Below are 72,089 nucleotides of genomic sequence, written 5' to 3'. Positions count from 1 at the left end.
CCTGTCTCCTCTCACATTAATGCTGGCATATCCACCCAAAGAATAAGTCCATCCTCTCAACCCAGATGGACCACAATGCCATATTACTTTTTAAGATTAAAATTCTTACAAAATGGTTGCCAAAGAGCAAGCAAGCCTTATACTCGTTCATTACAACCTTGGTGAACTATCTACCACAATCGATTCTAACTAGTTATTTCTTTTTCTTTCCTTTTCTTCTTCTTTTTTTGTTTTTTGGCTGCATGGTTTGCAGGATCTTAGTTCCACGACCAGGGATTGAACCTGGGCCACCTGCAGTGGAAGTGCCAAGTCCTAACCACTGAACCTCCAGGGAACTCCCCCAACTACCTATTTCATAAAAGGTACAAATTTCAGAAATCTAATTACTGAAAACCATGGACTGAAACTCAAGATGTTCAATTCAATAAGTGTCTCTTGATTTTATAATGGAAGTGAAAGAAATGGAAAATGCATGGCTGCCCATAGGAAGCTTAGTGCATCAAGTGATTCAATACACATATTCTGCGTGCTGACAGTGTTAGGCTCTGTGAAGACAACAGACATGGTTTAGACCTTGTTCCTGGCCTCAAGGAGCTCACAGTCTAGGGAAGGAGATATTCAAGGGCACTATCTGCTGATACAACATGATGAATTCCACTACTATTGGAGGCACAAGTTAAACATTTCTGAGTCCCAGCTCCATTTATTGCAATGAGGCCTTTCTTCTCAACACAGAGTCACTACTGTAATTGAGTCAAGAATTCCCAGTAACTTGAAATACATTCAAGAGGTCAGCCCTGGTTAATATCACCGTGCAGAGAAAACATAAGAAATTCTGCATTGTAACCTGCATTGGTCCTGTTCTCTGCTGTAGTTATTCTCAGAGGGGGTTGCCCCTCAAAATCAGGCTGTTTCTTGGCATATGGCCTGACCATTGCAGTAAGTGTTGCAGAGTCCCAGACCCAGTCACAGAGACCAGGCATGCCTGTCTGATGGGAGGTCAGGCAGTCAAATGCAAGAAACACTAAAAATACTGACTTGTCCCCACCCCTCTGCCGTTGGTGGCTAAAAGGGCATAACATTGCCTTTGGTTTGGAGTTCAGAGAACTGAGAAGATGTTTTGATGTGTTTTCCGTATTAATGTTTAAGATCTTCAATTTGATAGAATTGTTAGGATGGAATTTCTGGGAACTTTTTACAAAGATAGAAATACCGGAGAAAGTGCAGAACTGGGGGGAGTAGCCCTAAGTTCAGGTTTGCTTATGTTGATTCTTGGGCCCCTGTGAATCATCTGAGAGCAAATTTCAAGTAGGCATTTGGATATAAAGGTCTGGAGTTGTAAGAGCAGCTGAGCTGGAGATATAAATTTGTGTATCATCACATTATTATTAATCTTACATTGACGATGAGGTTAAATAACTTGCTGGAATCTCTCCTATATCTTACATGATGTCTCTCTGGCTAACTGTGTTTCTCTCTCTCTCTCTCTTTCAATCATTCCTGTATGTCTCTGTGCCTAGAGTCGAGTCTTGTTCCTAGAGATGCTCACTAAAAGTTTTCATATATCCTAAGGGCTCCCTAGATAAGCATCTCAGTCCTGCTTAAAATCTGCTGGAGACTCTAGTAATTTGGAAGAGTGTTTTGAAAATGTGAGCTTTATGACGGCTCTACTCTGGGAGACAACAGACGAGGAAACGCACGGTGAGACTGCTAATTGCATTTACTGGACCACACGCCTTCCCTGGCTCTCAGAGGAATACACGTTTCCAAGAAATATGAGGTTTGTCTGAGGTCCAAGGGCACTTAGACAATGGAGAAAACAAGTCCCCCAGATTGTGGTGAATGTCTCTGCCTGTCTCAAGACCTAATTCACTATTGCCTTATTTATGTCCAAACAATCAGTGCTTCAGGATACTTGTGTTTAGATTTCATGGTTACAAATTTAACTCCCTATCCAGGGTTTTCATACTCTTCATGTGAAGTGGATATGGGGGTTTGGATTTGGAGACTGAAGACCAGGCTCTGTATGGTACTTCTGACCCCTAGAAGCATATGACTTGGGCAAGTACCTGTAATTGTCTGAGCTCTGTTTTCTTTACTCATAACAAGGATTAACATTACCTGCCTCCTAGGGTGGTTGTGAGGGTTCAGTGAAATGGCCAGTGTGAAAGCACGTGCTACACATTCATTAAAAAATAGCTGGCAGGTGGGCTTCCCTGGTGGCGCAGTGGTTGAGAGTCTGCCTGCCGATGTAGGGGACACGGGTTTGAGCCCTGGTCTGGGAGGATCCCACATGCCGTGGAGCAACTGGGCCCGTGAGCCACAACTACTGAGCCTGTGTGTCTGGAGCCTGTGCTCTGCAAGGAGAGGCCGCGATAGTGAGAGGCCCACGCACCGTGATGAAGAGTGACCCCCGCTCTCCGCAACTGGAGAAAGCCCTTGCACAGAAACGAAGACCCAACACAGCCAAAAATAAATAAATAAATTAATTAAAAAAAATATATATATGGCAGGTGTTAGCAAAGTCCAGTCCTCCAAGGCTTTTTCCTGTCTTCAGCTGGAGAGGATCCTCTTATTCCACACTTCACCCCATCTGTGGATAAATTAAGCTCAATGCTATGCCAGCCATTGTGCTAAATACAGAGGATAGAAAGTTTTGCACAGAATATCTATTTAAGAAATTTATAACCCAGGGGTATATTTCCTAAAGCATCTTCTGAAAAGTTGGGCTCCACAGAACATTAAACATTTTATGAAAAAAATATTCATGTTATCAAATATTTGAGAAATGTAGGGTTCAATTAAAATCAGACATGCTCTTTATTGTAAGACTTTTAGGGCATTTAATGTGCATCTATTAGCCCTGAACAAATGTTTGTCAAATGAAGCTTATTGGACAAAAGTGCATTGTACATCTCCAAGGTAGAGGTAGGATTCTCTGACTTCAGAGCTTCTTTACTTGAAACTTACATCTGAACTATTTTATTGTGGAAAATATTTTAGGAATGAGAACAGAAAGGGAAATCAAAGCATTCCTTTTCCATTTCTCTTTTTTCCTTTCAGGTTGACTTTGTCCAAGGCCTGAACTTCTGCCTCAGTTTCCCTGTGTCCATTCCTGTCTAATGATGAAGTATAGACACAGCACTGAACCTCAGTCTGCTGGTTGAAAACTCTGACAATCTTTATCACTCTTGCTAGGACTTCTTTCTGGGAGCTCTGTCCTGTGTCAGACACCTCATGGACAGACATCTTGCTTCGAAGGGACTAAAGTTCCAAACCATGAAGCCAGTATTCACCAGAATTTGAGACTTTCCCATTCATTAGATTGGACCCCAAATGCTGCCTGCCAGAACCATGCCTGAGTTAGCTGGTCTCTTCTTGGCAATTGACAATAAGACTAGTTACCATTTATGAAGGAATTACCTTCTAATTAAAATTACCTTCTAATATAAAGTATTTGCAATACTTTATATTAGATTGAACCACACAAAGTTATGACTTTTGTAGGTCAAAACAGTTAAATATTGGCAATTGTGTGGTTCCACTTAATATCACTTAATCTTTACGATGTTTCTATGAGTTAAACCTTTGCTGGGCCAGAATAAGGCACATGGGCATCGTGGTAACTGAATAATTTGTGCCCTTTCAAATCGATCATCTTTAAATGTCTAGTACTTATAGAAAGGCTAAAGGAAAGATGGGGCAAGTAGATAAAGGGGATTCCTGCCATGCCAGCCATTCTTCTAGTTTACAAAATAATTAAGGTCTGACCGAAGATTTCATAAAAAACTCTGCTAAACAAAAGTCCTCCTGTTAACCAGACACACCTGTCTTTAGAAGGTGGTTTAGCAACTGTTTATTATAACTTAATATTGCCTCCCCCACAGACAATAATTGATTAAAACATTTCTTCCTGCCACATATTTTACTCTTTGTGAAAGAAGTTCTGGAACATACTTTTTTCTTACCTCATTTCATCTTCAATGATGTTTTGGTGTATCATAGATAACTGCCTAGAAGGCTTGAGAGATTTCCTCTGGCTCTGGGTATTGTCTCCCCATTTTTCACATGGGAAACTCAAAGCTCAGTGGGTTAACAAGTTTGTTAAAGTTCATACTGCCAGTATGTGCTGGAACTGGGACTTGAACTTAGATCTTGATGACTCCAAATCCACCTGTCTTAACCACTATAGGGTCCAGCTCTGGCTGCCTTCAGACATAGTTTCCCTAGTTAAATTAACTAAAAATATGGTCTTAAGGCTGTGGGCAGCCTGGGCTTGAATTCTGCTTTACCACTTACTAGCTGAGTAAGTAGGGTAAATTACTTAACCTCTCTGTTTCAGTTTCTTCATCTGTACAATAAAGATGCATCCTTTAAGATATTGTGAAGATTCAATGACTTAAAACTACTAGCTACTGATATCATTTATTATTCTCTATCCTCATACCACTTATTTCTATCTTCCTTGCTTTTCCACTGGCTTATGTTGCTGAAGAGTCAGTATGACTTGGTCTGGCACTTATTTAATCTGGAGTCAGCCAATTTAAGACCCCATAGAAGCTGCATCCTCATTCTCAACTGATGCCCAAGAATTCTAAATGGTTAACATTAGGTCCTTAGATGGTACAAATTAAACAGCCACCAATAATCCCCTAGTGTAAGATATTTAGATTGTGCAAAACTTTCGCAATTATAAACACAAAGAGCAGGTACAATTAGTAGAAAATGAACTAGAAAATTTAAAAGGCTGAGAAACAGACAATGGCAAAACCATGTATGACAATAGAACTCTGACCTCCATCTTACCCATGAGCCAGATATGCAGGCTATAGTAGAATTGAAACCATGAACCCAAGCTGAATTAAGAAATATAATTAAGGATTTCCCTAAACCCAGACATGGCCAGCAACAATTTACAGAAGAAGTTAGAAGTTTTGAGCATATGATCCAGGGTTGATCTATAGTCAACTTTTACAGATAATGGCAGGAAAATTAGATGCTAATCCTGGGTGGTGAAAGGAATTGGACTGACCCAGAAAGGGACCTACAGGATTCCTCTTCCCAAAGTAAACCTGAGATTCAAAGAAAGGCCTAGAGAGTAGGGCAGTCTCCCTAAAGCCATACCTGAAACATTTCCAATAAAAATTGATTGGATCATAATTTATGTAAACAGAAAAGATGAAAATATAGGAGATTTTGTTATAGACCAGAAAATAACTTCTGACAACACTTGTGAGTTAAAAAGGCACTGACATAACAGAAGCCCTATCACTGGAGACTTAAAAAGGAAACAGAAATCAGAATGGAAATCAGCCCTTTTACATGAACTACATTACCTGATAGAAGATTTTGAAAGGACTCAAAAACAAAAATGAGACAGGACCACAAGTAAAAGTGTGGCCCTGAAGATCAAAAAGTTGGGTGGCCCACTTCCTAACAGACCACTTATTTGACAAGGATGCTTGTAGAAACTATAAAGAACAATGAAAAAAAGATGGTCCCATCTTGGAAAAGAAAACACAAGACAAAGAAAAATTTCAGTTCAGATCAATGAGGGTGCTCCAAAGAGTGAAAAAATGTCCAGTATTTTGCCTTAGTCTTATTAAACATGCAAGGTAAATTAATTATAAGTATACATGTTCAACCTCACTAATTCCTGGTAGATATGCATGCTACTCTCTCTACATTAAACTTTGCTATCTTTGATCAATCTCTTCCTTGGAGTAAACATAACACAAAGGTGGTAGGTATTTCAAATAACCCAGATTCTCTGTTTCCTAGCCTTTCACTATAACTCTTGGACCCTTGACTGAAAAATATTCCCTCCTGCTCTTTAGTTCAAATTTATGACACTCCCACTGAGAACTTGTCTTAATATTATTTCATGATGGATCATACTCAAAACAGAAACTGGTGGTTATCAAGCAGGATATGGTATTACTAACTTAAAATACCCCTTTAGAATATACTCCTCTACCTGAGGCAACATCAGCCTAGATGGCAGAAATTACTGCATTTATTAGAGCTTGTATACTATCCAAAGACCGGAGTGTAAATATATATACAGATAGCAGGTACATTTTTGGAGTAATACCCAACTTTGAGATGCTTTGGAAACAAAGAATTTCTCACCTCCTCTGGAACTTTTATCAAAAATGGACAAGTTAAGAAACTTTTAGATGCTACACTTACTTCCTAGAAAGATAGCTATTATAGAAGTTGAGGCCCATGCAAAAAGAATGGGATTTTATCCAGCTTCCACCCTCCATGGGGTTTAAACATGTTTTAGTTATTGTATGTCTATTTTCAGGATGTGTTGATGTTGAAGTATTTCCTTGCCAAAAAGCTACAGCTTTTACAGTTGCTAAAAAGCTGCTTGATTTTTTTGTTTGTTTCCAAGCTAAGATATACCAACTTTTATATTTATATTAGCTGATTGAGACACACACTATGGGAACATTATAAAAAAAACTCTATAAGGCGTTATTAAAAACTCAAAAACTATACTGCTGTTACCATCTAAATCTTCTGGAAAGATTAAAAGAACAAATGGCATCCTTAAATTAGAAGGCCTGAATAGACATTTTTCCAAAGAAGATATACAGATGTCCAACAGGCACATGAAAAGATGCTCAAAATCACTAATCTTCAGAGCAATGCAAATCAAAACCACAATGAGATATCACCTCACACCTGAGAGAATGGCTATCATCAAAAAGACCAAAAGTAACAAATGTTGGTGAGGATGTGGAGAAAAGGGAACCCTAGGACACTGGTGGTGGGAATGTAAATTGGCGCAGCCCTATGGAAAACAGTGTGGAGGTTCCTCAAAGAAATAAAAATAGAACTACCATATGAACCAGGATTCCACTCCTGGGTATATATCCAAAGAAAACAAAGGCACTAATTTGAAAAGATACATGCACCCCAATGTTCATAGCAGTATTATTTACAATAACCAAGATATGGAAGCAACCTAAATGTCCATCAACAGATGAATGGGTGAAGAAGATGTGAGATGTATATACATACACACACACACACACACACACACACACACACACACACATATATATTCCATTATATATATATAATGGAGTATTACTGAGTTGTTAAAAAGGATGAAATGTTGCCACTTGTAAAAACATAGGTGGGCTTGGAGGGTATTATGCTGAGTGAAATAAGTCAGACAGAGAAAGAAAAATACTGTATGTTATCACTTATATGTGGAAGTTAAGAAATAAAACAAACTAGTGAATATAATAAAATAGAAACAGACTCACAGATATAGAAAACAAACTAGTAGTTTACCAGTGGGAAGAGAGAAGGGGGAGGGGAAAGATAGGAGTTGGGGATCGAGGCACAACTATTATGTATAAAATAAATAAGCTACAAGAATATACTTTACAGCACAGGGAATATAGTCAATATTTTATAATATCTTTAAATGGAGTATAATCTACAGAGATATTGAATCACTATGTTGTATACCTGAAACTAATGTGATATTGTGAAACAACTATACTTTGATAAAAATTTTGCATAATTATCAAAAATTTCAGTAATCCTTGGCGAAAGATACTTCTACTAGCCCTTATGGCCATATAGTTCACTCCCCTGGGGATACAACAGTCATCCTCTTAAGAACTGATAAGTGGAAGGCCCATGCATTAAGAGATTTCATCTCTAATACTAGACTCTTCCCTTTCGCATGAAGACATGGCAAAATATTGCAAGGGACTCATGTACTATCCTTGGTTGTTTCACCCATAATGTAAGGCCTCTTTCCCATAAAATCTACCTGAACAACCTTTTCATAATTTTCAACCAGGAGATTACATACCCTGGAAAAGACATAGGAAAATAAATTGCACTTGAGCTTGATTGGAAGGTGCTTTCACAACAAATACAGTGGAACATTCCTTGGGATCACGTTTCACAACTAAACAACCAACACAGAATTCCCCACGATTCTACTCAAGTAGAAAATACAAAAAAGGTTTTCATGGATCCTCTAGAAATATCTGATCTTTGGAAGTAAATATCTGACCCAGGATCTTCAGAACAATCTGCTGACATTAGCTCATGGACAGCTTGCACCCAACATGTTGGACCAACACCTCAGTATAATTCCTATTTTGTTTCTCATCTGCTTATTTATAATCATTTTCTATAGAGTTCTGATTGTTGTCTACCTGTAATGGCCCCTTTTCTTTTATCATTCTTTATGATAATTGTTAGGTCAGAACATACTCATTGTAACACCATTCTTAGATTATCCCAAACAATAGTTCTGACTTCCACTGTAACAACTTTTGGATGTGCCATCAACCACCAGACCCCCATGCTAAAAACCTTAGAGCAGTTCCAGTCTCATCAATTGCAGTCTCAAAGAATTGTAGCTAATACTAGTTCCATTTGCACCTCCATGGACAGAGGCCGTTAAATAAGTCAACCAGTGTCCCTCTTTCCTAGAAAAATAATAAATTATTACAACCTATTGATCATACCTTAGATAATATAAATTTGAATTCAACAACCATCTTAGGATGAATGGCCAAATAAATACTCACCAACTGGAAGAGACTAATAAAGATACAAATATGTAACCCAGCTCAAGTGAGGCCTTGACCTTATGTCATGAACAACTTTTTCCTCTGGATGTCCATGTGCTCCTACCATGTACTTTATGGCTAGGACTTCCTGATTCTTTTTCCCTCAGAGTAATATTTCATGCACTTTAGGAATAGCATGCAGAAATTGTCAGAACACAGGAGCCCTAATTCTATAAAACATCAAAGCTGGAAATTTCAACTCAGTTTCGAGCTCCAAAGGAGGCCACCCTTGATTACACAGGCACTCAGCTTGGGGGAATTAATCATTGTTTACATGAACAATCAGAGCAATGTTCCCAATTGTGTGAATTCTACAAATAAAAAAGACTGTAAGAAGCATATCACTAACTCTAAAGGGGTTATTAATGGTGCCACTCTTGCCCTAGACTGATATGGATCAGTCTCAACTTGTTGGCATGAGTAGTAATGGACAATTGCATTGCTCTAGATTTTTTGTTGGTTAGTCATGGTGGTGTTTGTGTCATTGCTAATAGCCCTGGATTATGTAAATCAATGAAACAGGCAAGATAGAGCAAGCTATAAGTCACCTTAAAGAAAAAGTGACTTGACCCTATAAAGCCAATCGTCATGGCCTATGGGATTTATGCTCTTTGCCTGGATTAGGCAACTGGAGTTTCTAGTTCCAACCATTTTAAAGAGACTATTGTTCTTGTTTTTGTCATATTAGTTATAACGCTGGTTCATTACATTCAATGCAGGGTTGTAAATTCTTCTGTGCCTCATCTCTCTCATCACCATACTGATTCAACAATTAAAGGTCAAGAAGATTTTGGGATACAGTTAACTATGGAGACAACTGGACAATCCCTCATCAGCACGATCTGGATTAGTCTCCTTTGAATTGATCAACCTCTTGCAGGTGAAAGAATGATCAAAAGGGAGACTGAATATACAAATGGAAAATGGCCAGGTCGTATATGACAATAGAGCTCTGACCCAAAGCTGTAAATGAGTTTGGATTCGGATAGGTTACATCAGGGGTCAGTAAAGTTTTTCTGTTAGGGACCAGATAGTAAATATTTTAGGCTTTGCAGGTCATTTGATCTCTGTAGCAACTAAAGCAGTCATAGGCAATAATAAACAAATGGTCATGGCTGTGTCCCAATAAAACTTTATTTGTGAAAACAGCAAATGAAGTTTTATTGGAAAAACAGATGGCAGGCTCATTTGGCCCACTGGTTTTATATGCTGACCCTTGATTTACTTCTTTGTAGGTGAGAAATCTTCCCCCTTCTTTGACAAGAGGGGCAAAGTGGAAGGACATTAACCTTGATTGAGTTCATACTATAAACTAGGCACTGTACTCATGGGTTTTACATTCATCCTATCACTTAATCCCCACAATTTAATCCCTATACTACTGATCAAAAGATGGAGTTTTAAAAAGCTGAAATAGATTGTCCACAATCATATGACTGGCAGGAAGCAGAATCCTTGGAATCCAAAGTGCTCTTTCTTCCCCATCATCACAGCTTCCCTTATTTCCCACACACGTTTTGCCCCTAGTCTCTAGTCACACTTGCTTCTGTCTCTATAATAACAATGAAGACAAAGAAACAACAGTAGCAGCTAAATTTTATTGAGAGAGATTCCCCCCATCTCTCATTTTTATTTAATATCCACAAAAGTTCCATGAAGTATATTGTCCCTGCTTCACAGAGGTGGATCCCCAAGTTTGAAAAACTGGAAATTGGCAAGTCCACCATAAGAACTCCAATTTCCTAACTCCTAATTCTCTAACTAGGACTTTATTTCCTGGTCAACATTTGTTTAATTAACATAGGAGAATATTTTCCTCTCTCTGGACCTCTCTAAGTACAGCTGCCAAGTCAATTTTGACCAAAAGAATTATCTGAGACTGGGTTGATGGTTTTGGAGGGAATATCAAGTTCAATGCAATGAAATCCTGTTAAAGCAATATGGATTGGTGTCCAGGAAATATCAGAAATGCTGGTGCTTTGTCAACAACTTGGCTATCAGGCTGAAGGCCACCTGGATTCCTTTTTAAGGAGTTTCCCAAATGAAAAATGTCTTCTCAGAACATCTGACTCTTAGATCACTCAAAGTTCTGGGCAGGAGGAAGCCACTGTCTTTGGCTGACATGTCCCCAAATATAAATACAGTGGCTCAAGGGTAGGAAATCTTTTTATTTTTTTAAGTTGTGCATTGAAAGAGAGAGAATTCAGAACTATTCCCACATGATACTTTTGGAAACTCTTTAGCTTTTTTCCTTTTGCAGACTCATTTTAGGCAGTTTTCTGGTTTGACTTGAGGCAAGCTTCTGCAGGAGAAGGCTCCCTGTCTCCCAGGCTCCCACTAGACCTCCCTGTGCCAACATAAGTGTTGGGGAGCACAGAGAAGGTTTGAGGGGAAGCTCTCAGTGGACTTGTCTGATTAGGAGAGTGTTATGTGAGCCCCAGCACTGCTTGACTGTGTCAGGATCTGATCTTGCGACATTAGACACTGAGATGCCATTAAGGAGGGGAGGAAAAGAGAGGAAGGAGGAGCAGGGGAGTGGAGGGGAGGGAGGGGAGAAGAGAGAAGAGGGGAGGGTAGGAGGGAAGGGGAGGGGAGGGAGGGGAGAGGAGAGAAGAGGGGAGGGTAGGAGGGAAGGGGAGGGGAGGGGAGGGGAGGGGAGGGAAGGGAAGGGAAGGGGAGAGGACATATGTACTTATGTCCCTAGTTCCTGGTTCATACCTGTGCTTTAGATGCAAATGAGTCTGGGAAAGCAAGTATCTAGCGTCTCTGCCTCTATAAGAAGAAGCAATTTTACCCTCCAATAAGATCCATGCTGAGTAGCCAATGTAAATGACTAATGTCCATTACAGTTTCGTGCTGCAAACGAACTCTTTGCTTCCGAGGAACACTATGGCAGCATCCTCCGAGGACACTCTGAGTTCCAAACCTTTCCCTCCTCATCTTTGACCTCTCAGAGCTCCCCTCTCTCATAATAAGCTTGATGTATAAACCACAGAACCCTAGCATCTCTGTCAGAGAGGCACCTGAAGGGCCATCCAGGTCAATGTTTTCAAACATGCTCTGGGGAACCACAGGGCTTCCTCAGACACCCAGCTGAGGTGAAGATCTCCTTTCTCCCTTCCCTTTCTTCCCCCTCCACACACAGCCTGTTTCAATTTGGAGCAGCTCAGCTTGGAACTGTGTTGCTTTTGTTCTTTTGAAGGAAGATGACAAGACTCAAAAATGTTTGATAGTCACTGGTGCAGGCCAAGCCCCTCTGTGAGCCTCATTCATCTTTGTAACCCTGGTGCCTACCACGGACCCTGGCGCAATGGAGGTGCTTCATAAATATTTATGAATGAAAACAAATATAAATTTCATTCGTTCATCTAGTCACCAGAGAAACACTTGTTCATCTGCTGTTGGGTTGTGAGGAGAATTTGCCCATAACTTCTGTGACCCCATTGACTGCCAGCCTTTTAGTTAGCCAGTGTATGTGGTTAGAAAGCATCCCTTTCTTCCCTCACCATCTCTGTGGGACCCAGGCCGTATCCCAGGCCGAATCAGCCTGAGGGTTAAAAGTGAGGTCATATTAACAGGAACAGACATTATTTTTTGGCTTTACTCCCAGTCTGTTATTGCACATTTTCTCTCCTTTGCTGGCCTCATTTCTCTTTGAGACATGCTCTGGTTTTAAGCTTTGTCTCCTTCCTAGCACACAAGATAGAAGTGGTGGGAAGAGCCTTTTGCTGCAAAGAATGTATATCTGAAAATTCTTTGAGCAAGGGAAACTGCTCTTCAAGGGTCAGAGGTTGTTATTAAGTAGGACTGCCTGCCAGCCAGCCAGGTACTTGTGAGAAATTTAGGGTGCTAGGGAGAAGATATTCACCCAGAATAACTGATGCTGTTGTTAAAAAAGCATGTTGTGGTCAAGTCACAGACAAATCTTAGTCTTCCCCACGGGGAAAAGCCACAGCTTGTTGGTCTTGTCTCTATGTGGTACTGGTATCATTCTATCAGCTATCTGAGCTAAACTATGGCCCTTTGCTTCATTCAACTAACATTTAGTGAGTCTCTTTTAATGTTTCATTCACTCATTCATTCACTGATTCATTCAACAAATACTTATTGAATTCCCACTAGGTGCTAAGGGTACAACATTAAATGAAAGAATCAAGAATCTTTGCCCTTTCCGATTTTATATTCTAGTGGTGGTAACATTTAAGTGAAAAGAGAGATACAGTTGTAGAAATATATGGAGTATCAGATGGTGATAAGAACTGAAGAGAAAAATACAAGCAGGGAAAAGAGAGAAGGAGTGTTGCGGGGCTGGAGTTACCATTTTAGTTAATATGACCCAGGTAGGAAAGACCTCGTCACAAAGTTGACGGCAAATCTATGAATTAGGTGTAATTTCTATTTTATAGATGAAGCACCTTGGCTCAGAGCGGTGAACTGACTTGGCTGAGGTCACATAGGGAGTTAATGGCTGAGTACATATTTGGACCCAGAGCGACCAAGGTCACTGAGTGACCTTGAATCCAGGCTATTTCTGCAATGCTACACTGCCTGTGGTTTTTCATTTGTAAAACATAGGGCTAGACTAAGTCAGGACATGTAGAATTCTTTTTCTCTGACTCTAACATGCCTTGTGCCAGTGGTCTTTTCTGAAGGTGATAGAACATTCTTAACTGCTGTCAGTAATATCAGACATAACTGATGTTATATTACCCACCTTCCCACTCACTTTAGAATAATTATTCCTGGTTAGAGATTTGACCAAAAGTTAGATCCTTAACACACAGACACAATCCTAAAAAGTAAAAATGGCCAAGCTGCCGGTTGTTGTGAAAATGTAGCAATGTGGTTGGCATCAGTATTATTTATGGTAATAAATTATTTAGGTCTTTAATAGTCAAGAAGCTCCTAGAATCATAATGCTGAATAAATCTAAATACTTGGGATACCAGAAAATCCTGGAAGGGTGGGTCACATAATCAGGCTGTGGGTGGTGTGTGAGAGTTGGGGGCCAGGGAATTCTGTAGGGTGTGATGTAAGAGGCACGTTGCTACTCGAAGTGCCTTGAGGGCAGAGCCTGCAGGATCATGTGCTGAATGTTGCAGCTAAGTTCCCACCATGAGGGCAGGGACTGCCTTCTCGTCCTCCTGAACCTGTAAGGCCAGGCACAGTACTTAATTGATGTTTCAATAAATATTTGCTGAATGAATAAATGTACGATGACAAAGAGATCTGAAGCCATAAAAGACAAGGAATGGATACTGGAATTGAGAATATACATTGCTTTGTCCACATCCCCTCACCTACCCTTGAACTTCACTTCTGCGCCTTAAGATTACCTCTATATTAGTTTTCTGGGGTTGTGGTGAGAAATACCACAGAATGGGTGGCTTAAACAACATGAATTAATTTTCTTGTAGGTCTGGAGGCTAGGAGACCAAGATCAAGGTGTTGGCAGGACTGATTTCTTCGGAGTCCTCTCTCCTTGGCTTGTAGATGGCCATCTTCTCCCTCTGTCTTCACAAGGTCTTTCCTCTGTGCCTGTCTGCGTCCTAATCTCCTTTTCTTATAAGGAGACCAGTAATAATGGATTCAGGCCCATTCATATAACTTCATATAACTTTATCCCACTTTAAGGGCCTATCTCCAAATATACTTACATTCTGAAGTATTGGGGGTTAGGACTTCAACATGTGGATTTTGGGGCAACATAATTCAGCTCATAACAACCTCTTAAACAAGTTACTTGCACATAAGTCCTTCTCCCAGCTCTGCTTTTGCAAGGGAACATAAGCTAAGCTATGATACTACTAAATCTCTCTTTCTCTTTCCCCTCTTATATAAATGTACACATCTACACATTATCTATCTATCTATCATCTATCTAACTGGTTGTTTTATTTTTGTTGTTGTTGTTGTTATTGGTGGTGGTGGTGTGTGTGTGTGTGTGTATGTGCGAAATTGCATCCAAATACAAAATCTCGTCATCTCTTCAAGAAATTCTGTTAAGAAAATTATAATAGTGTCTGAGAAGAAATAGACTTTTCTTTCATGCCTGATGTTTAAGCAGCCTTAATTGTCTAGTGCTTTCGACAATGCCCTGCTGATGCCTGAGTTGTTGTATGCTATGTAAACCCCAATAAAGGCTACACAAACCCCTTTTGAGCTTTCTCACAGCTAAGTAATTATGCCTTGATTGATGGAAAAGTAAGCACACCTTGATTGCTTATGCAATTTTGAATTAATTACATTACTTCCAGATTTGTATGCTATTGAGGAAGGTGCTTATCTACTGATTCTAATTAATATATAACAACTTTATGATATATAGAGAGGCTTTAAACACTTAAGATAATATAACCCCCAAGGTTCAATTCATTCATTCATTCAACAAATATTTATAGAAGTTTTAATATGTAGAAGTTATTTTGGGAGTCAGCGTGGTGACGAAGGTGAGGGTTTCTGGAGCCCAGGGCTGGGTTTCACTGGGAGAATCTTGACGATGGCTAGTCTATAAGATGGGATCTGTACCTATGGAAATGATGTGGCTCTCGAGCATAGATAAGGGGTGGGGGATGCTCTACTTCCCCCTCCCTCTTGCCTCTTCAGTCCTCTCAGAACCTTTCCTGGGAGCTGCAGGCTGTGAAGGTGAGCCTTGGCTATGATACGGCACAGGGGAAGGGTGAGGGCTGGATCTGAAGGCAAACTGGCCTCAGCCTTGCACAGAACTCTAAGATTTATCACTGCCTAACGCACATTACCCTTAAATGTAGAGAAAGTGTATACATCACCCTGAAAACACATGTAAAGTTTGCTATTTGCAGAGGAAACTCTCAGTATGAGTGTATCTCTGTGTGTATGTGGTGTGCACACCTAAGTGGGTGGGAGTGGGGTGGGGTAGACAGCTTGCCTGGGAGAAAAGGGAATGACAGATTCTTCCCAAGTAGTGGATAAGTGGGAGATCGTTAGTGGCAAACTGTCTGCCATCAAGGTAAGATATTTGGTAAAGAGGACAAAGGATTGGAGCTTACTTCATGATTGAGCTGAGGTGGGGATCCAATAATATAGAGAGTGTAAAAATATAGCCTCCCTGAGAAGCACTTAGCAGTGGTTAATCCATTAACTAATTAATTCAACAAACATCATTAAAAGCCAACTATGGACCAGGTGCTAGCGATAATAATATTTGCAAAAATAGACTTGCTTCTGGCCTTTTGGATTTTGTAGTCAGTGGGTGAGAAAGATGCTTGTATTTCAAAAGTGATAAGTGCGGTAAAGGAAGACTGCAGGGAGCTATAATGGTATATTGTAGGGGATACTTGTCTAGCCTGGCGGATTAGGGAAGGCTTCCTAGAAAAAAAAGTAAGTGATCTGATATTTTTACATCTTTATTGGAGTATAATTGCTTTATAATGGTGTGTTAGTTTCTGCTTTATAACAAAGTGAATCAATTATACATATACATATGATCTGAGTTTTTTTTAGTATCATAGGAGGACTAAAAACAAACAAACAACCCCCCCCACAAAAAAAACAAAGAGAGGGTGTGGGGAAGAGAGTTCTAGGGACAAAGAAGAGCCATGCAAAGGCCCTGGGGTGGGAAGCAACCTTCTAATGAGATGGTCTGTGGTGGGAAATAGAATCTTTTGGTGGAGTTTTCCAACAAGTTAATCAACTATAGCTAAGAGGACTCACTCATCACACCTTTCCATAACCTTCCAATCCTAAAATGACATGATTTACAGCATTTAATTACTTGGGTTCAATCCAGTGAGAGCTGCTTTGAGAAATAAAAGAAGAGCAAGAGACAGCGTGCTTTGGTGAGTAGAACCTAACACGCCAGCAAGTTGAGCAACCATATATGACAGTATATGATTAAGGACCACAATGAGGGGTCTAAGTGGCTCAGAGAGTTGGAGGTCAGGGAAGAAAGCAGAGTGGGATAGGGCTTCCTGTTGTCACGTCTCCTGATCAGACAGCCGGGATTCTCCACTCTGCAGAAGGGAGTCTGACTGAAGAGGAGAATTCTTGGCAGCCAGTAGGTAATCCCTCCATCAGCTGTCAGCTAGCAACTCTCAGGAAGGAGCAAGGACACTGGGGAACCATTGCTGCTTTGTACCAGATGCTTCAAGTGTACTGTCTCAGTCCTCACACCAGCTGTATGAAATAGTATTATTATTCCCATTTTACAGACAAGGAAACTAAGATTTAGTGATGTGGAAAACATGCCCATGGTCACGCATTTAAGCAGTGACTGGAGTTAGAGCCCAATTCTGTCTGGATTTAAACTCAGTGTTCCTACCATAGTCCTAGGCTTTTTCCCCACTGTGGAGTGTGTGTGTGTGTGTGTGTGTGTGTGTGTGTGTGTGTCTTGCTTTATTCTATTTTATATGTTTTTAAAATATGTATTTAAAAACATATACTAGAGTATATGTTTTTAATAAGGGAAGGAGATGAAAGAGTGGGGAAGGGAAGTAATTTTTTGAAAAATCTGCTCTTCACCAAGCAATATCTTGCTTATTACATAGACCATTTCACTTAATGTTAACCACAAACTGTGTGCCATATATTATTCTCTCCATTTTAAAGATGAGGAAAATGAGTTAAATGTTTTGTCTAAGACCTTTCATCTACCAAGGCAGTAGAGCTGGGATTAGATTGCAGGTATGCTTGAGTCCAAATTCCGTGCTTTTTATAGCCCGTCACCTTAGTCTCTGGGGCCCTCAAAGTCAATGTTATATTCTGCACTTTGTCATGTGCCTTCTAATGTTCAATAAATATTTGTTCACTTATTTACAAAAATAAAGTTATTTATTTATTGTTGACTGTGCTGGGTCTTTGTTGCTGCATGCGGGGTTTTCTCTAGTTGCGGCGAGCAGGGGCTACGCTTCGTTACAGTGCACAGGCTTCTCATTGCTGTGGCTTCTCTTTTTGCGGAGCTTGGGCTCTAGGCATGTGGGCCTCAGTAGTCATGGCACATGGGCTCAGTAGTTGCAGCTCGCGGACTCTAGAGCACAGGCTTAGTAACTGTGGCACACAGACTTAGTTGCTCCACAGCATGTGGGATCTTCCTGGACCAGGGCTCGAACCTGTGTCCGCTGCCTTGGCAGGCAGATTCTTAACCACTGTGCCACCAGGGAGGTCCCTGTTCACTTATTTACTTTTAAAACAAACACGATGCACCATTTTTGTGCTGGACACCATAGTGAGCGTAGAGAGTGGAAAAGAATTCTTTTAATTCCTTTTTGCTGTTATGGTCAGTACCAAACTGTGTGACAATTAATTGTTCTCATACTGTTTCTTGGATTTTACTCGATGGATATTAGAATTGAAAAGGATCTTAAAGATCATTTAGTCAATCATTTCATACTTTAAAAGATTCTTGTAATCAAGATGCAAAAGTTTAAAAGTAAAACATTAGCTAGAAGAACCCAGCAGCATATTAAAGAATACTACAGGGCTTCCCTGGTGGCGCAGTGGTTGAGAGTCTGCCTGCCGATGCAGGGGACGCGGGTTCATGTCCCGGTCTTGGAAGGTCCCACGTGCCGTGGAGCTGCTGGGCCCGTGAGCCATGGCTACTGAGCCTGCGCGTCTGGGCCTGTGCTCCGCAACAGGAGAGGCCACAACAGTGAGAGGCCCGTGTACCGCAAAAAAAACAGAATACTACACCATGAGGAAGAGGAACTACTCCAGGAATATAAAGATGAATCAATATAGAGACATATATTAATAAAATTCTTCATACTAGTAGATGTAATGACATAATTTCTGTGATCATATTCCAGAGATAATGAAAGGCAACTGATTAATGCAACATCCCATATTTTTTATGTATATACAAATTATATATGCATATATAAGACATTATATACATGTATAAAAGCAAGCACACACTTGTCCACTTGTCTGCATGTGTACAATATACACACACACACTTCTGAAATTCCACAAAAGAAGAGCTGAACAAATAGCAAGGCATATATTAATTTCTTGGATAGGAAGACCCAACCTAATAAAGATGCAAGTTTTCCCTACATTAATTTATAAATTAAATATAATTCTAATAAAAATACCAAAATAATTTTTAAGAAGTTCTTATGGAAAAAGAAACAAATGAGAATAGCCAGAAAACACAAAAAAAGAGCAATGAGGGAGCACCTGTTCTAGAAAAGATTAAAACATATCATAAATCTTTAACAAATTAGTGAGGTATTGGCTAGTAAATAAGACCTATAGAAAAGAATAAATTTCCAAATATGTATGGAATTCCAATATATATACAAATTAGGATATAATAAAGTTAGCAACTAAGCCAGTGTGTGTGTGTGTGTGTGTGTGTGTGTGTGTGTGTGTGTGTGTGTAGAGGAAAGGAAACAGACTAGTCCATACAGTAATAACTAGGTAGCCATTTGGAAAATAATTGGATTGACATTCACACTGTACACTAAGATGTGTTCCAAATGGGTCAAAAATTTAAAAGTAAAAAAAGAAATTGTAAAGGTAGTAGAAGACATGTGAGAGTTACTTTATTACCCAGGAATGGAAAAATCATTTCAATTATTATACAAAATGAAAAAGCCAGAAGAGAAAAAAAATAACTCACTTTATGTATTTAAAAAAATCTCTCTGCAAAAATGCCTTAAGCAGAGTCAAAAGATAAATGACCCTTGATGAAATATCTGCAACTTATCACAGAAAAAGGGGTAATGTCTTTAATATGTAAATAGCTTTTACAAATCAGTATAGAAAAGATCATCAAACCACTAGAAAAGTGGGCAAAAGATATGCATAGATAGGTCAGAGAAAAGGAAAATCCAAAACTAAACACTCTGTAAAAGGGAGAATTGACTGTTTTTTTGCATAATAAAAGAAATGAAAATTTAACTTATTCCCATATACCATTTTCATCTTCCAAATTGGCAAACTTTCAAACATTTGATAATAACTTTATGTTGCCAAGACTATGTGGAAACACTTTTATATGCTACTGGTGAGAAGTAATTGGTACAGTTTAAACAATATCAAACAAAATTACAAATACATCTATTCTTTGACCCTATAATTCCACACCCAGGAAATTATACTACGGATATATTTGCCCATGTGAAAAATGACATAAACAATATTATTCTTCACAGCAAAGAATTACAAATCACCTAAATATTCATCAACAGAAGACTGGTTAAATGGAATTAGGCAGCTGAAGCTTTTTAGGAACTGATATTGAAAGACCTCCAAGTTGCATTTTTGAGTGAAAAAGCAAGATGTAGAACAGTGTATATGGCATGGAAGAAATGGAAAAAAAGAATAAATATTTATCTTTGCTTCTGCATTCATTAAAATATATACTTGAAAGGACAGAGTTGATTTAATGACAGTGATAACTTTTTCTGTTCTCTTGTTTTGTTTTTTTCTTTGGGAGACAGGTAAACTGGCAGCTGTAGGATTTGAAGAGGAGAAAGATTTTTCATTTGACACCTTTTTTTACCTTTTGAATTTTGAACCATGTGTAATATAAAAATTATTTTAAGAAACTCAATACCTACAAAATAGATCAATGAATAAACCCCAAATTTTCAGGTACTTTTTCTGGGTAAAGTTGGGATGGCCAAACACAGAGGCCCATCCAATGAACCTTCTTGTTTCTCAATGACCTCTAAAGCATCATTTGAGAATCCTGTTACCATGTGGACAGTTTGAAAACCAACTTTTAAAATCCAAGAGTGAGTGGATATAGAGCATCTCTAAAAAGTCTAGCACATAGTGATTATCTTGGCAAATCTCAAGTATTATTTTTATTTTTATATTTTGTAGATGGGCAAACAATAACACAGAAATAGTCAATGAGATTTTAAGATCCTCTTTTTTTCTTAGATGGTGCTTATTGATGTCTTGACACACAGTAGATAGTCAACAAGTGCATGGTGATGGATTGACCTCATCCTGTTGTACCATCAGTGATTAATAGAGGTCATATTGTTGGTGGAGGGTAACAGATATCACAATATGGTAGCTTGTCCTGTTGGGGCCTGAGGAGCTTCACCTCCTGAGGGAAGAACAGTCAGGAGGCAAAATTAATTTCAAATCACAGCCTACGGAGGCCACATGGCATCATGGAAGGCACATGGAATTTGGAATCCAAAGGTCTGTTTAGATTCATGATTCATTCACAGAGTAGCTTAGTAGACCATGGTTGGTTCTTTTCACCTGTATCAATCATTGACCTCATCCCTGTGATATCTGTCCTCCTAACCTCATAGGCTGCTCTAAAGCTTGAAAGATCTAACTAGATTTGAAAGCTTTTCAAAACAAAAAGTAGCCCAGAAGTGTGTAGCATAATACATAACGATTTCATAATAATGTCAGGCCTGTTTGCTCTCTGCATAAGTGGCGGAGGATTTGTGGCTGGTGAGGACAGTGTTAAATTTACAAAGCAACCTAAGGAGAGACTCGCTTGCCATAAGGGGAGACCCAGGACTGATGGTAGGCACTTAACAGCATGTTCCAATTACAGCATTTAAATCTAATTGCATACTCTGTTAATCTCTGTCAGTGCAGCATCATTTAATATCATCTCGGCAGCCTCTAATATCGTGAGCAATGTGAGCTGAGCTGAGACTATTGAAAAAGTTCAGTCCCAGGTCTTCATATCCCCTTTAATTCTCTCTGTCAATTATGCCTCAGCCAAGAGTTCAAATAAAGGTCTTGGGATCCGGGGTAGGAGCTACCTTTTTGAAGCAAAGCCTCTTATAAATATATAGATTATGTCAGGAGCTTCCAATTCCTTGTGCTGGTTATTTTTGACGGGTTAGTTGCAGTGACTAGTCCCTAGGGTATAACTTACTATAGACTTATTCAAACAAATACTGTAAATGCAATCTGTTCCATAAATTATAGTTCTGGAAATAACATGATACCACTTGCACATATATTTTCTCTCCTCCCCCATCCCCCTGGCTCGAGTAAGGTCAATGGGAAAAAAAAAAACCTCAGACTCTTACTTAGCTCAGTTTTTTGCACATAGTAAGCTTTTAATCTTTGTTTATTCTTACCATAAATTTTAGTTGATTAGCATGAAACCTCTGGTCATGGACTTAGATTTTAAAATACAATTCTTGAATCAGAAAAATCAAATTTAGGAATATCACCAACCCTATTTAAATCCTATTTTAATTAAGAATCATTTATTCAATCAACAAACACCAGATACATGAGTGCCTGTTGTGCCAGAAATTCTGGCTGAGGAGTTATGTTCTTTCTGAAAGAACTCTAGGGCTCCAGTTCCAGTTCCATGTTTTACAAGTCACATGGTTAGGTAATTTTCTAAGCTTCTCTAAATCTAAACTTAGTTTCTGTAATATTTTAATACTTTTGCCTCCCTTGAAGCACTGTTTGGGGGATTAAATGAGATAATGTATGTAAAGTACCCGGTACAGTTTGGGGCACTTTTTATGGCTGTTTAGTTTTTGCTAATAGTTAATGAGTAGTTATTATCTGTCAGTCAAAGGACTAAGCCCCTTCCATGAATTATTATTTTATATAATATTTTTGGCAGCCCTATAGTTAGATACCATTATTGCTCCCATTTTACAGTTGAGGAGATTGAAACACAGGGAAATTAAGAATTTTGTCCATGGTGCTATGGCTGGAATGTGGAGAGCAGAAATTTAAACCTAGGAGATGAGAAACCACAGGTGTGTTCTCTAAGACCATAGTAGGATCAATTCCATGCCTTCAAGGACTTTCTTCAAATCTCGTTAGGGAGATGAGACTTACCAAAAACTATAATTGGTTAGCCACACAGCCATGTGTGATTAAGTGCCCAAAGGGATTCTGCCTGTCTTGTTGGAAAGCCCTGAGACAAAGTAGCTGGAGAACAGGCTGAGCTGCTCAAAGAGACTCGAAATCACATAATGGAAATAGAATAGAATATGTTTCTCTCTCAAGGAGTCATCCAGGGATGTGTGGTCCTGGGATGCCCGGTTTTGTCTGCCATCCTCACATGAGGGTTGGGTCCGAGGCAGCTGCTCCAGTTGTTACTGGTCTTGGGTTCCTCCTATCTGGGTGGACACCTGGGATAGTGTAGTGATTAAGATCTCTGTCACTTTATGTCTGTGGGAACTCAGGCAGGGTATTTACTCTCTGTGCTGCAGATTTCTCAACTGAAAAATAAGCAGAATAATAGAGTTATTGATATAATTGAAAAATGTCTAGAATAGTGCTTGACATATAGTGAGTGTTATATTATGTGCACATGATTTTTATATGTATATAGCGGGGTCTTAGTATTTTCCCATCAGTTGGTTCCTGGAAGATGGGTGTCCCCCTTTCTGGAGATGCCTAAGGTGAGATTACTCACCGGAAATAAATGAAGTTTATAATCTCCTCCACCTGGAATTCCTGCAGTGGAAAGGGGGACCCAGATAGAGACTAGGGGAGATGGGGACAGAAAAATCAGCCCACAATGCAAAGAGTGTAGGGCAGGCCCCTGTGTCTGCAGAGGGAGGGGATGGGAAGCAGTCTGGGTGAGTGATGGGACACCTGCAGTCTCTAGTTGAGGTGAAGGATTGTTCCATCTTTCCCTTCGCTTCCTCACTCCTTAAGAGAAAATGAACTCCAATTTTTGGTCAAGGACATACCATGGGCCATGGAACTAGGCAGGGATGGTCTAGTATTCTGGGCAGTCTTTCTTTGGGAGGTCTTGCAAGCATATTAAAATGCAGGCACATTCCCTATTTCCTATAATTATGAATAACCCTAAGAGTAGAGTTGTAATCTAGTAGCTGACAAAATGTTACATTTAGATGCTTAATTCAACATTCATTCATTTTGATTTGCAGGTTTTTTTCCTCATTTTGGATCCTATTACATATATTTTTAATTTATTTTATTCAAGTATAGTTGATTTACACTGTTGTGTTTTTTTCTGCTATATAGCAAAGTGATTCGGTTATACATACATATATTCTTTTTCATATTCTTTTCCATTATGGTTTATCACAGCATATTGAATATAGTTCCCTGTGCTATACAGTAGGACCTTGTTTTTTTATCCATTCTATATGTAATAGTTTGCATCCGCTAATCCCAAACTCTGGATCCATCTTTCCCCACCCCCTCCTTCCCCTTGACAACCACAAGTCTGTTCTCATGTGAGTCTGTTTCTGTTTCATAGATAAGGTCATTTCTGGATCCTATATTTTTTTCTGCATGCAGGTCTAAGGCCCTGAGCTCACAGTACTGAATAGATTAAGCCACTTTGGCACTGGTGGTTGGGAGCAGATGATTTGGTCAAAACAAGAAATTGGTTGAAATGACGATTTTTGGTTTTCACTGATTTATTTTTGGAAATTTTACTCAAAACTTTTGTGGTTGGGATTTCTTATGCATGGAAGGGGAGAAAGAGGTCACAAGCTCTTGTGTTTATTCTTCTTTTTGTTTTTTTCCCTCTTCATTCTGGATGGTGAGGTTAGATAGTCTGGGGCTTCTTCTCACTGAGGAGGTAGGACTCTACCTCCAAAGGCACCTCAGGGTCAAGATGCTGCTCAGTGAAAGGAACCTGGAAATGGATGCTTAGGTCTGATGCTTGAGTGGGAAAAAGATTCTGGAAATGTCCAGTCCAGATAGTTAGTGTGGGGAGAGGGCTTTAATAGTGGCGTGACCTTCAGCAGGGGTTAGTGAGATCGCAGATGGGGGAAGTTGGAAGCTATGGGACCAGGGATCCCAGCTGAAAATCCTGCAAACTCTCCATTGATATGACCAGCAGAAAGTTTTGCAAATATATCTTTCTTTGTTCTGTGGGGGCCCAGAACCTTCTGGGAGTCACTTAATTCCTAGCATCCTGGAAGCAGTGACCCTCCCTAGGGCCAGAGTTGGGAGAATTTCCCTAAGCCAGTCACTTCTCTTACTCTACTAGACCAGAGAAAGTTCTGCAGGAGCTTAGTAAAATGCCTTAAAACTTTAAACTTCTCCTTTTGGCTGTTTTGGTGAACACTTACCTGTTCCCTGGCAGTGATGAACAATACAAACCCTTATAATAAAAAGGGCTAACGAGCTTGCCTTCCAGGCAGCAACAAATATTTTAAAAGATACTTAATAATATAACCTGAATGAGAGGTACTTATGGAAAGGCAAAGGTGGGTCCACAGTTGGGGACAGGTTTGAGATGGGGAGAAAATAAGTGGTCAGGGACCCAAGTTTTTGAGTTAGATCAACTTGTGTTTGAATTTCACTTTGGATCTTATTAGCTGTGTGATGCTGAGCAAATGATTTAATCTTTGTGAAACTCAGTGTCCCCATCTGTAATATAGACCCAATTATTGCTGTGACATAATTCCTATAAAATGCTTATCATGGTGGTTTGTACACACAGACATGTAACATGGAGAAGTAGAATAACATAGAGGTAGCTCACAGCTGGGAACAAATATGCTGTTGCCTCCCTTTCTAAAGTCAAAGAACCCTCTGCTCCAATGCTCAGTGATGGCCACACATTGGTTTTGCACAGCATGGCACTCCATAAGGAAGTGTATGACAACCCTACCCCCACTTGTCTAAACAAATAGAGAGGTGTGTGTGTGTGTGTGTGTGTGTGTGTGTGTGTGTGTAGAAGTAACTTTGCAGAAAGAGTTTAATGGAGAGTATTATGTGGAAAGTTAGCTCCCTTTCCCTATTCTAATTGAATTCTTGTTTTTTTTTTTTTTTTCAAGAAGGGAAAACTGGTAGCTCATTCTCCAGATGGTTATTTGCTAATTTAAGACATGCCCCCAAGACCTTGGAGTTTGGAGACAGAAGTGGTGCTGGATGTTGGAAAGGGACAGAGACTGTCCCACATACTATTGTGGGTTCTCAAGGAAGAGTGAAAAATCCCACTTGCTTCCACAGACTTTGAGTTTGGGATGAGGAGGGTAAGGATATTGGTAATCTGCAATTTTGCCAGAGATTATTGTGTATCTTGAAGATAGGGGTCTGGAGTCAGACTGAAGATGTTCTTGAATGTCTTGGGGTTCCCTGGAATAGGGCCATGTCCATGAATCAATTCCCACCTATCTCAGATGAATGCACAGACCATGACAGAGATAGGAGAAAGGTCACTGGAACTGCTAAGTGTGCCCCTCACATTCTCCTGGGAAAGAGATTGCTCCCCCACCTACCCCTCCCCCAGGTTAGCCAGTCCATGAGACATGGAGGAGAAAGAGGAAGCACAAGAGCACGAGAATGAACGGTCAGGGGTGAGCAGGCCACACTTCTCGCCTTTCTCAGCAGCCCCCTGCAGCTTCTTCACAGAAAATGCAGGGATAGGGGATGGTAATTCCTGTGTGGGATTAAATATCTGCCTGGAATGAATCAGAGGATCAGTCCAAAAATTGCTGAAACAGGTTGAGTTATTGGAAGGACTAAGATATTGTCAAGTAGTTATTTGATAACCTTAAGGCGTCACCAAACCCTTCCCCTCACTGCCCCTCTCCACTAACATGTGGCGGTGATACTTGAAAAGCAATCAGCATATCAACAAAATATTATAAAAGAATGGGAAAATAGTGTGGTAGAGGTAAGTAGGCGATGCTATGGGTACACAGTCAAAAACTGAGGACTGAGCCCGTGGAGAACATATGTGTGCAGAGGTGTAAATATTGAATAATGGCTCTCTGGAAAGAAAAAGCTGTGATTTGTAACATTTGCCAATTTCTGTGGTGTAAATACTCCTGCCATGGCTATCAACATGATGTTATAAGATGACAAGTTGAGAAAAAGTGTGCACAATCAGCTCAAGTGAGCTATTTCAGATACCTCCAGCATACGTGTGTGTGTGTGTGTGTGTGCGTGCACAGGCGTCAGTGAAGGCTTTCTAGGAGAACGGACCCCTGACCTAAGTCTGAAATGATGAGTAGGAAATAACCAGGCAAAGAAAGGTAGGAAGGACATCCCAGGCAGGGGAACAGAACGAACAAAGGAAGGAAGCCCAAAGTGCAACGACGTATAAGGACAGAGTGTTTAGTCCACTTTAGGGTGGTTATTGAAGGTTAGCATGTGTTCATTTCTGCTCTCTCTTTTTTTTTTTTTTGTTATAAACTACATGTATATTATGCAAATAAATGAACTCAAATAAATTATTGTCATATTTAAGTCTATTCATTGTATTTTTTCATCATTCGTCAGTCACAACAAACATTTATGAGAGCCTACTTAGTGCTTTTCCCTGAAACGGTTTAAAGATGAGTAGAACATAGTCCCTGTCCTCAAAGAACTTGTCGTGTGGTTAGAACCAGAGCATAAACAATTACATACAATACATCATGCTGAGCACGCTGGGTAAAATATGCATATGTTCTAAGGGGTTGGGGGATGCTGAGTGATGGACCCCAAAGATATGGACATCTTAATTCCTAGAGCTTGTAAATATGTTACCTCACATGGCCAAAGGGACTTTGCAGATGTGGTTAAGTTAAAAACCTTGAAATGGGTAGGTTATCCTGGATTATCTGGCTGGGTCTTGAATGTAGTCACAGGGATCCTTATAAGAGAACAAAGATGTAAGGATGGGAGCAGAGGGAGAGAGAAGATGCTGTGCTACTGGCTTTGAAGATGGAGGAAGGGGCCATGAGCCAAGGAATGTCATCAGCCTTAGAGTCTGGAAAAGGCAAGAAAATGGATTCTCCTTTAGAGCCTCCAGAAGGAATGCAGGCCTGTCATAACTCGATTTTAGCTTATTGAAACTTGCTTTCGGACTTCTGGCCTATAGACTGTAATTCACGTTGTTTTAAGCTATGAAATTTGTGGTAATTTATTAAAGCAGCCATAGGAAACTAATACAGGGGTATGAAAAGGAGAGACATAACATGGTAATTAAGAATCTTGATTTGAGAGTCAGAGTGCCTCTTTTATAATCATAGCCTTATCTCTGAAGAGTTCTATGACTTTGGGCAAGTTACTAACTGCTTCATGCTTAGTTTTCTCATCTGTAAAGTGAGACAATTATACCTACTTCATAGATTTAGAGTGTGGGTGTTGTGAAATTATATACATATTGCACTGAGTCCATAGTGAGCAATCTGTGAACGTTAGCTACGATTTTCTTTTAGACGATTAAGTTTCCTCCTTCTCTCTGCTCTCTGACCAAGTTGGTGAATACGTTGGGATTTTAAATGGGATTTTGTGGTCTGGCCTGGGCAAAGGGCTGCCATTTCTAATGTTATTTTTATGGGCACATATGATCTTAAGTTGGAAAAACCCAATCCTTCACAAATTTTGGAGCCGCAGAACAATTTTAATTCTGAGTATGATCTCGTCTCTCTCAGAACAAACATTCATATCTGATCAGCCAATAAAAGGGTTAAGAGTTTGTATCTTTTCCATCTCCCTGCCACCCCTCATCCCCGCCCCATCAATAAAAATCATGTTTTGTGCACCCTCTCTTTGGCCCAAGTATTATTCTCTGCTCTGTGATTCCGAGTCAGCCTGTCTGTCCCCAGACTGAGCAGGAGCTGCTGAACAGCTGTGAAAACAATGCAGAAGCTGAGGAGAGCTGTGATTAGTGGGGGAAGCTGGGGAAATCTGGGATCCACCAGGCCCACTTCCCACACCAGCACACAGCCCGCAGAATCTGGGTATCACTTGGCACTGCTCAGCCTTGGCAGTCCCGCTCCCAAGCTGGGGCTCCCCATCCCGGGTGCCACTCTTCTTCTCTAGCACTCTCTCTCCAGACAGGCAGGGTCTTTTTTCTCTTATTCCCTCCACGTCCTTGGGACCACTACATAAACATAGTGTTGCTAGGCAGCCCTCAAGCCTCCTTTCATTCAGGATCTCAGCAAATTCTGTCCAAGCAAATTCAGAGGAGCGTACTTACAGCTGGTGTTGTCCCCCTAGCCAGCTCTCCCCTCTGGCCCCAGGTTTCCCCGCCAGAAATCTCCCAGCCTCTGCCTTGTGCATTTGATTTTATAGATTGGGATATTTAAGCGAGTTTAGAGATCCCCCCAACTCTTCCCCCTGCTATTAACTGTCCTTTACTCGGTGGGCTGTGCATACAATCATAGCCCTTTGCAAGTCAATCCAAGATTGCTGGAGAACAAAGGATTTCTCTTACTGCCCTGCCCCAATGAAACACCCGGTGACCTCCCAGCAGTGCTCACCATTTTCACTCCACTTTTTGAAACTTCTTGCTGCCAGTGACTTCCAAATGCTAACACTCTCTTGGTTCCCTTTACCTAAGTGACAGTCTTTCTTTCTTCAGCTTTTTGTTTCCCTTCCTAATGACAGCAGTGCTGCATCTATCTTCATAACCTCAGCAACCAGCACAGAACCTGGCACACATTGGGTTCAGGAAGCATTTGTAGGGTGAAGAAATGATGAAATCATTTAAATGTGCTCTTTCCTTATTTTTTCCCTTTGAAATATAATTTTTAAAAAATCTGTTACTATACCGATCTAGGTTTAGTATTTTCTCTTCTGGATTGAGTCATCACTATAATTATTCTTAGTTCTCATTTGATCAAAATAATCTACATACATTATAAATATTGACAATTATTAGACCTAAAATTAGAATTTCATTGAAAAAAGCATCTCTCAATAATGGACTTATTCATGTAGTTTATGGATCATTGGAAGACTACTAGTTATTCTAATGACAGAGGCTTCTATATTAATTCTATTTCAATTTTCTGTTTTTCTTAAATATTTTATATTATTGGAGATTTCAAATATGCGCTAACTAGAGAGACTAGTATAATACAATTATCATTTGACCTTTTTGAAGGTTGCCAGCAAATTGGACATTCTACTGCATGTAAGCTATTTAGCATGTATAAGTCTTTGCTTAGTCCATTTTTATTGAGTGAATGGTGTGAGCGTCTGTCCTTATTTGACTTCTCTACTTGTTATATACAAAATATTACTTTCATTTTTATTAGGCCTTTGGAATGTTGACTGTACAGCCTGTGTGGCGTCACTGCTTCTTGAGAGCCATGGCAGACTGACTGATGAATCAGAGTATTGTTTTCTGCTGAACCTTGATGCGACTCAAAAATCCTTCTTAACATGCTGCTCCAGGCAATTACTACCAACCAACAGAGTGGGCATGAGAACTGACAACAATTTTATGTCCTTGTGGGGTTTTATGGTAAAGAATAATATCATTATTATATTTGCAAATATGGCACGTAATACAAATAAAAATCAAGCAGTATTGAAAAGTTCATAGAAGAAAGTAAAATTTCACAACAAATTCCTCCACCCATATAGTAGCATTGTAATGTGAGAGTGTATTATTTTCTACACGCCTTTTTAGAAACATAGGGATAAAGCGCGGCAGAAACAATTATATAAAAGTGTGGTCCTTAATATGCATGTCCTTTTTAATAAAGAGTATGTTTATTTTTTGTTGAATCTAATGGGAGAATAAAAACAATGAATTGCTAAACCTCAGACTGTTTCTTTACAAGATATTTGTTCTTGAAAAATCCTTCTGAAGTTAAGAAAAACATTGTGAAATACATTAAGGGGATGAGGAAAAATTGCTTTTAAATTACATGCTTCAAATTGGGCCATATCTATTAGTGCCTTATTTGAAATATGAGAATAGTGGGTCATCTATGTCTTCACAGCCCTTCCTCACACCTCTCATTTTTTCCTTAGTGAAATTATTTTACCTTGTTGGAATTCATAATATTCTAATGTATAAGCATAATTCCCAGTTGTTTAATCTTAATTCAATATTCAAATCTATTTAGTGCTCACTACCAGCCCTTTTACCATGGCTTTGCCATTGCAGAATTCTTCTATTTTGAAGCATCATTGATTTGCTTTATTTTGTTATTAGGCACCTTTTTCACCAAAGTCTCAAAGGTGTTTTGTTTCTGAGTTTTTAATGTGCTTGAGAATGCTCTCATCTTTATGCTTGAAGGGCAGTAATTAAATTGTTTTTATGGTTCTGTGATCCAGACAACCAAAAGATGCTACTATTTCTTTGCAGGGCGACTTAAAAACAGCCCGCATCTCCAGCGTTTAAGTGTTCCCTGGAAAACTGCCTGAGGTCTGGAAGGATAAACCTTTTGCTCACAGCCAGCATGGCTGTACCCAGGAGGCCCACTTTGCCTTCTCTGCATCACTTTGTTTCTCTCCAATCCTTTCCTGCTCTTGGCTCAGCCTAATACCTCTTCCTTGTTTACCATGTGGATAATAATTCTGGCCTTAGTCCATCCTCTGTGAGATTTAAGTTCTTCAACACCTGTTCTGGAAAGATCTTGTTTCTCACAAAATTTCCTTTTTCTTACTCACAAGGAAAATGCATTCTGTCCTTGGCACCTCTGAAAATTGAAGTAAATGATTTTTCTAAGTTTTCCTGCAGGTTTTGCTACTTATTCCATTTAGGTTTTCCATGTCATCACTCTCTCTTGTTTTGTAGCCCAGTGTTTCCTCAGTTCAGGATATAGCTGCTTGTTTTGAGCAGTTCTTTATTATATCTAAAAACGAGATGTGTATTAAAGACCTATTACCCTACAGTTCTAAGATGCTGACTAGTTCAAAGTCTGATAACTGATCAGTGACTTCTAACTTGGTTTCTCCCTTCATCCCTTGCCCACTAAACTAAATAGCAGAGGCCACTGTAATAATCCTTTTTATTAGCATGGTATAAACACAGAATCTCACTAACTGTGGTTGATGACTGGTTTGTGATTCTAATGGGGAAGACACACAAGGCAACAATTTTAATATAATATGAGTTTTGCCTTAATTGGGCGAGAGGAAGGATTATGGGAGATGATCTACATCTGTGAAGGCTTCAGGGAAGACTTTACAAAGGATCTGGCTTTTGAAGGAAGGTTTGAAGATCAAGTTAGAGTTTGTCAGGAACGCAAATCCTTGGGGAGAATTCAGCAGAGAATGACAGGATGTGCAGAGAAGTGGCAGCAAGGAAAAGCACAGTGGGCCATGGGAACTGGAAGAAGGTTAGCATGGCCTGGAGGGAGGAGAGTTGGAATCTGTGGCTGAGAAGGTAGGCAGAGCTGTGCTTGCCATAGAGAAGAGTTTTTCGATTTTATCGCATAGGTTAAGGAAAGTCAGGGAATTCCAATTTTGAAAGACAAGACTTTGACATAATCAGGTGTGCATGTCAGGGGGGTAGCTCTGGCAGGGAGTCGGGGCTGTTGTCTGAGGGTGAGCCTAGCGGCAGTGAGACAAAGGCTACTGTAAGTGCACAGGTGAAAGGTGGTGGGCATGACTTGGCCCTGACCGACTAGGAAGGAAGTGGAGGTGGGGATGGGAGGGGGCTGCCGTGAGAGATTTCTTAGATGGTATCAAAGCCAGAGAGCAACTCCTTAGAGAAAAGCTCTGGATGCACCTGACCTGGTGGCACACTGGCTCTGTCTCTGATCGGCTGTACAATCATGGGAGAGTCACTAAACGATCTTGGACTTGGATTCCTCATCAATATATGCGAAAGAAAATGCTCGACCCAAGATTGTTGTGAATAATATATGTAATAATATTCTCCCTTGGGAGAATGCCTGGTGCTCTGTGACCCTGCAAAATGAGTTAGCTGTCCCCATTCCAACCTTCCTTGCCCTGGAAGGTTGTTTGAGAACGGTTATGCCGTCAACTCTCTGAACAATTTGATGAAAATTCTATACTTTGGGCTACCTAGCACCCACTTTGTAGAACTGAATAGTTCAGAGGGTGAGTCAAGAATATAAAATCTATCAAACCCTAGCTGAGTAAATTTTGCGTAAGACATCTTATTAGTCACAGGATGAAATAGGTATTTCAAACAAACAACCTCTGTTTGCAGTTCCTTGGGGCTGGAATCCATGTGGACAGTAGGGTAGGAAGAAAGTATATTGCTACTTCTACTATCACTATTATACTGCCACTAATCTTAATACTCTCACTAATGGAGTATTTAACATGTACCAGTCACTGTGTGACAAATATTTTAATTATATAGTATCACTTAGGTCTTGCAATAAACTTATGAAGCAGGACTTATTCATCTATTTTACAGATAAAGAGTATTGAAGCTAAAGCACTGTAAATAACTTGCTCGAGGTCACTTAGCTAGTAAATATTAACTCTGGAAAAGGAACTTTTCAGTTAGCTTTTGCTGAATAACAAACCCACGGAAACAGGGTGACTTCAAAGAACTACCATTTAGTATTCCTTGAGAATTGAGGGGTCAGCTGGGTGTTTTTGATGATATGGGTCAGGCTTGGCTGGTGTCAACTGGGCTTACTCCTGCATCTGTGGTCAGATGGAGCACAGGCTAGTTTTGAATGACCCCTCTCAACAGCTTTCTCTGGCTGTTGGCCTGCTGTCAACTAGAGCAGTGAGAGTGACTGGACCTCATTACCTAGCAGGCCAGCCGGCTTATTCACATGGCACAGAGGGAATGTTCCAAGACCAAGAGCAGACATAAGCAGACACTTGTGGCCTGGGCTCAGAATATTGCTTCTGCTGCAGGCTTTGGGCCAAAACAACACAACACAGATACAAAGGATGGAAAAGTAGGTTCTACTTCTTGGTGGAAGAAGTGAAAAGAATTGTGGCCATTTGTGTTATATGCTACACAAACCTAGGTGTGGCTTTGGACCCCAAAGCCCATTATCCTATGGTGAAGGACATTATTTTTCTCCTTATTTATAGATGAACAAACTGAGGTTCAAATATATTAAACAACTTGCTCAAAGTCTCTTGAATAGTGAGTTGCTAAACCTTGGTGTGAAGGCTGGCATGTCTGACTCCAAAGCCAGTGAATTTCTGCTAGACCTGGATGGTGACATTCAAGGTTCAGAGTCTGTGAGATGTGGAGCCGTTTACTCTTTACTCTTGGGGGTGGAAGAGACCTTAGAGGTTGTCTGGTCCATTGGCTGCTAGGCTTTTGAATTTCCATGGGTCACTATCATTTCAAAAGGTATTTTGGCAACCAACACAGATTTCTCAACCTGCTATTTTTTTTGCCAAGTCAAGGCACTGTTAAAACCATCTCCTATCATCCTCATATCATTAAAAGAATGAAACTTCAACACCGAAAGGTATAATTTTTTAAATTAAGTGCTATTGTTTAAATTGAATTAGTTCAGCTTTGTGAAAACTTACTACTTTGTCTTTATTTTTGCTTATTTTGTTGTCAGCCAGGGATGTCTTTACATTGGTCAAAGGACTATCGTATAGAAGCCACTAATCTAGGCCTGCCTCTTCACTTTTCTGGTACTTGAATTCCCTCTAAAACATTCCTAACTTGTGGTCTTCAATCGTTGTTTGCATACTTCTAGTGACAGAGAGCTCACTATTATCTGAGGCAGTTCACTCCATCTTTTTTTTTTTTTTTTTTTTTAGATGTTAGGGGTAGGAATTTATTAATTAATTAATTTATTTTTGCTGTGTCAGGTCTTCGTTTCTATGTGAGGGCTTTCTCTAGTTGTAGCAAGCAGGGGCCACTCTTCATCACAGTGCGCAGACCTCTCACTATCGCGGCCTCTCTTGTTGCGGAGCACAAACTCCAGACGCGTAGGCTCAGTAGTTGTGGCTCACAGGCCTAGTTGCTCCGCGGCATGTGGGATCCTCCCAGACCAGAGCTCGAACCCGTGTCCTCTGCATTAGCAGGCAGATTCTCAACCACTGCGCCACCAGGGAAGCCCCCACTCCATCTTTAGATAGCTGAACCAAAGAATAATATTATATTGAACCCTAATCCTTTTCCCAGTGACAACTATCCATCAGCTGAAATTCATCTTTTGGTTCTCAACTAGAAAAATTAAACACACTAAGGTGTTTGAAAACAGACACGGCTCCCCTGAACCCTAGTCCCTTTGGTCGCCACTGAGACAGTGTTGTCTTTGAGTGCCATCTGCTCTCATCCTGCTCTTAGACTTCATCCAGTTTGACTACATCTGCCTTCATGTGCATGTAGAAGTCCATTTATGTCTCTGGGCTTGGCCTGATCAGCTGCAGTAGATGAGGTCATCCACTTTTTCTTTCTACATATGATTCTTTTGTTAATGAGGTTTAAGATCATACTTGACTTAGCAGAAAATCTTATCAAGCTGTTGACTCAAGGCTCAAGTTTAAGCCTCAATTTGTATATGAATAAAATGTGAGCATTATGGAGCTGTTTTAAAGGCTCAGTAGATGGTAAATGCAAGGGTTTCCTTAATTTCTCTTTCAGATTTTTCATCATTAGTGTATAGGAATGCAAGAGATTTCTATGCATTAATTTTGTATCCTGCTACTTTACCAAATTCATTGATTGGCTCTAGTAGTCTTCTGGTAGCATCTTTAGGATTCTCTATGTATAGTATCATGTCATCTGCAAACAGTGACAGCTTTACTTCTTTTCCGATTTGGATTCCGTTTATTTCTTTTTCTTCTCTGATTGCTGTGGCAAAAACTTCCAAAACTATGTTGAATAATAGTAGTGAGAGTGGAAAACCTTGTCTTGCTCCTGATCTTAGAGGAAATGGTTTCAGTTTTTCACGATTGAGAATTATGTTGGCTGTGGGTTTGTCATATATGGTCTTTATTATGATGAGGTAAGTTCCGTCTATGCCTACTTTCTGGAGGGTTTTTATCATAAATCGGTGTTGAATTTTGTTGAAAGCTTTTTCTGCATCTATTGAGATGATCATATGGTTTTTCTCCTTCAATTTGTTAATATGTTTGTCACATTGATTGATTTGCATATATTGAAGAATCCTTGCATTCCTGGGATAAACCCCACTTGATCATAGTGTATGATCCTTTAAATGTGATGTTGGATTCTGTTTGCTACTATTTTTGTTGAGGATTTTTGCATCTATGTTCATCAATGATATTGGCCTGTAGTTTTGTTTCTTTGTGACATCTTGTCCTGGTTTTGTTATCAGGGTGATGTTGGTCTTGTAGAACGAGTTTGGGAGTGTTCCTCCTTCTGCTATATTTTGGAAGAGTTTTAGAAGGATAGGTGTTAGCTCTTCTTGAAATGTTTGATACAACAAAAAGAATAAAATACCTAAGACTATACCTACCTAAGGAGACAAAAGACCTGTATGCAGAAAACTATAAGACACTGATGAAAGAAATTAAAGATGATACAAACAGATAGAGAGATATACCATGTTCTTGGATTGGAAGAATCAACATTATGAAAATGACTATACTACCCAAAGCAATCTACAGATTCAATGCAATCCCTATCAAACTACCACTGGCATTTTTCACACTAGAACAAAAAATTTCACAATTTGTGTGGAAACACAAAAGACCCCGAATAGCCAAAGCAATCTTGACAAAGAAAAACAGAGCTGGAGGAATCAGGCTCCCAGACTTCAGACTATATTCCAAAGCTACAGTAATCAAGAGAGGATTATACTGGCACAAAAACAGACATATAGATCAGTGGTACAGGATAGAAAGCCCATAGATAAACCCACACACATATGTTCACCTTATCATTGATAAAGAAGGTAAGAATATACAATGGAGAAAAGGCAGCCTCTTCAATAAGTGATGCTGGGAAAACTGGACAGCTACATGTAACAGAATGAAATTAGGACACTCCCTAACACCATACACAAAAATAAACCCAAAGTGGATTAAACACCTAAATGTAAGGCCAGACACTATAAAACTCTTAGAGGAAAACATAGGCAGAACACTCCATGGCATAAATTACAGCAAGATCCTTTTTGACCTACCTCCTAGAGAAATGGAAAGAAAAACAAAAATAAAGAAATGGGACCGAATGAAACTTCAAAGCTTTTGCACAGCAAAGGAAATCATAAACAAGATGAAAAGACGACCCTCAGAATGGGAGAAAATATTTGCAAACAAATCAACTGACAAAGGCTTAACCTCCAAAATTTACAAGCAGCTCATCCAACTCAATATCAAAATAACAAACAACCCAATCCATCAATGGGCAGAAGACCTAAATAGACATTTCTCCAAAGAAGATATACAGATTGCCAACAAACACATGATAGGATGCTCAACATCACTAATCATTAGAGAAATGCAAATCAAAACTACAATGAGTTATCACCTCACACCGGTCAGAATGGCCATCATCAAAAAATCTACAAACAATAAATGCTGGAGAGGGTGTGGAGAAAAGGGAACCCTCTTGCACTGTTGATGGGAATGTAAATTGATACAGCCACTATGGAGAACAGTATGGAGGTTCCTTAAGAAACTAAAAGTAGAAGTACCACACGACCCAGCAATCCCACTACTGGACATATACCCTGAGAAAACCATAATTCAAAAAGAGTCATGTACCACAATGTTCATTGTAGCTCTATTTACAATAGCCAGGACATGGAAGCAACCTAAGTGTCCATCGACAGATGAATGGATAAAGAAGATGTGGCACATATATACAATGGAATATTACTCAGCCATAAAAATATATGAAATTGAGTTATTTGTAGTGAGGTGGATGAACCTAGAGTGTGTCATACAGAGTGAAGTAAGTCAGAAAGAGAAAAACATATACCGTATGCTAACACACATATATGGAATCTAAGAAAAAAAGAAAAAGAAGTCATGAAGAACCTAGGCGTAAGACAGGAATAAAGACACAGACCTACTAGAGCATGGAGTTGAGGATATGCGGAGGCGGAAGGGTAAGCTTTGACAAAGTAAGAGAGTGGCATGGACATATATACACTACTGAATGTAAAATAGATAGCTGGTGGGACGTAGCCGCATAGCACAGGGAGATCAGCTAGCTGGCTTGTGACCACCTAGAGGGGTGGGATAGGGAGGGTGGGAGGGAGGGAGACGGAAGAGAGAAGAGATATGGGAACATATGTATATGTATAACTGATTCACTTTGTTATAAAGCAGAAACTAACACACCATTGTAAAACAATTATACTCCAGTAAAGATGTTAACAAATAAATAAATAAATAAAGGCTCACTAGAAACTCAGCACAACCCAATACAACTTCAATAGCATTTAAAGAATATCTATCATGGACTAGGCCTTGTGATAGTTGCTGGGAATATAAAGAAGAAAAGACAATTTCTGTTCTCAAGGAAGTCAAAGTCCAAAAAGTAAAACAGACATGCAAAAACAATAATACAACAAGATTGTCAGTTTATTTTTTTTGGTAATGGGAACCAACTGAGATGGGAGAAAGGGAAAAGTAGTATCAATGTCTCCTGGGGTTCAAGGAGGGCTTTATAGAGGATGTAGTATCAGAACCAAGACCTGGAGAGTGTTAAGGTTTGCCATGTGGGTCTGATCTCTCTACCTCTGGGGCAGGTATTAAATCCCAGAGGTTAAGGAGCACAGGCTTTGGGACCAGACCGTTGGAATTCCAGTCATGACATTGCCACTTCTCACGGGTTAAAGCCCCTATATCTCAGCTTCTTTCTCAAGGACATTATTGCTCCCTCCCCAGTGTTGTTATGAGGATTAAATGAGACAATATCCATAAAGTTCTTGGCATAATCCTGGTGCATAAGTGGTAACTACTCTTATTCCAAATGACCCAAGATGACTCAAGTTCCAAGCCAGATCAAGTATACCCTTTAAGTTCCTTTACTTGCAGTCTTCCTGATACAATGATTCAGGGTACATCCAGGATGCATCCTTACTTGTCAGAATCTTAAAAGAATGGCTTTAGGAAGAACACATATGTGGGCCAAAAGGCTGCTGCATTCAGAAGTGCTGATATCCACTGGAGTAGCAGGATAGTCTGAGGCAATCAGGTTCACATTTCTCTTATGAAATGTAATCATTGGAAACCCAATCCAACATTAAAAACTTTTTTTTAACTGGAAATAATTTCAAACTTAAAGAAAAATCATAAGAATAAGAATAGTACAAGGATAGCCATATGTCCTTTACCTGGATTCTTCTATTACTAACATTCTGCTCCATTTGTTTTCTCATTTCCTCTCTCCTTCTGTCCTGTACACATACACACACATGCACGCACACACACACATGCACACACACACACACACACACACATAAAATATTTTTTCTGAACCATTTGAGAGTAAGTTGCATATATTATAGACTTTACCCTAAATACTGCAGTGTCTATTTTCTAGGAACAATGGTATTCCTTTACATAACCACAATGTAGTTATCAATTTCAGTAAACACTGAAAAAATACTTTCATAGAATCTACTGTCCTTATTCCAGCTTTGTCAATTGATGCAATAATATCCTGTACAGCTTTTTTTAATAATTGAAGCTTAGTTGATTTACAATGTTGTGTTAGTGCCAGCAAAGTGATTCATATATATATATTCTTTTTCATATTCTTTTCCATTATAGGTAATTACAAGATAGTGATCCTTTACAGCATTTTAAAACCTTCATTATAGAATCCAAAAGTCAACACTATATAAAAAGTTACACTCAGAGGAGTATCACTCCCTCACCTCCCTTTCTCCCTCTTTCTTTACCCCAGTAGGTATCTAACTTAATTGTTTTCTTGTTTACCCTTCTTTTTTGAGTAAAGATAAACAGAGATTTGTATGTTTTCTTATTTCCCCTTTTGTTTTACATAAAAACTAGCATACTATATATGTTATTTTACATTCTGATTTTATCAATTAACATTACTTCCTGGAAATCATTTCCTGTCATTATATAGTGATCACCACTCTTTTTGACAACAGCATAGTACTCCATTGTGTAACCCTGTGGTTTATTGAACCAGTCTCCTATGCTTGGACATATAGGTAATTTCCAATGTTTTGCAAATAAGAATGATAAATAACCTTGTGTAAACGTAGTTTTATATTTTTAGAGGTATATGTCCAGGGTAAATTCTTAGTGGTGATAGATATTCTGTGTAGAAGAGTAAATACATATGCAGTTTTATTACATATGGACAAATTGTCCCTATGGGGATTATGCCGTTTTACATTCCCACTAGTAAGAGAGTGCCTGGGAAACCCAATATTTTGACTTTTTTTTTTCACGTGATGATAAATTAGAAGGGTTTCAGGAGCCAGGACAGAATGAAGATCAAATGTCAAGTGCTGCACAAAGTGGGAAAAAAGACGCCCAACAAAAAACCAATACACAAAGTGCTTTTTCAGACCCTTGGACACCGTCTGCTTAAGGGCAGGGCAGTCTTATTTAATTTTTCTCTTTAGGGCAAGGCAGCTCTAGTAAGAGATCTTAGCAAGATGCCTAGCACATTGTAGATGATCTATAGATATTGACTGTTGAAACGAATGGAAGAATAAACTGGCAAAAACCTGGCATTGCCCCTGGGAATAAATAAACCTGGCTGGGAGATTATTTTGAAAGAACAAATCTCACCTCTTCTTCTCCCCTTCCATCCTAGACAGACGCTTCCTTGTACAGCTGTTCCTGGGGACTGAGCAGTTTGAAGTTTCCAAAGATGAAAACATGTAAGCAGTCCTTGCATTAGGAGATGGGGCCGCACAGAGGTCTATTGTCTGCAGGGACACAGGGAGCTCTGTGGTGAAAGGGGAGTGTCCTCCAGTGCAGCCTGGTCTTTTCAGCCTGAGCATTGCCTTTTCTCTCTGGAATGTAATATTCTACCCATGCCCTCGGAGTGGCATTGTGCAGTAGTGGGGTCAGCAGTGGGGAGGGGGCACAGGCAGGGAAATGATCTCTGTATGGGGAACCCAATAAGTCAGAGGCAGCATCAGAGGGCACGGCCAGGACGGGGCCCCTGAATAAGTGCTTTGTGCAGGTCTTGGTGGCAGTGGCTGGAGAGGCACCTTCCTCTTGCAGCTCACCTGGTGGTGAACAAAGCTGCCTTTCAGGCCTCGGGCCCCACAGCAAACACTGCGCAGGTGATAGACCTGCTTTCCTGCCCTGCAGTGGCCCAGGTATCGCATTTCTGGCTGGCGTTTCTTGTGGGTTGCCACTAGGGCTCGTCCTCCCTCTAGGATTATGAAACAGCAGAACTCGCCCATGAGAAGATGGGCCACCTGTTCTGAGGCCACCAGGGTCACTGCAACTCTAAGGACTTTTTTTTTTCAGAGTCACAGGTGAGCAGGCACAGCTAATCTAGGTTTCTGCCGACTTTTGGCCTGGTCCACACTAGCAAGCACTCCTTGTGCAGCCCACAACATGTATAAAATTCCTTTTCTCATTTGATTTTCGTGATGGTTTTGGAAGGTCAATGGGACAACTTTTACACAAAAGAAAATGGAGCCATGATGAGCTGCAGTGGGTCCAGAGGGTGAAGTCTTCCAACTCCGAATTCAGAGTTCTTCCCAGGATGCTATTAATCCACAGTATCACGGGAACTAGAGTGATGGTGGGGCATACTGCGCTGCAACATGAGTTTGGCATTTTTTTTCTGTTATCTATCCAGACTTGAAAGAGCAAGCTCCCTTGATATAAGAAACAAATCTCTGTTCTGAGTTTGGGTTCCTTGTCTAAGGGATTGTTAATAGTTTTTTGGGGTTTTTTTAAATGGTTTTAATTCAGTAAATGTTCAGTTTGATTAGTTGAAGTACTTCCTAAACCATAATTAAATCTATTATAGGTAACACTGCCTGCTTCCAAATGCTTCTAACCCCAGTCCCTGGAGTAGTTAAAGTTCTCATTGCTGAATTATCACCAACTGAATTCTTTTTTTTTTTTTTGCGGTACGCGGGCCTCTCACTGCCGTGACCTCTCCCGTTGCGGAGCACAGCCTCCGGACACGCAGGCTCAGCGGCCATGGCTCACTGGCCCAGCCGCTTCGCGGCACGTGGGATCTTCCCGGACTGGGGCACGAACCCGCGTCCCCTGCATCGGCAGGCGGACTCTCAACTGCTGCGCCACCAGGGAAGCGCTGTTAATAGTTTTTACGTGTCAGAGTTGAAAACAGAAACTGTGAAGCACTCCTTATTATATTTGGGCTTACAAACTCATGGACAGAGGCTGGTGCTGTGATTCAAGGAAACAAAAAGGGTTTATCTTGAAGTAGAAGGATGAATTTCCCTTTCTCTGACTGAGACAGGGTTAGTTAGGATTTGGGGTGCTTCTATGAGTGGCAGAAATCCATGACCTATGTGGACGAAGCAGCAAATAATGGGAAGATGTCTATGCTAACACTGAGGCTTTTGGAGCAGGTGTTGGATCTGTGGTTGGGCTTGTTGTGTGTGGATAGCACTGCTGGGGAAGCATCTCTGAGCCCACCTGGAGCACCATTACCTGCTAGATGGTGGAGGACTGTTTGCCCAGTACTGTCATGCACAGGATAGATATGACTGTAATGAGCTTAAATACCATGAAGTAAGTCCTCATTTTGTACATCCATATAAACCTTCAAGATTGTTTTCAAAACCCTAGGCAGGGAAGAAAATCACCCTCAAAAGTGACAGGTTGAATCCTCTCTGCCCCTGGCAAGTAGGATCTCAGAGCTGAATTTAATTTGCCTAAAGGAAATGAAACAATTTACTCATTCAACAATATTTATTGAGTTGTCATTGTGAGTTGGTATGATCTCAAAGAATGTCAGTATATCCTTCTCTGGACAGCTTAACAAAATTTGTTTAAAATGGATTATTTTGATATTTGGCCTCTATAATGTTTCTGCTTTCTCTGTCATGCTTTCTCTTCATGAATCATTTGTTGCAGTGTTTCCATAAATCCTACTCTGCCTTCAAAATATGGCTCATATGCCTCCTTTTCCACAGATACTTTTTCCCCCCACCTAACCCATAAATTCAGGTGTAGCTGGGTCTCAGCTTGAGCATGGGCCATGTCTACCCGTGGCTTTAGGCATGCCTGAGAGTGTCTGGAAAACTGCAGATTGAGGCCTGATGAAACTCTATTTTGGGGGATATTGAGAATCCTCTTGTGAAATAAATCATGTTTCCACTTGTGGGAACCAGACAGACACATCTCAGCATGTCTGGAGAACCAATTGAGTGACCTCAGGTTTTAAGGAGGGGATAACAGATTCTCAAGCAAAAAACTTATCCTCTCGTGAGGAGGAATCCCACTTAAAGATCTTGATGCAGTGACAAGCTTTACCCTCACAGGTCAGAGAGATACAGCCCTGAATATAGTACCATGTTTGCCATTTGGATTTGTCTCCTAGCTTGTGAAGGTTGTGTCTTGGGAGCACAAGGGTTTCCATCTATAAGAAAACAAACCAAACCAAAACAAAACAGAAATAACAACTTTGTTTAAATCCCTGCATTTCAACATTTTGGTAACACCTCCCACCCCCTCATTCCTGGAGATTTACACAAAAGGAATAGAAATATTCTCCTCCATTTGACCATAAAATTGTACTGTAGCTTTGGCACATTGAAGTCTCTGAGTCATTGAGGGTGAGCCTTGGCAGAGCGGAGGTAAAACAGCCATAAACCTTGGTCTAGGGCTTGATTGGGTGGCATAGAGAAGCAGTGAACATGGAGCTGCCTTGTGTCCAGGTGTAGAACTCTGCATGGGTGGGTTTGTTCAGGAGTGAGATCTGCCCATGGAATTCTAGAAGTTACTTGAAAGAGAAGTCTTGAAGGTGGTTAGTGTGAGTTCAGTGGAGGCAAAATGTCACAAAGGTTTTGGTTATTCAGGTCAATGTGATCCAGAAGCAGAAAGTGTAAGAGGAGGAATGATGCAGACAAGCCTGAAGAGGATGATAGGGAAAGACCATGGGCAACCTTGTAACCTGTCCAAGGTAACTTGAATCAATTGTGAAGACAGGTCAGATAGTGTTTGAGAAAGATCACTTTGGAGGCTGGTAGGTAACTGATTGGAAAGGGGTAAAATTGAAGGAGGGGAAACTAACAACTTGAACTAATTCTCAGTATTTCTAGGGCTGCTCCTTGCTATGGGATATGCCTGGTCCAGGAAGTGGTAGCATTTCCTCCCCTAGGTCCTCTATTTGGATGGGCTAACTGTCCGGGGAATGAGGTGAAAACTTAGTCTTTATCTTGAATTCACTTTTGATGGCTTTGTTTTCCAGTCATCAGAGAGTCCTTTAACTTAGAGACTTTTGTTGAAGAATCCTTCATTTTATGAGCCTTCTTGATAATCAATGCTTTTGTCTCAAGAACTAATTTCTGCCTTTATTATAGACTTCTAGAAGATCTGATTATTCTGGGACAGTAGTTAATAAAGAAACAATGAATGAAATCTGAGCCCTACAGTTGGATCTTACCCTTTCCATGTTTTCTCCATTTCACTCTAAAGCAACAGGAATATTCCTTTTCTTAAAACTTATGTTTGCTTTTTAGTGTACCTAGTAATGTTTAGTAGTAACATTACATCTACTAATGTTACAGCCATCAGCTCTCTCTTGACTGAAACACATACCACACACATACGCCAAACCCCCCCCCCCACACAATTTACACACCACCCCTGAAGTGCTTGAAGCTTTCCCATCAGAAACAGTGGTTCATTATGGCAAAAGATCAGGATCTTTAAAGAGGCAACAAATCATGCAGTTTGAAAATTTTCACATAGACATGTTGCTCTTTCTAGAAGGGCTGAGAATCACCAGCCTTACAGGTTGGAGGCCCATTGTCACTTTGCATCATTCACACCTACTTTCAGGATCCACCTATACTGGCCTCTAAAAAAGGAAAATATTTATTGGATCCCCTTCTCTGTACTACATATGGGAATTTTACATGTGTGGCAATGGAAGAAAATTAAATGGGAATTCAAACACAAGGAATTATTGTTAACAAATGTATAATTGATGTTATTATTTTCATCCATTTGACATGCCATTGGGGTCATCAGAGGATGCTTTCATATGGTACATGGTGAAGATCCACAAGGTTGTGGAAAATGGGCTGAAGGATCATAGGGTCAGAGCAGGAGGGTGATTTTCATGGGTGACTCTAGTGACATAATGAGGGGATTGCTGGTAATTGATGAATTTATTATAGTTTTTAGCTATTTACATGTTTTTATGACTGATAACTATTTTAAAACATTGAACTGAAATTGGGTCATTATAATATTACCTTTGAAAAAGATAATTGAGCTCCTGAACAGTTTAGATATCTAAACTTTAAGAATATCATTAAATCATTATATGGTTTGTGGTCATATAATTTTTCAGAAACCTTTTCTCCAAACAAGGTTGTCCGTGTAAAGAAATGCTCAAACCTTCCATAGTGCTTCAAATTCTCTTCTACCTGAATACCATGTTTCCTCAGAAATGGCTTAACATGTTGTGGTCAAGCCATAGTCGAGGACTATTCTTTTCTTACTCCTAGGAAAGAATCTCCTCTGTCTCATTTTTATTTGTACAAAAAATGGTTAAAATGGGACAATGCCATTTTTTACCCTGAATGGTGACTGCCAGCTATTAAAATGCTAATTACCCCCCCAAATACAAAAAAAAAGAACCAAATAGAAGAGCCAAAGACAGCCAGGAAACAAGAGAAATGAAGTCTATGGAGTGATTAATCATTTGATTGACCAGGTAAGTCTCTGGCACATTACTAATTAGCTCACTTACAAAGCCCTGGCCTGAGAAGCCCTGGTTTGATTAAAGAGGTGCCGAGCCATTCAAACTCTGTTACTTGAGCTCCTTTTATAAAACAAAATACAATGTTCACGCTAAGCTCATCTCTTTAATCCAGCTGTGATTTCTCAGGTCTCTGACACTCAGGCCTAGGCACATAAATCAAAAAGTAGAAAGCAGTCCTTGTGAATGTTCAGAGACTAAGATCTATATTTTAGAACTCTTTTTTTTGCTAATTTGAAAAAGGAGTTGTTTACATTCTGAGGTTGCAGGAACTACCTGTTGACTGTCTTAAAGCTGCAGCTTTTGCTGACCCTTTAGATTACCTGGAGGCATCAGTAGAAGACTCTGCCTTAGGAGGAGGGTATAAATCCGTTCTAGCTCCACTCTATTCCTCTAGGAGGATTTATGAGCTGTGAAAAAGGATATTTGACATGAATAGTAAAGATCTTCTCAACTTTACTAGGGAGTCTGCCTTTAAAATATACTCAAAGCTGATTTCTTCTTGGTTAAATATTTCTATTCTTAGTCATGTTAAAGGTTTTGTTCTTTCTCCCTAGATTGAAACATCCATCTTCTCAGTGGTACTATATTAGGGCCACTCTCACTACTTAAAGGATAAGAGGTAGAGCAGATTCTCCCCGATTTTACTTTGAATCCTCATACAGGATATATGCTTCTTTACCCTTAGGCTTGATTAAAACAGCTGAAGACTTTCTCAGGTACTCTCGCTGGACTCATGAGTTCGGCAGCTCCATGGTAGTTTTCTTTGTGACTGCTGCAAGAATAGAGAAACTAACAGAAGCCAACAGAAATGTGTGGCTGGATTAGCTGAAGTAGAGGGTTAAGACCAAAGCCAAATTCTCCTCCTGTGATAGTCCAGGTTGATAGTGAAATTCATGGCTGGATGGCATCTCCATTGTGGGTGCCATATTTTCAACAGGCATTGATAAAAACAACTTACCTAGTGAGGGCCAGGGAGGAGATGATTCCATGGGGAAATCTTGTTTTGCGAGAAATAGCTAAGAAACCAGAGAAAACTGGAGTGGATATGGCGTGGAGGAACATGACACCTGTCTTTAAATAGCTGAAAGGTATCATGTTGTACATAGTATGAAATGTATTCTTGTCCACAATTGAATCCCCAACATGTAGAACAGTTCCTGGTAAAGAGCAATCAGTAACAACAGTAATCACCACTTTTTGAGCACATACTATGTTCTAGTCATTGTTATAATGTTTTGCTTGCCATATCTCAATCAGAAATGTTTATTACCTCCAATTTATAGCTGAGGAAACTCAGGCTTGGAAAGATCGAGAAACTTATCCAAAGTCACATAGTAAATATCGAAGTTAGGATTCAAGCCAGATCTGTCTCCAGGCTCTGAGTCCTCTTTATGGTGCTCTGCCTCTCAAGAGACCTCTCCAGATGCTTCAATGAGGATGATATCACTGGGATCTATGGGTGGCCAAATTCTATCACTTTTATCTTTTCCCTTGTGGATGAGGAACTGAGGTTTGGAAATGGAGTTTCCACAGCCAGTATGTTCCAGAGTCAGGATTAAAATGAGAAAGGACTGTTTTTGTACAAAATCCAACCTCTTGATCATTAAGTTCTACTACCTCCCTGGTACAAACAAACCCAATACTTGTTTGCCCTGAGTGAAATATTGCTATTTCAAGTCTGAATCTCCGCTGCATCTACCTTCTTCTGCATAACTTCTAAAAACTGAGGACTCCCTTGGCCACTGTACCAGAAATTTTGGTTTGCCCTCATCTGGTGCTCAGTTCCTCCCTGGATCCTCCATCTGCTCTGCTCCAGCTGACCTTTCTCCCTGATGGTGATGAGGATAATATAAATTTATGAAGTGTTTTGTCACTGTCAAGATATTAGACTCAGTACGGAGGCTTACTTAAATGTTTCTTATTTAAATAAAGAATTTAAATATTTAAATATTCTTTAGATTTAAATATCCCTTATAACAATTCCATAAATAGAATTATTATTGCCTACATCTCAGAGATTAGCAATCAGTGTCTCAGAGAGGATATGTGAGTTTTCCCAAGGTAACACAGCTAGTTAATTGATAGCCAATTCAGGCTAATAATTAATATAATATGTATATTCTTTATATTGCATGCGTACTAGGAATTCTTTTCTCGCTTCTCATCTTCACTTGCCAACTTTTTCCTTCTTGCCCTGCAAAGAGTATGAAAATCCCCTAGTTCACTAGGGCATCACCAGATAAGTAACATCACCTTTATCATTATCAATCTAAGTAGAAAACTATAGAAAAAATATAAATAAAATAACTCTCATTCTGTTCTTAGAGATAGGAATTCATTATTAAGTAAGGAAACTGAGGTTTACAGAAATGAAGTGACTTTCTCATGGTCATCCAGCTAGTGAGAAGGCTGTGCCTTGATGTCAGGACCTTAAAGGTTGGTTGACATGTGTTGTTAAATAGGAGCAGATGGATAATCCAGATGTTAGTGGAGGAGGAATAGACAAAGATGGAAAAATGTTTAAGAAATCTACAAAAGATAGTGAAAGGTCAGAGAAATGTCTTGGAAGCCTTAGTAAGACATAACTAAAATTTTTAGTGATATTAAACTGTCTGTACAGGTGGACAAAGTAGCCCTTTTTAGTTCAGAGGAGATTTAGTCAAGTGGCCCCTCTTGATTAAGGAAATGTAAAACTTAAGGAAAGTATGTATCTATGGTCCTAGTAGGAGAGCATATCTGGACGTGAGTGCACGTGGGCACATGTGTGTGACTTAGCAAAAGCTGTGCCCCTTAGATCCTTTGACATATGGAACCTCCAGGTGGGGAGAGATCAGTTTGCCTGCTGAGATAGAGGCGTAAATAACCAAGCACTTGCTTCACATGATGTGAATGTAGGGAACATGACTGAGTAGACTAGGGTGGGACTGACCAAGGTGTGCTGGCGAGAAAGGACTTCAAAGAATGCAAAGACCCCAACGAGTAACTGACTTGGAGCAAAGAGAAACTCAGATTTCTATGCCTGGACTCTTTCTCTTTTGTAGAGCCCAGACTTGTACATCCATCCTGACATTTCCACATAACAGGTCCAAAAACAATCTCTTGATTCTGCTCCAAACCCTCCACTGGTTTCCCATGTTGCTCAGAGCAAGAATCTAAATCTTCACTTGGCCTCCGAGGCCCTGTGCGATCTGGGCCCTGCTTCCCTCTCCTTCCTTGTTTCTACTCTTCCTGATTTGGTTCCTGATGCTGCAGCCACACTGGCCTCCATGATGTTTCTCAGCTATGTCAGGCAGTCTCTGATTTCAGGGTTTTTGGATTTGCTCTTCCCTCTGCCTCAAATTCTCTATCTCCAGATGTTCTCCATGCTTGTCTCTTTGTTTCATTTAGAGCTCAGGTGCCACCTCACCTGAGAGGCCTTCTGTAAGCCACCACCCTGGAATAGCCACGACTCTCCCTCACCACCTCCACCTTGAAACTTTCTCTCTATGCCTTGTCTTGTTTCTCTTCCTTGCACATATCACCATCTGACATGTTCTCTCTCAATATTTTGTTATTTGCTTGTTATCTGTCTTCCTCAACTGGAAATATGAGCTACTGTGTCCCCTTTGCCTGGAACATACAATGGACACCTAATGGGCACTTGTAAATATTGTTAAATGAATGAATAAAATGGAACATCTGGACATGTGATCGTGGTCAACCTAAAGGTCTAAGCAATTGTGATGACTCCCAACCCGAGAGGTGATGGGGGCTGGTGATAGACCAGTGTCTGTAAGGTCTTACAGGCCCAGCCTTCAGTAGTGACACTCTGTGGAAGGAGAAACAATGCTGGCAGAGGGCTGACTGTAGATCCTCCAGTTTTCTGTCAGTCTGGCATTTGTAAGTAAGATTGAGTAAGCTCCAGAGGTCTTGGGCAATTCTAGGTGATGTGTTTTAAAAATTTTAATTCAACATATGATTGTGGTAAGGTAATATATTCACATGGTTTAATTTGCAAAAGTGGCATAAGGTATATGTGAGGGTTCTAGTAACCCAGAACTCCTCTTCAGATGTAGCTAGTGTTATCAGTTTCTTGTGTGGCCTTCTGGAAATAGTTTAAACAAATCCATGTAGAGACCTGTATATTTTTTCTCTTTTGCTTACTTTGTGCAAACTATAGAATAGTATACATACTGTTCTGCATCTTGTTTGCATTTTTTTAAAACTAAGATATAACATGTACAGTAAAGTGCAGAAATGTATACAGTGTGGTGAATTCTTATTCCAACATATACCCATGTAATCACCATCCAGATCAAGATATGTATTTCTAGCACCCCAGCACTACCCTTGTGCCTCTTGCCAGTCTCTCCTGAGATCATTACTAGCCTCACTTTTATCACCATCTATTAGTTTCTCCTGGCCTCAAAGGCCATATGGATGGAATCATATCCTATGTGCTATTTGGTTTCTGACTGTTCACTCTAGATTCTGTATTTTTTAATACAAAAAACATATCTTGATGATTGTATCTCATAAAGATAAGGGATATAAATTTTTTTCTCATCCTCTTTTACAATTACATGGCATCCCATTGTAAGAATGCACCATGCTTTAGTTAACCACTCTGTTCTTATGTAGACGGAATTTGCAATAAAATATGCACAAGCACATGTGCAGGTATATCTGTTTGATAAATACAAGGAAGTGAAATTACTAGGTCACAGGGTAGGTACTGGTGTAATTTGGAAAGGTACCACCAATTTGTCCCCCTGTGCATTTGTAGTAAAGTACAAAAATATCCTACCAACAATATCCAAGAGTGCTTGCTTCCCTCACCATCTAAGCATATTTTCAAAATATGGATCATTGCTGATTTTTAAGAGAAAAGTGGTATCTCACTATATTTTCTCACGATGAGTGACATTGAACATTATTTCTTTTTTTGAAAACCCATTTGTACTCTTTGGTAAGCTAGGTACATATAAGTTTATCATTTTCAATGGGATTGGTGATATTTTCTCTATTTCTCTCCAAACACCTTTTATGTATTAGGAAAAATATCTCTTTTATGTGATACGGGTTGCAAACATATTTTTCATGAACATTTCATTTGTCTTCTGACTACTTTTTAAGCATTCGTAAATATTTTATTTTTATGTGGTCAAACATCGATTTGTTTAAAGTTTCAGGGTTTTGTGTTATTCTTTAAAAAGGCTTCCCTGCTCCTAGATTGTTAAAATAAGTGATACATTTTCCTCTAGCCTTTTTTTAATTTCCTTTTAAATTATTGAAAACTTTGATACTTCTAGAATTAATTTGTGTGTGAGGTATGAAGTAGGATCTAACACTTTTTTTTTCAAATTGTACCTATCACATTAATTTTGTTTATCCACTGATACAGTTTTCCCAAAACGGATATGTCACTTATCATATACTAAATTCCTCTATGCATTTGGCTTTATTTCATAATTTGACATTGTTCTATTTATATGTATGTCAGTCTAAATACTATGCTTAATATCTGGGGTTTATATGAAGGGGCATGTCAATGTAGAGGTACTGTTTTTCCTTCTAATAATGGCAAGAGATCCCCATAGCGATTAACTATAATAATAAAAGATATGAATATTCACATCTCAAATTTGGGGAGAAGAACATAGTAGCTAGAAAGAATAAAATGTGGCCATGAGAGGGATCTTAGACTAAGATTCCAAAGTACATTCCTATCAATCACCCCCAGTGCCAGTACACACACACTCAGCAAACTGCCTGCCTGGAGCAGGCAGGACCATTTGCCCTGAAGAGTGTGAATGGTAACATGAAAGTGACAGGTTAGGGTTTGATTGTGGATGTTCTCTCTTTACTCCCAGTCATCTAAAAGTGATAATATAAATAACAGATTTTATAACTCTACTTTCTTAATGATTTAGAACTTTATTTCATCTCTATTACTAAAACATTTATTTATTGAAAAAATACTTGTTGACTATACACCTATTGGAATGGGCAAAATCCAAAACACTGACAACACAAAATGCTGGTGAGGATGTGGAGCCATAGGAACTCTCGTTCACTGCTGGTGGGAATGGAAAATGGCACAGCTACTTTGGAAGAGAGTTTGACAGCTTCTTACAAAACTGAACATACTCTTACCTTACGATCCAGCAATCATGTTCTTTAATGTTTACCCAAAAGAGTTGAAAACTTATGTCTACACAAAAACCTGCACACAGATACTTGTAGAAGCTTGATTCATAATTGCCAAAACGTGGAAGCAACGAAGAGGTCCTTCAGTAGGTGAATGGATAGGTAATTTGTGGTATGTCCAGACAATGGAATATTATTCAATGCTAAAAAGAAATGAGCTATCAAGCCATGAAAACACATGGGGAAACCTTCAATGTATACTATCGAGAAAAAGAAGACAATCTGAGAAGGCTATATGCTTGATGACTCCAACTATATGACATTCAGGAAAAGGCAAAACTATGGAAACAGTAAAGAAATCAATGGTTGCCAGGGGTTAAAGGCAAGGAAGAGATGAATAGGATGAAAAGTAAGACTTTTAGAGCAGTCAAACTATTTTGTATGATGCTCTAATGGTGGATTCATGTCATTATACATTTACCAAAACCTATAGACTGTACAATACCGAGAGTGAACCCTAATGTAAACTGTGGACTTTGGTAATAGCGATGTTTCAATGTAGGTTCATCGATGGTAACAAATGCATCGCTCTGGTGCAAGATGTTGTTGGTAGAAGAGCCTGTGCGTGTGTGGGGCAGGAGGTATATGTGAAATCTCTTCCTCTCAATATTACTACAAACTTAAAACTATGCTAAAAATAAAGTCTATTAAAGAATTTTTAGAAAAAAATTATTGAGCATCCATTGTATTTTAGGTACTTTAAAGGTAGTATTTGGGATTAAATGATAGTCCCTGCCCTCACGGATCTTGGGAGTGCCAACCTAAAGTTTATGTGATGTCTGATGAAAGAGTCCTAAGAATTCTCAGAGGGGGAGCAGTAAGAGTTGAAAGGGCTTTGGTGGTAGTCAGGAGTGGATTCGAATTCTGACTATGCAACTTATAAGCACAACTCTGGGCATATTTTCGAGCCTCATTTGCTCAACTGCCAGAAGGAGATAAAAATACTTATCTTGTAATATATTCTGAGGATTAACTGATAACTGTAAGGGGGGGTAGCACCTGACATATAGTAGGTGCTTACTAGAGAGCATATCCTTTCTTTGCTCTGTGTGCCACTCCACTTGGGCAAACTGAAGGGCAAGGTATCTCAGTGAGTGCTGGCTGATGCTTTCCAAATACGTAGTGTACATACCTCAGAGAGAGCTTGCCTGGCCTTGGCAGTCTCTCCCATAATCTTCCTAAACTAAACGTGTTCTTGGCAGACTATTAGACACAGACTAAACATTCATCCTCTGTTTCCATCTACCTTTCCTTGGGATTTTCATGTTTACTCTCTCCTCTTGCCCTCAGCTGAAATACCGACTTTGTAAGAAATTTCCCACATAAAATGCTCTTCTTTTTAACTAAGAAAATAGATGCTTCTGACAACTGCACATCATTATGATAGTTATACTACATACAATAATCCTAACATATGCTCCTTTGTCAACTTCCCAAGGCCTAACTGACTAATAACATGATGGGCTGATATAAAATCAACTGTGTTGGTTTTATGCACAGGTCTGCTTTGGGGGGAAGGCACTGGAGGTCACAGCTGAGTATTCCCTTTAGTATTAGCCTGAATGGAGACTGATTTATGTAAGTCAGACAGGAAATGTGTACCATTCTTAGACACTCAGGCTGGACTAGACTCCTTCCTTCTCTGCTCCCATTGCTCCTTGTGTGTTTGCCCCTGGACAGGTATTGTTGGGTAGTGATTAAATCCCGTGGGCTCTGGAATCTGCCTGCTAGTTTCAGAGCCAAGTACCATCATGAAAGCATTCTGGATCTGTGTTAAATTGCTTATCTGCTCTGTGCCCTGGTTTTCTCACCTGTAAAATGGGCTTTAATAATAGCACTTATGTCACATTGTTGATGTGAAGCTTGAGTGAATTAATGCATAAGAAGCACTTGTGCTTGGTACTATTCTAAGTGCTTCCTATGCATTAGTTCATTCAATCCTCACAATAAACATACTAGGCAAGTGCTATTATTAAAAGTGCTCGGACTTCCCTAGTGGCACAGTGGTTGAGAGTCCGCCTGCCGATGCAGGGAACACGGGTTCGTGCTCCAGTCTGGGAAGATCCCACATGTCGCGGAGCAGCTAGGCCCGTGAGCCATGGCCGCTGAGCCTGCGCGTCCGGAGTCTGTGCTCCGCAACAGGAGAGACCACAACAGTGAGAGGCCTGAGTACCACGTAAAAAAAAAAAAAAAAAAAAAAAAAGTGCTCAAAAGGCTTAATATGTTTCTCTTTTTTAAAATGTTTTTTAAAATTAATTAATTTATTATTTTTGGCTGCGTTGGGTCTTTGTTGCTGCACATGGGCTTTTCTCTAGTTGTGGCTAGACTTTATTGTGGTGCCCGGGCTTCTCATTGTGGTGGTTTCTCTTGTTGCAGAGCACGGAGCTCTAGACACACAGCTTTCAGTAGTTGTAGCGCACGGGCTTAGTTGCTCCACGGCATGTGGGATCTTCCTGGACTAGGGCTCTAACCTGTGTCCTCTGCATTGGCAGACAGATTCTTAACTGCTGCACCACCAGGGAAGCCCCCTTAATGTTTTTCTATGTCCAAACAGTTAAAACACCAAATTGTAGATGTATGTTTACTTGTCTCTTTACCCCGCTAACCTGTGAGGTTTTGATGGCAGGAAATGTGTCTTGTTTGGTGTTGTATCATCAGAACCTAACATTGGGCTTGCACATAGTCTGTGCTCAATATTTGTTTAAAAAACAACAACAACATGGATGTCTTGATAGAAACATTTTTCTGTCTATTCACACCATACTACCTCAGTCCTCAAACTACTCAATCAATGGGCTAGAGTGATATATTAAACATTTGTCCTTTTTTTAGTTTTTTAATTGAGATATAATTAATATATAACTGTGTACTTGTAAAGGCTTAACTCTGAAACTTAAGACTTTTCATTGTTAAAAAGATATGTTCTTATGGTACAACTAGATTTATTTAGTAGACTTACTTTTCATGAAATAAGAAAGCCCAGCTGTGAGTAAATGGTGAAAACTATGGGAAAAAAGGACAATGAATGATCTTTTTATAACATGCATTCCAAATAATTCAGTACAGATTGAAGAGTTGTGTTATGGACAAAAGATATGGACATTTTTGACTTGGTCCAGTGGTGAAATCTGTGCATTTAGACAGGGAACCCAGTAGTAAATAGCCTGATGGGCTTTCCTAAGATGAGAAAATGCCCTAGAACTCTTAGGAAAATATGTTGCTTATCTCGGGTCAACATCAACTTTGCATTTGCTTTATTAATAGCCCTCCTTGAAAGTATGTGCCATTTCATTTTCACTGATTGACCTTCTACTGTTTTGAGAACTTGAACAGGATTCCTGAAGCTCCTTGTGGAATACCACATTTTCTAAAATGGTAGCTGTAACAGAGAGATGTGTCTAGAACTTAAGTGGCTCAATATCAAGACCATGCTTCAGTCTCTCAAATTTCATCTCTATCTGGGAGACAATTCTAGAGTCACAGTAGTGAGCTTATCAGAAAATGGAGATCACACAATGACTATCATGTCATGCTGAGTCTTCCCTTATTCAAAAGTTCCAGGTACTGGATACAAAGGTTAAACAATATGAACAAAGATCTGCCTTCATAGAATCAGCACTTCAATGTCATGGGGGCACACTTAGAAGGGTCAACTAAATTGGAATTTCAGGGTCAGGAAAGGTTACTGGAGAAAGTGGCATTCAAGCTGAGATGCAAAGGGCAAATGAGAGTTAGCCAAGGGCAGCTTGGGCATGGAGGGTCCTGGCCAGCATGTACGCCACCCAGAAGAGTGAGAAGTTTAAGTGCTGGGAGATTTGCAAATCATTTGTTACTATTGGGGTTGAGTGAGACAAAGGAGTGTCTCTAGGTGAGTATCCAGGGTTTAGGTCATAGAGGGTCTTGCTAGCAATTATGAGAGTGGGCTTTCTAATAAGGGCAGTGGAAAATCACTGAGGGGGGTTTAAATAAGGATGAGGGCATGAGAAAGTGTTTCCTTTTTTTTTTTTTTTTTTTGCGGTATGTGGGCCTCTCACTGTTGTGGCCTCTCCCGTTGCGGAGCACAGTCTCCGGACACACAGGCTAAGCGGCCATGGCTCACGGGCCCAGCTGCTCCACGGCATGTGGGATCTTCCTGGACCGGGGCACAAACCCGTGTCCCCTGCATCGGCAGGTGGACTCTCAACCACTATGCTACCAGGGAAGCCCGAGAAAGTGTTTTCTTTACAATAACCTTTCTAACCACAGTGTGAAGAATGGGTAGAAAAAGAAAGACAAGAAGCAATGAGACCACTTAGGAAGTTATTGCAATAAAGTTGCAAGAGGTGGTGATGACTCACAAACATGGTGCTCTTAGGGATGGAGAAGAGTAGATAGATTCTAGAGATATTTTACAGGCTTAATGTATGGAGCTCCATGATTTATTGGATATAAGGAGTAAGAAAGAGGTGAGACATCCAGGTTTAAGCAATTGACTTATATGGCTGTCATTAGTTAAGGTAAGAGGAGAGGAGCATGTTTTTCAGGAAAGAAAATAAATTCAGTTGAGGACCCAGTATATCCAATTAAGACGCAAGTTGGGAGATAATGACACCAAAGCCAAAGGAAGAAGTCTTTTCTAGGAGGAAGGAATGATCAAAATATAAATTCTGCCAATAAGTCAAGTAAAAAAGAAGTAAATTAGAAAAGTCTACCAAGGACATCCAGGTTTCCGTTAGTAAAAAAATTGTAGAATTATTATACAGGTTAAAGATGCAAAAGGGTGATGTTTCCATGGAGAAGGGTTTCTAATGCAGAGGTTTGGGAGAGAGGGGAACAGTAAAAAATGGGTCTGTGAAAAGTAAAACAGCAACATCAATACTAGTTATGGAGTGCTTAATATGTACCTTGGAAAGTGCTTTACCAGTATTACTGAATTTAATACTCTCACTATCCCCTGAAATTGGCCCTCTCATAGAGCCCCTTTTACAGATGAGAAAATTGAGGTTCTGAGAAGTTAAATAAATCTCCCTAAGGTCATATAGCTAGCAAATGACAGAGCCAAGATTTGAACACAGCCCTTGGTTCAGAATCCTGTTCATAATTACCAGCTATGCTGCTCCTTAGATGACATATACAAAACACTATAAAGAGTAGAATACAGGAAATAACAGGTGACCACAAAAACTTGAATCTTTGAGAGTTTGACCCTGTGAATTGCATTATTTGGGATCCCTTGCTGATTGCCTTCTGATTGGGTTCAACCATTGGGAGATTGGTGGGCAGAAGGAGAGAAGTCTCTCCTGTTTTGGTGCCCCAAATTTGCCAATAGCTACATCCCTCTGGCTAGCCCCTCCTCCTTTAGGGCTCCAGTCCTCACTGAGCTCTGATAGAAGGTATAACTGTTCTTTCATCGACAGTGGGAAGTAACTTCTTCCAGCTATTGCTGGCCTCTTGGTACCTCACCATCCTTTGTTTATTCCCTTAACACTATCTACACCTTTCTAAGTAGGGGCTTCACTAGAGTCTCTCCATTTGAATCATCTGGAAATGAATTATGTCTTCCTGAATGATAGAGACAGTAGCCAAGGGGTAATGGGGACATGAGGACTGAAAGATTTAACTGGCTGCAAATCCTATATGCTCCACCACCATAAATAACAATGATGAGAGTTTTAACACTCATAGTTATTAGCACTTTACAATTTATAAAGTGCTTTCACATAAATTATATCACTTGAGTCAAGAAATAATCGCCAATAGTAGGTCCTATTATTTACTGTTTAGACAAGCAAACTGAGGCTCAGAAAAGTCTCCCAAGGTCTCCCAGGTGACAAAACTGAGCTTCCTGAACCTGGCCTCCTGAGACCAAGACCAGCATTCTTTCTACTGCACCTTGTCTTCTTTTTAGTTAGTGAGATGACAGGACTCCTTTCCTGTATAAAGCCTCCTGCAGTGGGTAGGCGAAGAACATCTAAATCATGTCAGGAATCCCAAGGACTCAATGAATTTCACACATAGCTAGTTTCACAAGAAATAAAACTTCCCGCCACCTCCTGGGACCTGTCTCACAGTGTGTAGGTTGATGAAGACTCACAAAGCCTGCCAACTTTATGAACAACGTCAGTATAGAGTGGGAACTGATAAAAGGTCTCTGGGGGCTGAAAATAACTGGACAAAGTGCTAAAAATCACCCCACAATGCCAAGAGATCATGCTGATGATTTCATTGAGCTTATTCCTTGGGTCTATGGCCCTTTTCCAACATATCTAACATCTCCTGTATGAATGCTACTTATTTCTCAAGTTCCATACTCCCTGACTATAGATTCAAATTTGATAAGGGTCTTCTGAGGGCCTACTCTGTGCCAGATGTTTCCATATGTATGATCTCCTTATAATTCCCATTGCAGCCCAGACAGGTGAGGCCATCTTTGCTCAAGGCCATAGGGCTGGTGAGTGAGAGGGTGGAGTAAAACCCAGGTCTCCTGGTTCTTTTCACAGTCTAATTCCCTCAATTCTGCTGCCACAGGTTGGGATGCAGTTTCTGCAATTTCTTCCCCTTTCTTTTCCTTTCCTTAGATGTGGCCAGTGGACACTTAAAGGGGAAAGGAGTCCATGGTGTCGAATCTGTTAACTCAGTCTAGGGGTATATGGTAGGGACTCTGCTGCATAAATAGGGAACAGGGCTGCTGGCCTGGGGATTTATGTTGTCCCAAAGCCAAGTCTTTTCTCATAGTTCTGAACTTGTTTTTTGGATTAGGAGGAAATTGGCCTGGAAAACCTCTCCACTAAAAGTAGCCTTTGAGAGGTTATGTTCTGATACAGTCCTTCAGCTCAGTGACTGTGACAATCAGTATATACTAGCCATTGTTCTTTTTATTATTGTTTGCTGCTTAAATTATCAACATAGTGTACCAGCCTCGGGGTTTATATCCTTAATAACTAATGATTCATCCAGATAGTCTTTCTCAATGGGAGTCTTCAATTTCCAAGTGTGACAGTAACAACCTGAATTAGGTAGTGGCAATGGGATTATGCAGAGAAGGGGACTGTTGAATAAACTCCTAGACATTTAGTACGAAGTCCAAGGCTTCTCAGTTTAATCCAGACTTACTCTCTTGCCACATAACTTGCTTATGATTCTCCTCCAGGCAGCCTGGGTTAAAGTCGCAGCAAATTGCTCAAGCTCTTTGAAGATACCATACTTTCATGCCTCTGTGAGGTTTTCCTGCAATGAACTTCCGTCTTTTTCCACTTGAGGAATGTCTGTGTTTATTTTAGGACCCAATTAAAAAATCATCTTCTTTCTGGAAACTTCCATGATCTCCTGTTCTCATCCCTATGCTAGAACTCATCACTTCTTTTTCTGGGCTCCGTAAGTAATGATGTCTTACCTTTAGTGTAGGATTTATCACTTTATAGAAAGAAAGCTCTTTGTATTCCCAACACTCTGATAAACTCTCCTCAGGGGAGGTGGCTGTTCCAGAGTGGGCACTGAGTGGAAGCTGATGCTGAATAAGAGGTTGAATCCTCATTCTATGTGTTAAGGATTCTGGGATTTGCTCATTCTCTGATGCTCACAAAGCTCTCCAGATTGTGGTTACACAACGGCAATTTATATCTCTGCTTTCAGATAGGACCAAGCTTTGGCTGGGTGCCTCACAAGATAGTGGACATAAATTAACAGTGGAGCAATTTACATTCTGTCATATCTTACTGCTGAATGAATTTGTCACAAATCATATTACTCTGAAAACTATGGCAAGCGGCATCCATGGGGCTTAGGTCTTTAAGAGCGAGATTGTTCCAGCCTCACTCAAGTAAAACTGCCTTACTATGTTCCTCTTGTGTATGTGGACACCAGAATCTCTGAGCACTTCTGTTTATTTATCAAATCTCTGTTGACATTCACTTTGCGTTAGGGCTACCAGGGATGACCTTGGCCAGTTTGCTAATCCCCAACCCCAGACCACCTGCTGTCAGAGCCAAATAGGATTTAGGAGTCTCTCTTAAACTCCTGATTCTATGCTAATATGATGTCATCCAGTCCTGGCTTATGCTCACCCCACTCTTTATTACTCATTTTTCAAACAAAGCTAAAGCCTTGTCCTCTGTTTTGAGGGCACCAAGCAGAACCCTCTTTTTTGCTCTGCCCCATCTTCTCCTTCATCCTTCTTCCACCTCTTCTCTTCCTCTTTCCCTATTCATTTGTTCCCCGAACCTTTCCCAACATTTGTACCCCTCTGTTTCTCACAATATCTCTGAGAAACTGTTTGTTATTTCACAGGGTAAAGAATCAGTTAGATTTGGGTTTCCCTGGGCATTACTTTCCTCATTTGTAAAATGAGATTAATAACTGCTAAGTTACTGGGCTCGTGTGAGTATTAGTGTGCCTGGTATCCATCCATTCATCCATCCGTCCATCCGTCCATCCATCCATCCATCCATCTATCCATCCATCCATTTAAAATACATTCATTCACTTTATAAATATTGTTTGAATACCTTAAATGGGTCAGGCCAAATGCTTAGCATTTAGGATACATAGTTGAACTCTAGACTATACTGTCAAGGACCTTGGAATCTACTGGAAGGATGGACAAATTAAAAGATAACTAAAAACTAAGGCGGGAAGTTCCGAGATTGAGATATGCTCAGACAATATGACAGTTTCATAGCAATCTTCACAGGGCTCCTGGGAGGTGTGTGGAGAGCTGCCAGGGCTCTGTTCTTGGGGGAGGGTTGCTCTTAGGTTTGAGGCCATAGTTAATACTCAAAAATGATGATGGCACTGCTGGTGGGAATGGCAGCACTGGCAATGGTAGCTCTGATTATTATTATCACCTTTCTCAGTCAGTTTCTCTCTCTTTTTCTCTGCTTCTCTTTCAATTTCTTTCTGCATGTTTCTCTCTGTTTTTTTCTTTTTCATTTTTTACTTTACATCTCTGGATTTCCCCTTTCACACCCTGTCTATCTTATAATTCTTTTGGGAGCATGTAACTATGGATGAACTGATGGCTGATTAAAACACAACTGGATCTTTTTATTACATGTTTTTCCTAAAGAAAAATTGCCCCAATGGCACCTGAACATATGGAAGAGCCACGGCTGCCTTGCAAACTGGTGGGGGCTGCCCCATGGAGGTAGATGCCCGGCGGCAACTCCCTGGCTCATCCCGTGATCTGTCTGGTTGGCCAAATGGAAGCAGGCCAGCCATCTAACAGTTAACTGTGATTCTTTTCTTCCCCATTTCATTTCAATCTCTTTGTTCTATGCAACCAAAGAGCTAATGGCTGGCGAATTTATTACGACCCATTGTTTGGCTCGTGGAATAAACTGATTCTTCCCCTTTCTGTGTTTTGACTCCCCCCCACCCCTTTGTCTGCAATTTTATTTTATGGTTCTTTTTGTACACATCCAACACATGCTGAGGTTATTGAAAAGCGCAAATTACACAGAATTCTATTTGCATATCTATTGAGGGTCCAATCCCAGAGTCCTTAGTCAGGCAGAATGCCCACTGACTCTTGCCTCCTTTACTCTGCTCCTTCTTGGCACCAAAAGCACAGTCTGCCCCTCTGTTGCTTCTAGCAGACCCAGCAAATGGCCTTCATGGACTGAGTAAGCAGAATCACACTGTAGAGCACAACGGTTTGGGCTTTCGCAAAGTTCCTACAAAGTTACTCAGTATCTTAGTGGGTAAGGTGCAGAAGAAGAGGTCAGATGACAGTACTAATTGGGACCAATTTAGTACTGGTGTGACTGGAAAAGTATAGGTATTGGAGTCACACAGGGTTACATGTGGAAACCTGTTCTGCCAATTACTTGCTTTTAAAAACATTAAACTTTTTATTTTGAGATACTTGTAGGTTCACAGGCAGTTGTAAGAGAGAATACAGAGATGTCTCATGTACCCTACACCCCATTTCTCCCATCAGTTGCTTTTTTTTTTTTTTTGAGGTACGCGGGCCTCTCACCGTGTGGCCTCTCCTGTTGTGGAACACAGGCTCCGGATGCACAGGCTCAGTGACCATAACTCATGGGCCCAGCCACTCTGCGGCATGTGGGATCTTCCTGGACCGGGTCACGAATCCATGTCCCCTGCATCAGCAGGCGGACTCTCAACCACTGCACCACCAGGGAAGCCCCATCAGTTGCTTTTGACCTTAGGTAAGTTACTTCATGTACCTAGGTCTCATTTTCCTCATCTGTAAAATGGGAATAATAATAGTACACACCACATGAGACTGTTTGGAAGATCATCTGAAATAATTTCTGTGAGACATCCTAGCACAGCACTGGTACCCAGCCTGTTCTCAAAAAACAGTCTCCTCAGCATGAAATGACAGTAGCCAAATAATTCTGATTAATGGAGGAATATTGACCTGGAGAGGGTCTCTAGCAGTATATTCATTGTTTTGATTTAAATCCTGTCATGAAAAATAGCATATGTTTTTAAAGTTTGATATAAGAATGATGTTTTTGTAGAAAAAATTGGAAAAATAGAATAACAAAAAATAGACTAAAATAACCCATCATCCTAACACCCAGTTAAAATTATTGCTAACATTTTATTGTATTTCTCCCATAGTCATGTTTTAAACAAGAAAAAGTATGATCATACCTCTCATACATACCACATTAGATTGTGGTGTCTAATGGAATCATTATAAAAAATGCAGCAGTCTATTTTAGGGCTGTGTGATATTATACAGAAAGGAGTATCACATTTACTCACTTTTTGGGGGTGTCCAGTGGCCTGCTGCTGAGCAACCAATTTTTTTCCTTTCTTTCCTCCTTCTCCATCAACTTCTTCAATTCTTATGCCTTCTCTTCTTCCTGTTCCTCCTCCTTTTTCTACTTACAAAGAGATATGTGTTAAACATCCTTGTAATCGAATCTTTGCACTCATCTATGATTATTTCCTCAGAGTCCATTTCTAGGAGTGAATCTTGATGGCTCACAGGATCTGCACATTTTATGGGTTTTGATACACAGTGAACCACATTATTATCAGTTATTTAGATCAGAGATTCTTTAATCAGGGTGCATATCAAAAATCATCTGGAGAGCTTTTTAAGGCTATACTTCCCCAGGCTCGACCTTTGGAGGTTTTTATTCCAGGGATCTGGCACTTTTAAATGTTCCCGGAGGATTCCTATATGCACATCTGTTTGGGTACCACTGGCTGAGAGGAAGACAGAGGTAAAATGTCAACAAAATTTTCAAATGACAGGAGGCTGGAAAGAAGAATTAATTAATTAGGTGGTAATATAAGTTTTCCCCAAGATGTCCATATGCTGGAATAATAAGTGAGTGTGCTGAGGGGTCTTCACATAAATGGAAAACCTTCTGTAAGTGCCGCACTGTGTAGCACTGTGTAGCTACAGCACGTAGCAGGAATGCGCTCTCTTATATTACAGTTGAGGGAATTGAAACTCAGGGAGTTAACTTACTTGTCTAAGGCCAGCATTTGCAGAGGAGGTGTTAAACACAAGTTTTCTTATCTCCAAAGCCCATGCTTTTTATTCTTCACCACGATTTTTCATTGGCGCTTTTAAGAGGTATCGATACAAAGTTATGAGCTTGGACCCTCAAATCCAAATTCACAACACCATTAGGAGATACGCTTTATCTAAGGCATCTATGAGATCGATTTAAAGCAACATTTCTCAAAGTACAGTCCAAAAATCACCAAAACAAGAATTATCAGTGGTGGTGGGAGGAGGACTGTTAAAAATGCAGATTTTGGAGCCATGCCATAGATCTACTGAATTAGGATCTCTAAATTGGGATCCAGAAATCTAGCAAACATCCAGGTGATTCACATGCACACCAAAGTCAGAGAACCAGAGGCTAAGAGTTTAATTAAACTTGGGTTTAATATAAATCAACAGGGTAATAATTCTGAAAATACAAAGAAATCTGGGGGCTTCCCTGGTGGCACAGTGGTTGGGGGTCTGGCTGCTGATGCAGAGGTTGCGGATTCGTGCCCCGGTCCGGGAGGATCCCACGTGCCGCGGAGCGGCTGGGCCCGTGAGCCATGGCCACTGAGCCTGTGCGTCCGGAGCCTGTGCTCCGCAACGGGAGAGGCCACAGCAGTGAGAGGCCCGCATACCGCAAAAAATAAAAAAATAAAAATAAAAAAAAGAAATCTGAAAGTGAGACAAATTTACGTTGATCAAGGAGCAAACATATCTGCATTGCTGAAGTCACTTTTGAGCAGCTCGTTTTAAGGAGATTTAAAATTTGCAGTGTACTCTGAGAAGAGCAATCAGTGTGATGAGTGTCCTTGCTGTCGTTGAAGGAGCTATGACCACTCAGCCTGGAGGAGAGAAAACTTGTGGACCAAATAGCGTTGCTACCATCCAGTTCTAGTTAAGGGATGCTCTTTGCGATTTAGTGTAAACCAGAACTCAAGTTCTAGGAATATCAAAATTAGACATTAAACGCACATAGCAAATCTTAGGTTCCTGCTTTGAATTATCATGCTAAACTACTCTTCTATATGTTGACTGAATGAACCAGTCAGTAAAAGAGCTTATGGAAATAACTACTTTTTCTTGAGTCTAGTGAAGTTCTGCTTCCAGCATGCTATCTCTTTTGCTCATAAGAATAAAGTTTACTGACAGTTTTTTCTTAAAGGCTAATGAGGGTTGGGTTTTTATTCTAGGACCAAGAGTTTAAAAATTATGTATAAGCTCTTCACTTAAAACTCAAGGGAAGGTCAGTCAAATATTTCTTAAGACCAAAAAAGTATGTATCATAATAGAAAAGATTGATAAATTGAAATTTATTGAAATTAAGAATTTGTGTTCATTAAAAGCCCATTAAGAGAGTGAATATGCAAGTCACACACTTGGATAGAATACGTACAATACGTATCTCTAGAAAGAATTTATATCCAGAAGACACAACCAATTCCTCCAGGTCAACCAAACAACAAAAGAAAAATACCACAATTTAAAAATGAACTGAAGACTTGAACAGTTATTTCATAAAGAAGGACAGAAAAATGGTCAATGAACATTTGAAAACTTATTCGACATCATTACTTATCAGCAAAATGCAAATGAAAATCACAATGGTATTTCAGTCTACATCCATCTAATTGGCTAAAGTGACTAATAAAAATGTTGGTGACAATGTTGAACTCATACATTGCTGCTAGGAATGGGAATTGGTATAAGTAAGTTGGAAAACTGACTGGCAGTGTATACTAAGGATAAACATATGTTTACCTTAAGATGCTCCTAGATATATACCCCACCGAAATGAATGCACATGTGCACCAAAAGACATGTACATGGATGTTCATATAGCAGCTTCATTCATTATAGCCAAATCAAACAACTCAACTGTCCAATAGCAGTGGAAAAGATTAATGACTTCATATGATGGAAAAGTACACAGCAATAAAAAAGTGATGTATTGCTGTACACAATAATATGGATGAATCTCTAGACATAATAATGAGTGGAAGAAGCTTGACTGCACACTTCATTGTTTCATTTAGTGAAGGTCAAGAGTAAACAAAGCTAATGATAGCGATAGCAGTCCAAAAGTGGTTATCTCTGGAGAGGGGTGGTGGATATTGATTGGGAAGGAGGATGAGGGAAGTTTGCAGTCTTGAAAATGTTCTATGTATTGAACTGTGTTGTGGTTACAAGGATGCACACATAATCACACACACACTTCATATAGATGTAACCTAAGATTTAGGATTTACTGTAAAACTTTGATAATAATAGTAAGAATGAAATGTAAAAGAAGGAAACCAGCACTTCTGAAATCCTAATGTAAGCCATATACTGAAATGGGGGTTTTAAGTGACATTGATATGAACAAAAAGACAAACTACCACTGTTTATTAAGTACCAGTCTTTTAAGTTTGTTACCTCACCTAAAAACCACAGTGATCCTATGAGACAGGCATTATTATTTTACAAACGAATAAACAAAAACTGAGAGAGGTTGAGTCACTTTCCTGTGGTCTGTCAAGATAGGGTTCAAAAACAATTTTTGTATACTCAATATTCACCTGTAGAGGATGAAGACATGTCTGTTTAACTTACTTGTGTATCTCCAGCACCTGGCACAGGGTCTGGCATGTATTAGGTACTCAATAAATAGAGTTAGATAAACAGGGTAGATAATATTTGAATGAATGAATAAAGGTATATTATTTCCCCTCTACCAGGCTAGGTACCTCTCTGCTGGTCACGTCAACATTAGTGGGGATCAAAACATATTTTTTCAGATTTGGCTGGTGTGTTGACTGAAATCTAAAAAGCAGCTCAGAACCAGGAATGCTCATGGAATGGGCACATCATGGGGATCCCAGCCAATCATGAAATGCCTTGAATTAGTGGCTTTCTCTTCCCTGCCCCACCTCCCTCCAGCCCCATCCACCTTACTCAAAGGGCCTCCTGCAGGTAAGCAATTACACCTGTTCCGTATGGCCTTAGGGCTTGACTTGGACCAGGTCTGATACGCAGATGGCATGCACTGCATCAGCCTGGCAGGTTGTTAATACTTTGAATATTACCCTAACTTGAGACCAAAGGGCAATAAGCTTCATGGAGGGACTGATCACTGCTTAACACAGTGAAGAAATTCCTAACAGCTGAAGATTACATGAACTGCTTCCTGCAGTAGCCATGTTCCCATCAGTGGGGATGCCAAGTTCTTTGGACAAGTTCTTGCAGATGCTGTAAAGAAAATTTGAATACCAATTGAGAGCATGGACAAGATTTGCAATTTTCAAACTATTTATTTGCTTATTATTCGTGGCAGAAACCTTTCTGAATGGAAATCTTAGGCAGAGGCTCAATCCATGAAAGAAATAAAAGAGATCCTGAGATGGTGACTCAGGGCTTCCTTCTTACCCTCCCCTGAAGACCCCAGCAGTGCAGCTGGAAAACCTAGCACTGGGGAGCTCATGTTCTGTTCAGCAGGGTAGTAGAGGCTTTCATCTCTGTGGAAGTCTTTCCCTAGCAGGAAGAAAGGCTGTCACTATAACATGGGACTAATGGCAGCTCCTTTCCATGTTGCAGGAAGCTGAAGATTTCATCTGTCAGGCTGTCCTCACTGTTAAATAATTTCATAGTGCCAGAGAAGTGCCCTCACTGTTGTCCCCTTCTGGAGGTACAGCCGTGTTCATCACCTCCTTTCTCCATAATGTGGGAGAATAGACGGAGTCTGGGCTTCAGCATCAAGATAACTGGGTTTGGCCACAGGTTTGCAATTAACCATGTGGCTAAGCCAGGACCTGCAATCTCTTTTGAGTGTTTCTTCACCTGCAAAATAGTGATCAATTGTGGCTGCTCTGCTTCATCATGATATGGCCAAGGGCCAAATTAATAAAAGACAATGAAAATGGAACAGCCATAAAGCACTGTATATCAAATCAGGAGTTAATACAATTCCTACAACATATTTTATTTATTTTTATTTATTGTTTTACATTATTTTTTTCTTCTCTCTGCCTTAGATGGTGTTTCTGACAATGTCTGTGACTCCTTTGGTTCTTGCTTCTGCCAGGTGACCCTGACCCCTTGGCTTTGATAACCCTGCTTCTTCCCTTTGTCCTAAGAGCCTAAGCATGCAAGTCTCTTCCTGTTGCTAATCTCTGTACTGCTGTCTCCTGTTCTCAGCTCTTCTGTCACCTGTGCATTAATTCTCTGCATTAAATTCTGTTTCACATAGAATGGTTTTTATTTTCCTGGTTGAATCCTCATGGATACTCATTGTTTTTGCATTCCCTTCCCATTCCTTTTCACCCTGTGGAATTTTGAACCTCAGTTCTCAGGCCTTTCTTTCTTCGGGCCTTCCTTTTTTTTTAAATAAATTTATTTATTTAATTTATTTATTTTTGGCTGTGTTGGGTCTTCATTGCTGCATGGGGGCTTTCTCTAGTTGCAGCGAGTGGGAGCTACTCTTTGTTGCGGTGCGTGGGCTTCTCATTGCGGTGGCTTCTCTTGTTGCAGAGCAAGGGCTCTAGGCACATGGCCTTCAGTAGTTGTGGCACACGGGCTCAGTAGTTGTGGCACATGGGCTTAGTTGCTCCGTGGCATGTGGGATCTTTCCACACCAGGGCTCGAACCTGTGCATTGGCAGGCAGATTCTTTACCACTGTGCCACCAGGGAAGCCCTCTGCAACATATTTTAAATATATATATTTAAACTATGTTGTTTGCAAACTGAGAAAAAATACTGTGCATTAACCTAAGCTCAATTGTAACAGAACAGATTATGCTAAAATAGGATGAATTGGAACAAATTAATTATAACAATAAGTGCCTGTCTCTTTATCCAAGCTCAACTTTCTACCTGATAGGGTTATCGTGAAGGATGCATGAGTACATGTGTGTAAGGAAGGACCATGAGTCTGCCAAATGGTTTAAATGCATTGATTACTATATTCCTACCAAAATCCTTGAGGAACAGCTATTGGAAGCACCCTGTTTTACAGCTGGAAGCACCCTGTTTTACAGCTGAGGAAACTGAGGTCCAGAAAGTGTAAGCATCCTTCCCTGAGCAGTCACTGGCTGCTCCACATCACTTTAGGCAGTGGTGATCGGGGAGGGGACTGTATTCTTCTTCTCTGATGTCATTGGTGAAAAAAAGGTACCATAATTTAGCTCAGATGGAGAGTCCAGGAAGGTATCAGGAGCAGAGAAGTTGAGAAATACAGTGGGTCTGGGATGATCTTGAGGCTGGTTGGTCTTGTCTCACACGCGTTTAACAGGGCTCCTGCTCTGAGTTACACACTCCACTAGTTATTGGTGGCATAGCCAATTACACATGGTTCCTGCAATTACAATGCCCTCGTTACTAGTGTAAACAGTTTACATTTACACTTTCTTGCTGTACCTTCTGCTTCATTCCTCCTCCCTCTTTTTCTTCCCTCAATTCTCAGCCTGTAAACACACCACGGAGATAGTTTGGCTATTCTTCCTTCTCTCCCTCATTCTCTCTCACCCTTTGCCTTCCTCTTAGTAACAATTTCTTGTATATTTACTATGTACCAGACTTTGCGTTGCACACTTTATTTTTTTATTTTATTTTTTCATCTTTATTGGAGTATAATTGCTTTATAATGTTGTGTTAGTTTATGCTGTGCAACATATTGAATCAGCTATACGTATACATATATCCCCATATCCCCTCCCTCTTGAGCCTCCCTCCCACCCTCCTTATCCCACCCCTCTAGTTCGTCACAAAGTATCAAGCTGATCTCCGTGTGTGCTCCGGGTGCTATGCAAGCGCTACACACTTTAATTAGACCATCTCTTTTAGCCTTCATAGCAGCATTATGGTATGTTTAATTATCTTATTTTAAAAAATAGGTCTGGGGCTTCCCTGGTAGCGCAGTGGTTGAGAATCTGCCTGCTAATGCAGGGGACACGGGTTCGAGCCCTGATCTGGGAGGATCCCACATGCCATGGAGCAACTGGGCCCGTGAGCCACAACCACTGAGCCTGCGCGTCTGGAGCCTGTGCTCCGCGACAGGAGAGCCCGCGATAGTGAGAGGCCCGTGCACTGCGATGAAGAGTGGCTCACGCTTGCCACAACTAGAGAAAGCCCTCACACAGAAACGAAGACGCAACACAGCAAAAATAAATAAATCAATTAATAAACTCCTACCCCCCAACATCTAAAAAAAAAAATAGGTCTGGGATATTAAGTAATTTATTCAAAACTACCTGTTGTGGCCGGTAAGTTTCTGAGCTGGCTTTTAAGAGTGGGTCTTTGGACTTCAAGGACATCACACTTAAATGATATAATAGCTGCCTTTATTCAGCATGCATATATATTTGCTGTTGATGTGATAATCACTTCAGCAGAAGAATAAAAGTGTAACAACTTCTGGAAACCATATTTGAAGAGAGTCGATGTGCTATATATATGAGAATTATAAGTAAAGCTTCTATGTCTTGGAGTTGTTTATCTTGCATGCAAAAATAGTAATGGCTACTTACAGGCTATCTTCATTAACAGCCTGTAGAGTTAGAAAAATTGGATTTGAGTCTTGGCTCTACCATTTAGTTGATGTGTGACCTTGGAAATTTAATTTTGGTAAGCCTCATCTGTAGAATGGGAGTCAAACATACGGTAATTATAGAGATTTGAAACACAGCATAATTCCTAGTATATAGTAAATGATCAATATAATAATAATTATTGTTATGACTATGATTGAGTCTTTCATGTTTCTCAGGTACTCTCAGAGGATGCTGTCATTCTTCATTCTTTTATACTCAATACATGTAGAATGGATGGAAATTTGGTGAGTAATTAAACACTGTTAGAAGGGAGCACCTTTTCCCTACAACTTGCCCTGTTCATATTCTTAGTCTCCCTTTCTTATGGAATTGCTCTGTCCCGAGTGAGGTGTCAAGACATTATGAAAATATTAGGTAAGAATAACTGGAGGTTCTCTGTTCTTTTTTCCAGTTAATTTCTCTTCTCCTTAGCCACGTTATGAGTGTCATCTGAGCCTGCTTCCCCTGGCTAATGTGCTATAACTAAGCCTATGTTGCCAGGTTTATGTTTTCAGTGCTAGGAAAGCCATTTTGATCCTCTAATCTGTCAGTTCAGGCACTAAAGCTGAACTTTTGACTGTCATCTGCCACTCTTTTGCTTACTTCTCAATGTGTTCAAGAGTCAGGAAGAGAAGAGGGGTGCCATACTCTGTGGTCTCCCTTAGAGATCCCCAACAACCACTTTCCAGTTAATTTGACAATAACATTAAACAAGTCAAGTGAGATCCACAATGCAAGGAGCTGGTAAGTTCAGGCTGAAAAGGGATTACAGTGATATGGGAAAGGCAGGATTTACCCATGGGAAGCCTATGATCCCAAATGACAATGTGAGTGGTGTGAGTGGTGCAGGCAAACCAGGGAAGAGCCAAAAAAGGAACTGGTATGGGCTGGAGTTGGTGGAGAGGTGGGCCCTGAGATGATGTCTGGAAGGATGGGAAAGATGGGGTAGTTCAAAAATACTTGGCAGGCCTTCCAGAGAGCAAGAGAAATAGTATTAACATCAAGAAAACAGCTGGGCCCTGGAGTTTGAAAGACTTTGATTACTGGGCAAACTGAATGTAGACTTGGTACAGGGTTTGGGGGAAGGGTCCTCATTTTTGTCATTTATTCACTGAATGAGCTTGGACAAGTGAATTCCCCTCTCTGAGCTATGGTTTCATCATCCATAAAATGAAGACAATAATTTTGCCTTTGTCTGGCAGTTGTGAGATCTTAATGAGACTGGATAGGAGGCATATAGCCCAATGCTTGACACATATCAAAAAACTTCATATATTTATTTGTGATGACCGAAGAGTAAACTGAGGTGCATGTAAATGAAGTGACTTAACCTGCAGTCACTGAGTGTTTTCTCTGCTCTCCATTAAATCACGTCAGAATTCTTTGAACTTTGAAAGCAAAATACCCTAATTTTTAAGTGGATATAGTTATTATTCAGTAGACCAGAGTTCTACATTTAACTTGTCTCTGCAAAAGTCTTTAAGCTCTGGTCTTTCTTAAATTATTCATTTTCACTAAATTTTTAATAAAAGAAATGTAAATACAGAACCAGCCTGACCAAATTACAGTGCTGACATTTTGTACCAATTATCACATGTAGGTTTTAAATATTAAAGAACAGGATTACAAAGGAAGACTTTATGAAATCAAGTCTTGCTAGAGGTTTCATCTGCCTCAAGTTCTTATTATAGATTCTCTATCAAAGTTCTGTTTCCTCTTACCAACTAAATTGTTCATGATTTTTTTGTGTTTTGGAATACTTTCAAGCATGGCTCTTGGGTGAAAATAGCCCTATCCTTCAACAATATTTAGTTCACAACTAGCAGAATAACAAACATTGCATAGGAAATGGAGAACAGCTCTTGACATGCAACCAGAACCAGATGTGCCACTTGAAGAGCATCACCTTCCATGTCACATGGGCCACACCAGTGATCGTGGTGAACCGTTGATGTCACTCACTTGACGACCACTGTCATGTGTACACAGATGACTTCCAAATCTAGATCTCCAGCCCAGAACTCTCCTCTCTGCTCCACACCCACCTGCCCATCTCCTTGCTTGGCTTTTCTACCATGATGTCACAGGTGCCTTGATTAACATACTCCCCCCAAAACTTGGTCTTTCTCCCAGTATCTGCTCTTTTTCCTGTCAGGATGTAAATGGTATGGCCATCTATCCAGTAGTCAACTAAGCCATTGACTCTTGGGAGTCAATCTTGGCAGTGTATATTACTGGTATTAATGTTTGCGGTTAAGAACATAGACTCAAGGGGAAGACTATCTATTCATGAGCTGAGGGACCTTGAGTAAGTGACTTAACCTGTTGGTGTCATATTCATCTCATCCATAGCATAAGGATAATAATTCTAACATCATAGGTTTGGTGTGAGATTAAATGAGTTAATATTTTTGAGGGCTTAGAATAGGGCTTGGCACATAGTAAACGCTATGTAAATGTTTGTTAAATAAATAAATCATACATTGCATTCCCTGAAAGGCTGTTAACTTCGCATTTTCCTCTCCATCTCCATGGAGACTGCCTTTGTTCAGACTCTAGCTCCTCTGGCATCCTATAGTGATCTTCATTTCTCAGTGAGCTCCCGCCTCCAGTCCTGGGCTCCTCCAGGCTATACTACCTATGTTAACCAGAGTGAAGTTTACTGAATGCAGAGCTGATCATGTTTCTCCTCTGTCTACAACTCTGAGTGACTTGATCATCTCACCGAGGCTGACTTGGCTCTGCATAGCCTGGCTCCTGCATCTCCAGGAGCTATTGTCTCTCCTCAGCACCACATGTCCTAAGCATTACCAAGTCTGTTTCCCTAAGCCTGTCTTCACTTGCTCTGCTCCCT

The sequence above is a fragment of the Phocoena phocoena genome, chromosome 1, assembly GCF_963924675.1.
Source record: "Phocoena phocoena chromosome 1, mPhoPho1.1, whole genome shotgun sequence".
Lineage (NCBI taxonomy): Eukaryota > Metazoa > Chordata > Mammalia > Artiodactyla > Phocoenidae > Phocoena > Phocoena phocoena.
Note: the sequence above shows the minus strand (reverse complement) of the source record.